At 40.9% G+C, this 72089-nt stretch overlaps 3 protein-coding genes across 12 annotated transcripts in view; 1 reads left to right on the top strand and 2 right to left on the bottom strand.

The window, feature by feature from the left end:
- Positions 1-9611, bottom strand: part of LOC135204353 (LHFPL tetraspan subfamily member 3 protein-like) — a 22411-nt gene extending 12800 nt beyond the window's left edge. The window contains exons 1-2 of one of the 3 annotated variants that reach the window (XM_064234552.1): positions 9543-9611; positions 8721-9088 (exon numbers count right to left, since the gene is read on the bottom strand). In XM_064234552.1, the coding sequence (XP_064090622.1) occupies positions 8721-8898 (178 nt within the window). In that variant the 5' untranslated portion in view covers positions 8899-9088; positions 9543-9611. Of the gene's footprint in view, positions 1-8720; positions 9089-9245; positions 9332-9466; positions 9488-9542 lie in introns of those variants that run through there. The other 2 variants (XM_064234553.1, XM_064234554.1) reach the window with 2 other exon arrangements.
- Positions 9612-21471: 11860 nt separating this feature from the next.
- Positions 21472-43491, top strand: LOC135204351 (ubiquitin-like domain-containing CTD phosphatase 1). The gene is made up of 6 exons (XM_064234550.1): positions 21472-21744; positions 32330-32388; positions 36694-36831; positions 37413-37586; positions 41877-42035; positions 43089-43491. Exons 1-6 carry the CDS (start codon positions 21594-21596, stop codon positions 43353-43355), a joined length of 948 nt encoding a protein of 315 aa, XP_064090620.1. The 5' UTR covers positions 21472-21593; the 3' UTR covers positions 43356-43491.
- A 24991-nt stretch (positions 43492-68482) lies between these two features.
- The window catches only part of LOC135204350 (lachesin-like), a 238990-nt gene continuing 235383 nt past the window's right edge, over positions 68483-72089 (bottom strand). For all 8 annotated transcript variants that reach the window (XM_064234547.1, XM_064234542.1, XM_064234541.1 and 5 more), the window contains one exon: positions 68483-70504. In XM_064234547.1, coding sequence (XP_064090617.1) covers positions 70062-70504 — 443 coding nt within the window. In that variant the 3' untranslated portion in view covers positions 68483-70061. The remainder of the gene's footprint in view (positions 70505-72089) is intronic.

The following is a 72089-nucleotide window of genomic DNA, read 5'->3' as shown; positions in this document are numbered from 1 at the left end:
CCTGTAGATAAATAAAACAAATTTTCACGCTCGAAGATTTAAAAAATCTCTCTCTCTCTCTCTCTCTCTCTCTCTCTCTCTCTCTCTCTCTCTCTCTCTCTCTCTCTCTTGCGCCGGATACGTTCACGCGTTGTAAAGCCGGGTGAACGGCCACCGACATCCGAGTCCATGCAAGACTTGTAATGCTGCAATTTATACAGAGGAATACTGATGTCAAGTGTACTAACAAAGGAAGAAAAGGAGATTTACTTCTCCCTATTTTTCTTTCGTTTTAGGTCTTTCTGACGATGAGAGCAAAATCTATAAAGAGTTAAATTTTTGTGTGAAATAACGGAGACAAATAACTGCGTAACCTAGAAACATTGCGTACGATGAAGAATATTTATTTCAATTTTCGCTGACGGCCCAAACGCCAAAAGCTACAAAGGAAAATATACTCTAAAACCCGTTCTTCTCCATTAACTGTCTTGTTATGGTAAAAATGACCAGTAGATTCTACACACACATTATATATATACGTATATACATATACATATATATCTATATATATATATATAATATAATATATATATATATATATATATATATCAAGTGGTTTCGAGAAACATTCGATTGTCCTTGAGAAGGAGTCTCGTTTTTTATATATATTTTCATTATACATTCACACATCATTGTGCATTTCTTCACCATCATTTCTATCATTATTATCCCCAATGAGCGTACACTCTTAAGAAGCAGGAAAAAAACGCAAGTTATTCAAATCACCTTAATGTCTGTGACTTTCATGACACCAAGGTCCCTCAATTTAAGAAGTATGCATTACTCACAGCGACCTCGATTACAGTGACCAAGAATGGCATTGTCGTTTGATATTGGCGGTGAGAAAAGAATGTTAAAGCTAATTGTGCTTTTTTTTATATAATTACACAACAACAGAGAATGGCAAAGCGAGCAGGCTACACTCCCTAACAGGAATGGTTACACTTGGAAGATACAGAGGCAAAAACTATTTCTTTTCAATAATGCGATTTCCATGCAACAAACTACTATTTTTTTTGCAAGGGGTAAATAGCCTCACATTTGCACGAACAAAAACAAGCGTCTTGCAGAGCTCAGAATCAGAACATCAGAGAAACGACAGAAAGAAATAATATTTCCAATAATCCAAGTCGGATATCGTTAAAAAATATGTATTGATTCTCACAGATTCTGTTCCTTCAGAACTTTCACAAATGCCAGCGAAGCCTAACCACAAAAGACAGACAGTGGTGGCTTTTAATGCGCTGTCGTTGGCCAGCCAAGCGTTCAGACAAATCTCCTCCTTGTTTTGTCTTGTTTTGTCTCTGTTGGCAGTTCGACGAAATAGAATGGAATCATTCAATTACAGAAAGGGTGTGTACAAACTTTCAGTCTCGTTTTTCCTGCGTGATTTTATTTAGGTCCAGTTTTTTTATTACTTATTTTTAATCTTTGAAAATTTTTATTTCTTACATTCTACGCTTCACTTATTAGTGACGTGTAATTCTAAAGTTTGAATCGTCTAAGTGATCGAGGTTTGCTTCACCTAACTGGAAATGAATTGCATCTTATAATGGCGAATGAGAAGAAATGGATTATTTATCAGTGTTGATTCGTGATGTTTACTGTGTTTTAATAACATTAAAAAAATTCATCTTGCCTCCTGAAGTAGCTCTAGGACTCATGCAGAAGCGTGTGCTACTAGAAACAGCGCACATAATGAGAAAAGTTATGGACTCCTAAGGAGGCAGATGCAACCCGGAACCCCACACTATAAATACCACCCGGTCGAACAGGATGACAGATAGAAAACAAAATTATTATTATCATCATTATCTTCCTTAAAATTTTAAACCCCGTCAGCCTTGTCCTACATAAAACTTCTACAACAAAGAATTCCCACAACAGAATTCACATCATGCAGACAATTACCTTTGGGGGAAGCTTCTGGTTACCCTATTTTACTCGGTTGCAGAGTCTGTCAATTCTCGAACGTCGAGTCCAACAGAATTCTAAACCAGAATCATTGTTCGTTTGCAGCTGAATAAGCCTGAATAAGACATTATTATTTAAAGCATGACCGCAGCGGTATAGTACAATGAAGGTACCGTTTTCAAATGGACGCAAATTTGGGACTACTGCAGGGAGGCCCGGATTAGCGATCAGTTTTGGAACGCAGCTCAAGCGCGCACACATACGCACACATACACTCACACACACAGAGAGAGAGAGAGAGAGAGAGAGAGAGAGAGAGAGAGTAGGGGGTGTGGGTCAGTATCTTATGGCTGGTTTCACCGTTGGGATGAAAACTATCTCGTCCAGATCCTCCCGTTTTGCTGGTGTACATTTTAACGGATAAATGGACATTAACATCTGGTGGCATTTCTCTCTTCTCTCTCTCTCTCTCTCTCTTCTAAACTATGTATATCGGTAGATAATTGATTCCACGGTTAAACAGATGCCCATCCTCATCGGCATTGGGATGCTGGCATAAAAACCACGCACTCAGATCAAGCCTTAACCTTTGTATCTTAAAAAGCTACGGGTCAGAAGCCTCTCATAGTTCGACTCCACCAGCGCCTACAGCTTCCGCGTTTCTTTCTCGGCCTGGGTCGTCCTCCTCCAGTTTAGACTAATGGTTACATATTTCCTTTCCTGCCACTGAAGGCTTTGCTTTCCTTTGATCCTTTGTCGTTCCTTCGTGAAGGTTTATAGGACCGAACAGGTATTTGGCCTTTGACCCAAATCTCGACTGCCACAGAGACCCTTCGCTTGACCTCATTTTTGTTGAGGTATCTCGGACAGATAGCAACAACAACACCACCAACGTGAAGATGTTTACATCGGTAGGTGGGGTCAGCAGAGTCAGGATGACTGTTTATTTTAGTCTCACGCTGTTTTCTTTGTTCCTTGATTTCATCTTTATTTTAATGACCTGATATATAGTTCGATGCTCAAAGGAATGATTTAAAGCGTTTGGTAATTCCCATGTTCGTTAACGATTTCCAAATAGGCCTATGTCATTACTTGTGATGGGAGCTGGCAATTTCCCTTCTCTAGAATTATGAAGTTTACAATGAGAAATAAAAGTAACTTCTTTTTCTCTGTTTATGACCGTCATTGGTGCAACTGTGCATTAATGCGTTTTATCAGATTCTAGTTGTATACCATGAATAATCAGGAGAAAATTCGACCAAATACAAAGCAAAGTACGGATCAGAGTACTGAAAAACTAAGCAATGATATTTTGCTGATCATGTATCTGAAATCTGAATTGATTCTATTCATTGTTTTTGTACCTTTTTTTTTTTTAAACTAAAAATGCTTAAGTGTCATTAAAACGTGAGAGAGAGAGAGAGAGAGAGAGAGAGAGAGAGAGAGAGAGAGAGAGAGAGAGATTTATTGAACGAACATGTGTTTAGTTTTGCTGCATCATGTACGCAACTAAGTTTTTCAGCAACTGTCTGAGGCAAAAAAAAAACTAGTACTAAGTTTCTTTCTAAACTTAGAGAGAGAGAGAGAGAGAGAGAGAGAGAGAGAGAGAGAGAGAGAGAGAGAGAGAGAGAGAGAGAGATCGTTCCGGATGTTTGCGTATGTCTCCGTGCAGATGAACTCGTAAACGAAAATCGGCGATTTCCAGCATCATGACACCCGTATTTTCTATTAGAAAGTATAAAGAGAAAGCAAATGTTCGCGTGCTTACTAGAGTCAAACTATAAAATACTAATTCATATCCAGGTTTATCAATGACAAGCCTTGTAATGCCGTGTGCTTTATGAACGTAAAATTTATACCTAGCTCTCTCTCTCTCCCTCTCTCTCAGAACTGTTATTAAGTATATCTTAGTTTTACCAGACCACTGAGCTGATTAACAGCTCTCCTAGGGCTGGCCCGAAGGATTAGATATTTCTACGTGGCTAGGAACCAATTGATCATCTAGCAACGGAACCTACAGCTTATTGTGGTCAAAATTGAATTGCACCCCAGGGGCGAAATTCCGTGTTAATATAACCAATTTTAACCAAAAAATCCTAGGCGTAAAATGGTGAAATTATCATTAGAAAACCTCATTCATTCTTACAAGCCTCTAGCGTGCATCCTTAAAAAAAAAAAAAAAAAAAAAAAAGGTAACTCAAGACTTCCATCCGTTTAAACAGGTGGGTCATAAAGTAACTGGTTAGGGAGTGGTTAACCTTTAGGGAAAGTAGACACTGTCTAAAGAACTTCCTGGATTTTAAGAACAATTTACCTGTCCATACGACGTGAAGCCAATAGTAAATGTTGCAGAAGAGACTCAAGAATCTGAACGAGGTATTCAGGGTTTAGCTCATTTTCTTTCAAATTCATTTTGCAATACTTAGGCAAATGAGAACACGAAAAAGAGGCTTGAGCATCCCGCAAGGCGTGTACTTTCACTCACGGTAAATTTTTGAATAAATTTAAACTCGTTAACGAGAGAGAGAGAGAGAGAGAGAGAGAGAGAGAGAGAGAGAGAGAGAGAGAGAGAGAGAGAGAGAGAGAGAGACTTTATCTACATTAAAATTCTGTCAAAAGAACAAATAATTTCTTACTTTCGAAGCAGATCTATTTCTCATTGTATTTGCCTTTACTTTTTTACCTCTGACCACCACAGCGTTCAAGTGATGAAACTGCAAATATTAAAGTTAAGCACAGACCATTATATGTGATTTATGTTTTAACAAAGAAAAGGGTTTAGTCACTATTTGCGAGTATTTATGTATGTATGTATGTATGAACCTGAAGTATTTTCCATTGCGTAACTGCGCGCTGACTGAACACAGACATGTATGCTTGAAACTATATTTATCGAGAGTAAATATTTGTTATTCGCAACTTAGTGGGCTCTGGACTTAACCAAGGGTGTGTTTAAAGAACTCGCGGCATTAAGTGTTCGTGGTAAACATGAAAACAAACATCGAAATCTTGACTTAGTTACACGAGATCACACAGAGGAATTTTCCCTGCTGGAGACTAACTTTTTGACAAAAAACATAGAAAGAGCGAGAAAGGTTGCGTCTTGCAAAGTACATTGAAAGGCAGATCGGTAAAAAAAATTATGATTTGTAATAGATACAGCTTAGAGTATAATGAACATTATTTACTGATATACACAGCATTACGAGAGTCGAGAGATGACTTTATATCCTTTAGATAAAACGATACGTCATTAAAGCCGAAGTGAAAAAGTTCAGCGGCAACTCGATAATGAGAGACGTGGGAACGGTCCAGCACCTATTCAGAAGCATAGGTCAAAGGTCAAGCCTTGTCGAAAGTTGCTGGACAATTATTTCGGTAAAAATAACTGATCTCTCACATTCATTCTGCAGTCTATTCAACAAACGCACACAGATATATATATATATATATATATATATATATATATATATATATATATATATATATATATATATATATATATATATATATATCTATATATATATATATATACTATATACATATATATATATATATATATATATATATATATATATATATATATATATATATATATATACATATATATATGTGTGTGTGTGTGAATATTGTGTGTTATCACAAGTATAACATGCACGCAATATAGCTTCGTATATTGCGGGCAGGATAAATATATGTAAAATGTATATAAAAGTGAGTGTACAAATTTACAAACATTCACATTAATCCTACCCCACCCCCAAAATACCCAACAGATAGATTGGTTGAGTGACAGATATATGAACTGACTCAGGATATATTGGTTAATTTATGTGAAGGGAAATCATTCTCAGTGAAGACACTTCCAATATTTTAGAATGATTATGGAAGAAGTTCTTTTTTTTTCGTGAAAACGTTGAGACAATTTAACACGATTTACTTGTTCCCTTTTCAACAGACTTAAACTTTTGGAATGCAGCAAGAATGTGACATATTTCGTAATTTTTTAAGTTGGCCCATAGACTCAACATTATTTTCGCCCTTAAGTGTTCACTATTTAATAACAAATTCAGAATTAGAGAGTATATACTTACAACGGGCAATATTATTAATGAGAAATTTAATAATAAAACTGGTAAGGTTCATGGACTAATAATAATAATAATAATAATAATAATAATAATAATAATAATAATAATAATAATAATAATAATAATAATAATAATAATAATAATAATAATAATAATAATAATAATAATAATAATAATAATAATAATAATAATAATAATAATAATAATAATAATGCAACTATTGAATTCCAGATCTCTCAAATGTGTTTCTAGGTTCCCTACCATGAACAGGAAATATCGTCTATAACGGTACACGTTTAAATATACAATCCGCCATCTCTAGTGCATATCAAGGTAACATCTAAAATAATAATTTTTTTTTTTTTTTTTACATAAAATCGTTGAATGCATGAACAGTAAGTTTTTTTTTCTTGTTCCCCCATTTTTGGTGACTGTGCATTTGGGACCGTTCAGTCTTATGATTTATGTATAAGTGTACAGTTTTCTGAAAACACAGGAAAGACGGCTCATTTACTTTCAGTGAGTCAGGTTTTGCTTACTTAATTGTTGATGCTGGTGCTATCTGAATGTATTAGTTTATACTCAATATCTAACCACGTCTTAATTTCAACCGTCCCTTTAACAATAAGAGGAATAACCATGAATGTAAGAGTTCGCATTTTCTCCAACTAGTTAGCAGCCTACCTGAAAACCTGTTCTAGGATCTGCAATGGAGAGATTCAGTGTATCGCCTTTCATGTGTACTATTTTTATCCTGTTCTTCCATTTTCTTTTTCTTTTGAGCACAGAAAGCAGTAACCGATATTACTAAAATAACAGCCTTCGCGGTCCAATATTTATACAACTGTTAGTTTTGCCATCAATTCCGACTGAGTTGAAATGAAAATCAGTATGAATTATATTACAAAACACTACCAGACCCCAACGCAACCAGGACTGATAAAGTAGGACTTCGCAGTTCATGAATCTTTCTTAATAAGGGGTCTTCCCAATGTCCTCCGTGATCAGCGTGCACGGACCTGTCTTTCTACCTGCCAGCCAGCGCGTCACTTCCTAGTCTGTCCGTCATTATAGCAGACGGTGTTTGTGTAGAATCTGAAGGTTTTGTTGTAACATAATGTATTTTGAATAACTTGAATTTACATTCTCTGAGGATGACTGCCTGTCAGTTTCACTAACTACAGCCCTGTTGTTCTTGAAAGAAGCTCAAGGCTTGGAATTCCTGTCCTATTTTCTTATAATTCACTTTTTCAGTCCACTTTTCAGTTCTGATGTGCTTAATTTCTTCTTAACAACTATAGGAGAAAAAGCATGGGTCACAAAAACAAAGGTAATTTATATCTATTATTCGCTTCTCGCTTCTTTGGAATATTAACGTTCGAAAATCTCTATTCATTTGGTTAGTTTCCAACTGTCACGGGTTGTGATCAGAAGGCATTCAGTTTTTGGGAGCTGATTGTTGATCAAATTGAAGTTATCTTTTCCCCATTCGTTAGACTTTAGAAAGTTTTTTTGAATAGTGTTTACTGACTTGTATTTACTTTTACTTCTTCGCATAGCAATCCAGATATTTAAGTAAATAGCAGAAAGACAGATACTTGGGCATGGTATGTGAACAGGTAAACATTAAAGAAGCGTACAGTGACAAGTGATGAGGAAACAAAACAAGTGTCGCGAAAGCTTATGAATATCGTGAAATAGGAGTGGAAGTTATCAACACATCTTTTTGTTTTTCAGGAAAATATCTACATGATCATTATTTCTATCTATCTATCTATCTATACACAGAAACTGCGAGCTTAAAGAAGTTCGAAACTTCTGTTCATGGAAATAAACAAACTTGTATCTAGCTGATGTCACTGTTTACAGGGAACTACGAGACCTTGGCGAACTCGAAAGAACACTTCACTAAAAATATGCAGGAGCAAAGCTAGCCAACTCAAATGGGAACACCCATAAAGTACACAGAAATATAATTAATGAATAATAACAGTCTACCTTACTCTGTATTGTAAAAAAAAAAAAAAAAAAAAAAAAAAAAAAAAAAAAAAAAAAAAAAAAAAAAAACTTGACATAGACATGTGCATTTAAGGTGTGTGGGACTTGTAAATGAATACATATTAAAACATACTGACCGACAACGGCTTAACAAGAGTAACTGTAGTAATTATACACTACATTCTTCGTCCACACAACATGCAAGATTTAAAAGGAAATACAATTTTACAGAACTTCCTGAGTCACATTCTTTCACCGTTACAAAGATCCCGGAATGAATAAGCGTCATTTCATATTAAAAACCCCACCGTCATTCAAAAACCCCACCTCCTCCCTCTCTCTCTCTCTCTCCCTCTCTCTCTCTTCTCTCTCTCTCTCTCTCTCTCTATCTCCCTCTCTCTCTCTCTCTCTCTCTCTCTCTCTCTCTCTCTCCGTATTCCTCCCACACGAACACCTGTCCTCTGCTACACTTGGTGTTGTCGTAAAAAAAGCATTGTGGGTAACACTTATTTTATGAGTCTCTTGCTCAATGGTCAGCATGCCTTTCATAAAAAATCATTACCACACCTCAACAAGAAAAGAAAAAAAAAATATACTCAACCACACCCAACTTGAGGAAAGCACCAAGATAAGGACAGAGAAGCGAGGAAGAAAAACTGTGGCCAGCCAGCGACTTACCAATGCCCTTGGAGTCCTGCGTGCCTCCGATCCACTGGGGTTGTACGAAGACGACGATACTGATGATAGCAAAGCATATCGTAAAGACCCCCCAAAGCACCCCGATGGCTTTTGAGTTTCGGATATAGTTCGTCGTGTAGACGTGGACCTGGTCTGAGTATTCCACGTTCTTCTCCATTTTGTTCCGATGTCACTTTTAAAAGAGAAATCCTGAGGCTCACTGGGCGAGCAGTCTTCTGCTCTATAAATGAATGTTCACTGTATCTCCGATTCTTAGACTTTCATAAAACTCCCTCATTAGGGAAAAAAATTTAGGATTCACACTAACTAATGTTCACTATTTTTCATCCTTCTGCTTCCGCCATTACCTGAAATAAAAACAAAATAGTACAACAATTAAAACCAACGAGGACAACTGACACTGCTCCAACTAGTTAACCTTGCGTTTTCTAGCGGATGTAACGGATGATGTAAAGCACAAAGCATTTTCCTCCACTCTCCCAAACATCAGACATTTATTTATACACGTAGAAACTTCACGTCTTCATATAGGTCTACACGTTCAGGCAGTAACCAAGGATTAAATCAGGCGGCATTTCCATGAGAAAGTTCACATCGGTATGCACACTCACAAGACGGATACCACGAATCACTAAAAGGTCACTTGAAGATATTTGACGGAAACTCCGCAATGAAAAGTGACTTGCAATGCTCATTTACACTGTTGGCTCTCCTCTAATACAAACATTATTTAAATGATCATCTAGAACTGATATCTGACGCTGGATAAACTTGGAACGAATTGCTCTCTGACTAACTAACCGGTACCTCTCCAGGTGTTACGGAGACTGTGAGAGCGAGGGTGTTACGCCGCTGTTGCTTCCCTCTCGGCCAACTTCTTCTTACGAGAGACGGAGTAGCCAGTTAGTCATTTTCCCTTTATTCATAAGCAATTCCTAATCCTAGCTCTTAAGGACAACATACTACGACTTCTTCCACAAGAACAACTCAAAACTAACGTTTCAGTGAGAGCAGATACTTTCTCCGCAGGTGAAGTGAAACGGGTCCTCTGAAAAAGCTCTGAAATCTTGAGAAATTCCACAGCAGCGAAAGCTTTACTGGGTCACTTGAGGTTTTGCCTGACCCTTCGTTCAGGATTACCAACATGGTGTGTAGCCACTTGAGGCTTACATTCCCTTTGATTCCAATGGTCGAAGTGTAATGGAGTCGAGTTTCTGATTCCTCTTGGGAGATAATTTTGAACATTTATGCCAATAGTTCAGTTAGTAAAATGGTTTATCTCAGCTTTGGAGGGTATGGGAAAATGTTTGAATAATACGGTTTGTCTCAGCCTTAAGGTGTAGGTGTGTGCGTGTGTATACTATACTAACCGGAACTAGCATATTATTCCATCCACCTTTTTTTAAAACAATATTACCAAACTATTCAGCAAGAGGACGAAAACGTTGCTTGGATATATCCTTACTGTTGCATTGAAATCACCAAATGTAAAAAAAAAATTAATAATAAACTTTGTTTCCTAGGGTGTACGTGCTTACTTTGTTAACAGATACTAAAATATCATTCCATTCGGCTGTTTTAAAATGTTACTAAGCCATTCAGCAAGAGAACGAAAGCGTAGCTTGAATAAGTTCTTATTATTGCATAGAAATCACCAAAGAAAAAAAAAAAAAGCAATTTAGTAAAATGTCTTATCTCTGCTTTGGAGGGCATATAATTTTTTTTTCAATAACAAACCTTGTCCCAGCCCTTGGGTTTACGTGTTTAATTTATTTACAGGTACTAGAATATTATTCCATTCGGCTATTTTAAAATGTTACCAAGCTATTCAGCAAGATGACAAAAGCGTCGCTTGGATATGTCCTTATTGTTGCATTAAATCACCACATGTAAAAAAAATAATTCAATAATAAACCTTGTTTCAGCCCTTGGGTATACAAGTTTACTTTGTTAACAAGAACTGGAATATTATTCCATCCAGCTGTTTTAAAACAATATTACCATACCATTCAGCAAGATGACATAGTGTAGCTTGGATATGTTCTTATTGTTGCATTGAAATCACCAAATGTTAAAAAAAAGGCAATTTAATAAAATGTCTTAGCTCAGCTTTGGAAGGCATAAGAAATTATTTTAATAATAAACCTTGTCTCAGCCATAGGGTGTACGTGTCTGCTTTGTTAACAGATACTAGAATATTATTCCATTCGGCTTTTTAAAATGTTACTAAGCTATTCTGCAATATGACAAAAGCGTCGCTTGGATATGTCCTTTTTGTTGCATTGAAATCACCAAATGTTTAAAGCGCCAATATAGTAAAATGGCTTTTCTCAGCTTTGGAGTGCATTTGAAGATTTTTTTCAATAAACCTTGTCTCAGCCCTATGGTGCACGTGTTTACTTTATGAACAGATACTAGAATATTATTTCATTAGGCTGTTTTGAAATGTTACCAAGCTATGCAGCAAGAGGACGAAAGCGTCGCTTGGATATGTCCTTATTTTACATTGAAATCACCAAATGTAAAAAACGGCAATAAATGTATCTACTGGATGTGTATATGTTCCTGCGCCCTTCTGCCTACTATAGTACCCTTTGATGTGTGGATTATATATATATATATATATATATATATATATATATGTATATATATATACATATGTATATATATACATATGTATATATATCATATGTATATATATACACATATGTACTGATATTATAGTTATACTATAATGTTGATCTATATATAGATATATATATATATGATAGAGAGAGAGAGAGAGAGAGAGAGAGAGAGAGAGAGAGAGAGAGAGAGCGTATATTTTGGGCGAATGCATGCATGGAAATCGAAACACGCTGCGCTCGTAAAACGACACTCAATTTTGTGCAATTTCATGCTCATAAGACCTGAACGATTTCATTTATAACACGAATGAGTTTCAGTTTTCCTCGTAATTACTGTAACATAGATCTAATAACGGTGAAAATAGGAAACCGTATTGTTATGTTTGTCAGTTATCTCTCTCTCTCTTTCTCTAATCCTTAACTAACGTATATATGTATATATACGTGTCTATGTGTGTGTGTGTGTGTACGCCTGTGGCCATGTATGTATATGTGTGTACTCGTATATACGAGGAGCCTTGCCATAGATATTGAATATTTGAATAGTAAAGAATATATATGAAGAACATACATTTCCATTCCCGTATCCATATCATACTATATTGGGCGTAATGTCTGTTGTCTGTCTGTCATTCGATCACGGCCAAACGGCTGGTCAGATGGACATGAAACTTGGCAGGGCTATGGTGGGGACCCCTAAGATGGTTTGTAATGGGGTTTCATCCAACCTAACCCCCTCCTTTGTAGGGGGTGGGGGTGAGAAGGGATTCCCTGAAACGGAGCCGTTTCTGGCCGTGAAACGGGGCTGGTTATTCCCGTGGACTTAGTTACTTTACGATTTTTCATACATAATTTCTGTACAACTTCCCCGGAGAAAGTCGCGAATATTTCAGCTCGGACACAATAGAAGATGAAAATTATCATCAATATCCGCAAGATTTTTTGAATAACTTAAATCCATCGGGACTGCCAGTGCACAAAATAACGTTGAAGAAGTACTGCCCGGTAATGTTGCTTTGGAATTTCGATCCTGCCAATGGACATAATAAAAAGGAAACTGACAAGTTCCTACTTTCTACTCTTTTTTGGAAGACACAGGATCATAAGAGCATTTATCAGTAGCCATAACGCACTGACATTAAAGTTGCGTCTTTGCAGTAACATAATGAAAAGAAAAATACTTTATTATTCGTATCACCGTGCAAAGTAATTGACAAAGAAACGAACCAATCAAGATCCCTGTTCCGTTAAATGAAAGTCACCGACAAGAGAGAGAGAGAGAGAGAGAGAGAGAGAGAGAGAGAGAGAGAGAGAGCCATTTAACGACATTAATACACTACAATTTTATAATTTTTTCTTGCTATCGAAAAATGAGAGAGACAAAGAGAGAGGAGATAATTTGGGATTTGAGAGCTAAGTAATCCGATAATCCCATCACCGTCCTCGTTACTTGACTTACATTGAGAGAGAGAGAGAGAGAGAGAGAGAGAGAGAGAGAGAGAGAGAGAGAGAGAGAGAGAGAATCATTAAAAGAGGGTAAACAATAATTAATACGAACTTCTTTACATTCATTGATCGTCCCTTCACTTACTTTAAGAGAGAGAGAGAGAGAGAGAGAGAGAGAGAGAGAGAGAGAGAGAGAGAGAGAGAGAGAGAATATCATTAAAAGAGGGGAAACAACAATAAATAAGAATTTCTCTGCGTTCAGTGATCGTCCCTTGAATTACATTAGAGAGAGAGAGAGAGAGAGAGAGAGAGAGAGAGAGAGAGAGAGAGAGAGATTATTCGTGGAATCGCCCTTATTTTAATATTGCTGAACAAATAGTACATATAAATTTTTCACTTCTGCACCCGTATTTTATCACCCATCGTAGATGGGTAAGTTTGCTAGTATGCATAAATGACATAATGAGAGAGTGAAATATATAATTCTATCACTGCTTTAATTGCTGAGAATGAAAGGTTACGTTTTACTGGAAACTTGGTCGTCTCACAGTGAAAACAGAAGTATAAATCATTCCTCCAGTTGTTTAATCATTAACATTATTGATGTTACTAATTCCAAAATCATTCGGTATGAACGTCATTTGACTGTAGATATCGCATAATTGCCTGCTGAGTCGAGTAACTTATTTCAGATGGAACGAATATTTTAATAGACGAAACTGATTTTGGAAGCTGCTTTTGTAAAGAATGTTATTTTCATCAGTATTGCATAAGTAGTGTAATAAATTCCTTTCCTTTTTTACTTTACAATGGAAATATTCAATTGCTCTCAAACTGCTTTTGGTCAGTCTGAAAGTTACAGTCATTAAACCTTTCACTTTTTCATCGGCAGGTGAATGCAAGCGCTGCAGTTCTTTATAGAATTAACTGGTAATTGGTAGCTTAGAATCAGCTTTATTTATCTTATTATAAACAAATAAAATGAAATTCCTTGCCCATGAAAAACCAACGACTTCACGACGACAGCGAGGAAATGACAGTGCACGACCTACTTTATTGGCCTGCAGCAGAACCCAAATGTTATAATACGGGAAAGGCGTAGGAATGGGAGTGTGGAGAACGTGAGGGAAGGGAGTGGCGGACCGTGGGGGTTGATTCCTGGCGGGAGGACGGAGGGGAGGGATCTGGACCTGATCTGGCTGGGGTAAGGGGGTAGAAGGGAGATTGAAGGAGGGAGTAAGAATGAGTTGAAGGTGGGATAGGCTGCACGAACTCACGTAGCCTTTCGAGACGGGAAATATCTAGTTGTTTGGTGTGTTATGAAACTATGTAATCCTTGTTCATAAATCTTCGTTTCTTTCCCTTCTCGGTCCTTTTTTGCTTGTCTCTCTTTTCCTTTCGCTTTATTTCTGTCATTTTTCTTTCTCTTCCCCCTCTCGTTCTTTGCAACGGGGAACAAGTGTCGAAATTATCTGGAATCTAGACCTTCATGTAATCATACTATCAAATCCAACCAAACGTAATACAAGAACAACAATAATGTGAAACCTTGATAAATATTCAAAAATATTTTGAAATTCCATTGATGCTGAACTTTTCATTTTTCGGTTGAGTAACCCGGCTACTTTCATTCTTAACAATCCCCTATAACCGATAATCGCATCCGGCCTTTTGTTTCATCAAAATTACTTACAACACCATTGCCATAAACCTGAAAGTAACGAGTGTTCATCTTTTTGTACGGAAAGTAATTTCCATTTTTTGAATAGATCCAACGAGGGTCTGAGTGTCTGAATTAGGCAGACAATAGGGAAACAAAAACTGTATGGAGGAAAGATGGAAGGCTGTAGTGATTAAGCTTTCTTTTGGATTAAAGGTCATCGTTTTCTTATTAACTGATTTATTCTTCCTTATTTTTGCTTCTAGGCTTTTATTATTACGCACTGGAATACCAAATGGGCTAAATATAATTACAGATGGTGGGATTATATATACATATACATATATATATATACATATATATATATATATATATATATATATATATATATATATGTATGTATGTATGTATATATATACATATATATATATATATATATATATATATATATGATATATATGATAGCATACATATATATACATATATATATATATATATATAGTATATTTATATTTATGCATATATATATACACACATATATATATATATATATATATATATATATATATATATATATACATATATATATATATATATATATTATATATATATATATATATACACACACACACACACACACACACAATATATATATATATATATATATATATATATATATATATATATATAACTAAAATTCTAATGAAATAAACTAGAAAATAGATAATAGAAGTATGTCAGTTGAAATCAGTCCCACACACAGTGACAAAGACTACAATGGCTTGTACTTACCTACTCCTCAATTTTCTCATAATGGCACTTCTGTCCGCGGAAGGATGCAACTGCCAACTGAACTGAAATGAGATAAATTTGATTAAAATGAGGAGAAAGCTATTTTCAGCGAGAGTTGGCAAAAGCATAAGTAGGTGATTAGCTTAACGTGGCCTTAAGGAAGACTATACATAGCCTGAATTGGCCTGGATAATGCCAGGATGTATGTTACAACAAGTAAGACTTTCTTCAGAGTCCACAATAATAACAGATAACCGTTTTTAAAGACTGGATAAGTGAATGGTAGAGGTTCATGCTGTATAGGACCCCCTTCGTTTGCTTAGAAAGTCTAACAAATTCCTGCTCTGCTGGCACATGAATCTTATAATGGATGGGGTAGAGTGGGTACCCTTCTAAGATTATGGATAAACGGATAATCCAACAAGAGGTCAGAATAAGACAACAGTCTGGCAAATTCCTCGTCAAAATGTCCGAAATATAAATCTAAGAAGGAATCCTACCATAACCCTGACCTTTGTTCTGTTTTAGTGTCTTACGCACTCGGAAGACCAAACAGGAAACCACAGGCTTCGTGGAATGGGAAAACAACAGCAGGTGTCGGGACTCTGTAGAATAGTCTAGGAGGAAGTTCGTGAAAGAGGAACACCAAAAGGTATAGCAGAAAACAAGGAGTCTTGAAATTGCGTTTTTTTTTTTTTTTTTTTTTTTTTTTTTGACAATCTGCGCAACCCTGATTGATTCTTTTCAAACCCGATCCCTACAAAATCTAATGGCTCTCGTAATCTTGAGTGGAACAGTTGTTTAGGCTAGAAGGTACTTCGAACGGGGCAATTTTCCCTTCAAACCTATATTGTCGCCATTAATCCTTTATGAAAGTGATCTTTAAGGCTCGCTGGCAAGGCTTCGGAATTTGAGAATTCGAGCCAATAACATACCGAAATTTTATACATAAAAGCAACGTAAATCTGTCTTTAAGAAGCTGCGTATGTTCATAGACACGATACACTTCTCTCCGAGGATCATTCCCAAACCACGAAAGTCTACTTTTCGCGCGAGGCAGCGCACAAGCAGAACCTAAGCACAGCTTTAAACAATGATGAAGATAATATGACGCGAACTTCTTACTTGCAGGTGAATTAACATACTCCAAAATATTTCGTTTAACCGCAGTACGAACGGGTTAGCTTACGTTCAAACATTTTCACAGTTCCCAGTGTAACGTTCTGGAAATTTGTGGAAATATGTTTCATTATACCAATGATCCTTTTAATGGTTAGTGAGGATTGAAATAATTCAGCATCAGATGCAACAATCTCACATGAGGAATTAGGAAAATTAAGTCTTATTCTCATACTCCATTTCTTTCATAATGCAATTTGATATATGTGATAAATAACACATACATATACATAAATGTGTTAATGTGTATACGTTATTACATGCGTAAATTGCACCTGAATCAAACGTAATATAAGGATAAGTGTGTCCAGTCTAAAACTTAATTTTTCTTAATTCCTCACCTGAAATCATTGCATCTCATACTTAGTCACATAAATCCTCAATAACGTGTCTGATGAAACAATCAATCTTTATTTCCACAACTTGTAGCCCATAATCCAGTTGATAATTTTCGTCATGGTGAATCTGTGCCGTGGTATCCTTAAGTGGCCCGAAGCACACTATGGGAAAAACTCCAGAGATTCCTAGATCCTCGAAAAAAAGACTTATAAAACCTGCATTAAGAGGAGTTGTTGTTGTTGTTGTATTAAGCCAACACTTCTTGTTGGCACGGGCCTTTCCCTTGTTCGGCCCGTAGGTGTTCTGAAAAGATTCATTAGGTACATGGTTAGTTTTTTGAAATTGGAAATATCTTTAGTTGTAGAGATAGGAGTGGACAGGGGAAGGATGATGGTGTCAGTAAGAGAGGGCCATCATGTCATATTATAGTAGAAGTTTGAAAGAATGTAAGGCTTTCGAATATCGGAGAAGCGGTGCGTCGATAGGAATCCAATCCCTCGCTACCCAGGGCTCGAACGGCCCATCTCAAGGAAGGGTTACTGGGTCTCCTACTTTCCCCAGCGGGGATCAAGGACCTTCCCCGTATCCTACGCTAGACCATTCAGATTGAACTAGTGGTTAACGGGACTTTCATGATGAAAAAGCAGCATGAGCTTGCTATCCACTTTAATAAGGTCAAATGACCTCAGTGTCGGCTTCTTTTTATATATCAATCTTTATTTTATATTGGTTACCGTATTTACCAATTTACTACGATTCCTTACAATCGTTATGCACCTTTTTCGTGGTGTATGTATTAAAATTTACGCACGGGGTAAAGTTACGTTTTATGAGTATAATTATGACTACCCAATCTCTCTCTCTCTCTCTCTCTCTCTCTCTCTCTCTCTCTCTCTCTCTCTCTGAAAAATCGACTTCTCGAACATCTATGCTGCAGCTTAACAGTTCTAGGGGAGGTAAAATTAGGTCTATATTTCGCATCCTGTTCTCCATCACCTTACATCTATCATTCACTTTTCTGTCATTTTCTTTCTTTTTTATGGGAATACCTCACATATTTCTTCATTATGAGTATATGTACTGTATATGAATGTATGTAGAGTATATAATATATATATATATCTATATATATATATAATATTATATATATACTAATTTATATATATATATATCTACATGTATGTATATAAACAATTGCATAGATAACAAAAATATTCTTACGCATTTACTAAGTGAAAGCGTACGTTCACATACATAACAAAGGAAGAGCAAATATTCAAACCCACACTTAACTTCTCCATCTCAAGAGCAGAGATACGTGACTTGCTGACTGACTTCACGCTTGGCTACGCATGCGCGACGTTTGCTAATATATGGAGGGGCATTGGGTCACACACTTGACCCTATAGTCTTTTGTAATGCATTTGTAAAAGCCCCTTTAATGTTCGTCGGTCGCTAAATTAGTATTTCTTTACAATAAATAATTTTACTTTTGAAATGGGCAGAGATGAATTCGTCAATATTTCAGTAACTAGATATCACTCTCTCTCTCTCTCTCTCTCTCTCTCTCTCTCTCTCTCTCTCTCTCTATCGCAAAGCCACTTGCAATATTATTAAGACAAAGTGTAGATACAGGGAAGATTTATGATGAGCACAAATTAGCATATATTACCCCTACTTTCAAAAGTGGATCAAGACTAGAGGCAAGTAATTATAGGCCTGTGAGTCTAACATCACATATTATGAAAGTGTATGAAAGGGTAATGAAGAAAAATATTATGAAACATTTAATAAAAGATAATTTGTTTAATATAGGACAACATGGTTTCGTACCCGGAAAAAGTACACAGATCCAACTGTTAGTCAACCGTGAGAACATATACAAAATATGAAAAGCGGAAATGAAACAATGTGGTTTATCTTGACTTTGCAAAAGCTTTTGACAAGGTAGACCATAATATATTAGCGAAGAAAATTAGAAAACACAATATCGTGGATAAAGTAGGAAGATGGTTAAAAGAATTTTTACACAACAGAAAACAGATAGTTATTGCAAACGATGAGAAATCGGATGAAGCTAAGGTAATATCCGGTGTGCCACAAGGTACGGTGTTAGCTGCAATACTGTTTGTTATTATGATTGCAGACATAGACAGTAATGTTAAGGACTCGGTAGTGAGTAGTTTCGCCGATGACACAAGAATAAGTAGAGAAATTACTTGTGATGAAGATAGGAATGCGCTACAAAGAGACCTTAACAAAGTATATGATTGGGCAGAGGTAAATAGGATGGTATTTAACTCTGATAAATTTGAATCAATAAATTATGGAGACAGAGAAGGAAAGCTATATGCATATAAGGGACCTAATCATGAGACAATCACAAATAAGGAAGCAGTTAAAGACCTTTGTGCGATGATGAATAGGAACATGTTATGCAATGATCAAATAGCAATTCTATTGGCAAAATGTAAAGCAAAAATGGGAATGTTGTTACGGCACTTCAAAACAAGAAAAGCTGAACACATGATTATGCTTTATAAAAACATATGTTCGTAGTCCACTTGAATATTGCAATATGATATGGTACCCACACTATCAAAAGGATATTGCACAAATAGAGAGTGTACAAAGGTCCTTTACAGCTAGAATAGAAGAAGTTAAGGACCTTGACTACTGGGAAAGACTACAATCATTAAAATTATATAGTCTAGAAAGGAGAAGAGAACGCTACATGATAATTCAGGCATGGAAACAGATAGAAGGAATTGCCGAAAACATCATGGAGCTAAAAATATCAGAAAGAGCAAGCAGAGGTAGATTAATAGCGCCCAAAACTATACCAGGAAAAATAAGGAAAGCACACAGAACATTAATCCACTACGCACGAGCATCGATAATGCAGCGTCTATTCAATGCGTTGCCAGCTCATCTGAGGAATATATCAGGAGTGAGCGTAGATGTGTTTAAGAATAAGCTCGACAAATATCTCAGCTGCATCCCAGACCATCCAAGACTGGAAGATGCAAAATATACCGGAAGATGTACTAGCAACTCTTTGGTAGACATTAGAGGTGCCTCACACTGAGGGACCTGGGCAACCCGAACAAGATGTAAGGTCTGTAAGGTAAGGTCTCTCTCTCTCTCTCTCTCTCTCTCTCTCTCTCTCCTGCCCACTGCTGGAGCTGGGGCAATTATGCTTCAGAACTCCAAATGATTATTGCTAAGAAATTCAAAATATCCTGATAAAACTGTTGTACAATTTAACGAAGACTTTTGTACACCTGAACGGTGTTCGCCCTCAGTGTTAACTGGCAGAGCAAGTCTCCTCAGGATAGTGTCCACTTGTGAAAAGGCCAGAAGAGTCAAGAAAGCTTTAGAATTGAGGATAGTAACAAATAACAGTAATGAATAATAATGCTGAATAATAAGAAACCATTAATTAGTAGTAGTAATGAGTAAAATAATATTTAAAACCAGAACTAATGACAAATATACGAACATTTAATAAAGTAAATAAGTTATTACACTAAGTAACTTGTACAGTGCTTGTGACACCAGTTTTTAGTATGGAGTTCATCAACCAGTTCCCACTATACTTGTATGTGATGGGTGCTTCTTTTGAAGTCCTAACGTTACTCTGTAAACTCTAAAATTTATAGGTTCCTATAGGATCTACTTAGAATTTCTGGACTTTGAAGTAACAGCTTATACATTTATCTAACAAGAATGCCTTTTTGTATTGTTATCTAACAGCGTTTTGAGAAATTAATCCTTATGGAAACTAAATTTAAAAGATACAGAAAAAAAAATAATAACAATGGTCAGTCTTATGAAGGAACAAAACAAAAACCACGTCTTGGTCATGACCCTTACCATCACAGGAGGAGAAAGACAATCACAATCTCTAATACTGCCAGAATAGCATTCCATGTCTGTTTATTGTATATAAATATCGAGGTGTAAATACCCTCATTCAACCGTGGCTTCAACAACTTTTTATAGTTGAGGCAAGGACCCTGCTTTATCTAAGTCAATCAACCAACTTTACCTTTCTTCCACACTCACCAAAGTTCAGGTTTGTAGTCGTGTCAACCAGTCAGTTTGTTCTGTGTAAATTTTGTTTTTATAAATCTATTAATTTAATGTATTTTCCATGTTACTGCTGTTGATGAGTTGTCATATTAGAGCTGCAAATGAGTTTAAATAACATTTAATTGTAATAAATATATATTGCAGTTTACTAAAACAAGATAGCCTAATAAGTCAACACCGAACTGCAAGAAGATATTTGACGCCCTGCCACTGTTTCACGTAAAAAAAGTATCGTGTATCGCGTAATTATCATTATCTTATTTTTTCTGTAAGCATTATTGCTGTGCACGGCATCAAAAATGCAGTATACATCTTTTTAAGGCTATGCATCTTGAAGTTCATGGGAGAAACAGCGGAGTTAATCGCTGCTACACGGAATTCCATCTGGCAATTTGAATTCGTTTTAAATTATGACGTACGATACATTCAAACATAAATGTCTATGTAATACATATTTTGTAGAAATGTAACACAGATGAGATAAAAAATCAATTTTAGATGTCCTTTATAAATTATCAAAACGGTTTATCTTGTAACTGAACAACTCCAATCGAGTAAACAAAGGATAAATTATGCCGAATAGAACCCGCTCCTTGCCGCAGACTGCGGTACGGTACAATCAACAACATCAGTTGTAAACAACACTGTGGCTGTCGGCAGTCTGTTGTTTGTCAACACCGAATTAAGTCGACTCAGCCCTCAAGTGTCGTCGAGATGAAGTCTATCACCGTCAAATGGAACGGGAAAGAATATGAGATCGAAGTGGACGAGGCCACCATGACAGTGAAGGACTTCAAAGATGCGATCGAGAAGAAGACTTGCGTCAGGCCTCACCGACAGAAACTCTTGAATCTGAAGCTCAAAGGTATCAATTTGATGTGAATTTGCTTTAGTCCGGTCTGTCCGAAGCCTTTTTGAGGCTTTAAACAATCTGTTTGAGGCTTCAAGGCCTTCGCTTGGGCCAGGCTAAACGGCCGGTATCGTAAGTTAGCTCTTTGGGTAATTGGAAGATGGTGGTCCATTGGACCCATCTCGGCAACAGCATCCAGAATCCTAGATGGGCTGGGCACACGAATCTGCAGGCGCTCCTCATTTGCATCTCTTTAGGCCTGTACTGTTATAAAACATTCATCCAGTACTACATTCTTAAATATAGCCTAAGAATCTCTGCCAGGAAAAGGTGAAAGAAAAGATCGTAGATCTTGCGCTTTCGTCTTTATTTCAAGACCCGTTTAGTGTGATCGGGTCTTGAAATAAATACATAGGCTAAGCTCAGGATCTGCAATCTTTCCTTTCACATTTTCCTGTCAGAGATTTTTATATAAAACTCATATCAAGGTTAATGTCTTAGGCTACTACTACTAGCCTACACATCTCTCATTCTTCAATGGAATGCCCGAGAACTAGCCTAGGGGGAACAACCGACTGGACTAGCGGATCCAGTTTCCACCGTGTTTGAAGCTACCCTCCCAAAAAGTACTTTAACACCTCCTGAGACTGGAGATGGGCACCAGTCACGAGTTGTTGGTGGTGAGAGCAAGAGCTCGAGACCTCTACTCTCCTTTCGAAGTAAGTATTTTCTCCAAAGTTAGAAATTAAGGTCATATTTTAAGATTAATCAGAGGTTAATGAAAGTCTAGCCATACGCAGTGCACACATACCTCCATGACCTTTTCGAAATTTTTACTTATAACACCAACAATAAAGAAGATTGACGCCATCTCAATGTTTGCAGAGTCACTCGTGTCAATAAACTTTCCATTCCATGTGCTAAATCTGCACACCACTTGTACCCATAGACGCTAGGACACTTTCTTCACAAAAATCGTAAACATGACTTCCAACCTCGACTTATCCAAGGAAACTACGATCTTTTGGTAGGAGAAGAAGAAGCGTGCACTAGATAATTATTTAAATAAATAGTTAAATGACAGTGTAAGGTCATGAATTGGATAAATTTTTTACATATTCATGATTATTAATTTGAAAATATTCGTTGTTGAAAAAGTAAATAGATTCCCGACTCAAATATCAACAGCTTTGCTGTGAATGGTACCTACAGCGTTCTTCACGCTCTTTTATTGTTTACCAGTGTTGCCAATTGGTATGTGTTTACCCTCCAAACTGGGTATAAGACTTACACAAAACCAGGGACATAAGTAAAATTAGCGTATCTATTTGTAGTATACGTATATATATATTATATATATATATATATATATATATATATATATATATATATATATATATATATAGTATATATATATATATATATATATATATATATATATATATATATATATATATATATATACATATTAGAGCAATTTTATCATTATTGCATTACTATGACAACTAGAATTCATGGAAACAGTTTGTAAATGCATGGGCGTATGTGTGAAGCTCCACTACATTGGCAACGATGAGTCATTTTGCCGTCTGCTTGTATCTGCTTTAGAAATATCTGTAATTTTTCGTGGTTAATTTGGTTGCATAAAAGGGATAATAGACATGAATTAAATAAACATTTTGGAGTAATAAAGTAAAGTAAATTAAATAATGAGTAAAGTAAACAATTAAGGGAATAAAGCTTTGCACCTCATAAACCGTGTACTTGTGTGCTGCCCACAACTGTGGGTGAGGAGTGAGCGCTTAGGAACCAGGAACTGCAACGTAGTTCAAGTGCAATTTGGAGTGAATTAAGACCAAAACATGTATAATTACAGTCAAATAAGCACTGTGGAGTTTCAGTTGTGATGGCAGTAAGGATAAAGCCACCGATTACAAGGTAAAAATGAATTTCAGTTCAAACCATGACCCGGGAATAAGAAGTTTCATACTTTCACTAATATAGGCAACAAAATGTTGTTTTATGCATGACACTTACCTGGCAGGTATATATATAGCTTATCCTCTTGACGCACTGGCAGAATTTCAAAACTCGCGGCAACCGCTAGTACACTGGTAGTTCAGGTGATGGCCACCCCGCTCCCGTGGCGCTGGTACTTGGAACTATTCCCGTTTTCCTCAGATTTTCTCTGCCAGCCGAACCGGCAACATCGTTGTTGGTTCTCTGTTAGAATTTCCTGCTCGTTATCTGACTTTTTGGATATTGGTATCGTATTCACGAAGTTAGAGTGGCAATCGCATTTGTTTGGACCTTGTTTAGTATGTCTGATTCAGGAAGTATGTTTAGAGTTTGTGTGAAAGAAGGGTGTAAGGTGAGACTGCCGAAATCATCGGTAGATCCACATACTATTTGTAAGAAGTGTCGGGAGTTTGTATGTACGTGGGACAATAGGTGCAATGAATGTCAGTGTCTGAATGAGAAAGAGTGGAAGGCTCTTATGAAGTATGTGGAGAGATTAGAAAAAGATCGGGTTAGAAGATCTGTATCTAGGAGTGAAAGATCGGGATCTTCGAGTAAACCTTTGGATGAATCTTTGCATGTGTCTTCTCCAGCTCATTCACATGTAGATGTAGCACCTTCCCCCCAGGTTTCTCCTGCTCCAGTTGCTGTATCTGAGGATACTACTGATCCACAAATAGTGAAAGTGTTCGCTGCCCTTGCGTCCATGGGAGACCAAATTAAACGTTTAACAGAACAAAGTTGGAAGTGTTTGGTGACAGTGTTGTGGAGGGGGCGCCTGATCGTCTCTCTCGTACTCCTAGACCTAGACTCTGTCAAGCTCCAGACCCAAGGGAGAAGGCATGTCGACAGTCGAAGGGAGGCGAGAGGGGTTGACTTGCGATCAGTCGTCCCTTCAGGCAGTCCTGTTGGTACGTCCCAGGCTGCTGCAGTACGCCATAGAAAAAGGCGATAACTGGGAAGTGCCGTTATTCTTCGGATAGTTCAGCCTCGGGAAGGAGTAGGCGGTTCGCGGAAGTATCGCGTCCTCTCAAGAGGTCATACTTTCCGTCCTCTTCACAGGAGGAAAGGGCTTTCGACCAAGAAGGGTGGAGTAGCCCTGAGATTTTTTCATCGGAGGATGAAGAGATGATCCCTATCAAAAGGAAGAGGGTTTCACGTCAGTTGGAAGTTCGCTCGCCGCTTCGTGTTAGCCCGGTGCGTCCTCGATCTCCTCATCATCAGGAGTCTCGTAAGGAGCCGGAAACGAAGGAGGTGCTGCGGGACATGCAGCAGAGATTGGCAGTGAGTTGTTCAATCATGGGGGAGAAGCCCGAACAACCTTCGGTTAGACGTAAGGACTCGTCTCTCCCGTTAAGTCCTCCAAGAGGACGCAGGACGTACAACGCGATCCAGGACGCAGTGCGTTCCCTTAAGAAGGACGAAGTGCAGGACGCAGGACGCAAGAGGAGAAGTGATGGACGCATGGTGGACGCATACGTTCAGGAGGACGCAGGACGCAGGCGGCAGCAAGTCAAAACATTGTCTCGACAAGGAAGAGAGGAGTTTTATAGGGAGTCAGTGCCGCATTCGCTTTCTAAACAGGAGCTGCATAAGGACTCTGAATTGGAGAGTCAGCAGGATCTTGGTTTTCAAGATATTTCTTCGCAGGAGGAAGAATTTGCGGAGAGTGCGGAAGAGGACAAGACGGAAGCACCTTCTTCGGACTACAAGAGGCTAACAGAGTGCCTTCTTTCTTTGTTTGAAGGAGATTTTCAACCTTCAGGCCCGCCATCGCCTTTGTCGCAATTTTCGAAGACGAAGACAGCCAAGAAATCGTCGTTTTTGAAAATGACTTTGTCCATTTCGGCCAAGAAAGCCCTTCAACGCGTAAATGATGGTTGAAGGAGAAGAAAGAGTCGGGGAAGACTTCTTTTGTATTTCCTCCGGCCAAGTTGGCTTCGAAGTCCTGGTGTTTGGTATGCTACGGGGGAAAGTCTGGCCTGGGAGTGCCTGCCTCCTCCCAGGGAGACTTTTCCAACATAGTGGATAGCTCCCGTAGACATGCTTTGCATTCAGCCAAAGTGTGGTGGACTTCGTCGGAGTTCGACCATTTACTCAAGGTATCTTTAGGACCTTTTGAGGTGTTTAATTTTTCTTGACTGGTCGTTGGGGGCCCTGGCTCGGACTTCGGAGATGGAAGAGTCGTCAGTATCCGAGTTGTCGAGAAGTATTATGTCCTGTATGGATAAAGCCTTGAGAGATGGAGCTAATGAATTGGCTTCAATTTTTGCAGCAGGCGTCTTGAAGAAAAGACATCTCTTATGCTCGTTCGCTGCTAAAGGAGTTGTCGAACGCGCAAAAGTCGGAGTTGATGTTCTCTCCTCTGTCAGGACAGCTCTTCCCTCAAGAGATCATTAAGGACATATCTCTCTCCCTCACTCAGAAGGCGACTCAAGATCTTCTTACGTCATCTGTAAGGAAGTATTTACCTTCTAAGGTCATGAATAAGACTACGAAGGATACGAAGACAGCACAGCAGCCCTTTCGGGGTAGGACTTTCGCTCGACCAGCATTTAGAGGGAAAAGAGTTCCAACCAAAAGAGGGGCCAAAACTTCAACCAAACAATGAGTCAGAAGTCCTCCAGACTTGTGTGGGGGCCAGACTTTTAGACTTCTGGGAAGTCTGGCAAAGCAAAGGAGCGGATCCTTGGTCCGTAAAGGTAGCGAAGGAAGGGTACAAGATTCCCTTTCTCAAGAAACCACCTCTCGCTACAGCTCCGAGAGCCCTAGGGGCTCATTACATCGATTTAGAGAAGAGAGAGGCTCTTTGGCATCAGGTCGTCACCATGATAGAAAAGGGGGCAATAGAACCGGTTCTGGATCACGAATCCCCAGGGTTTTACAACCGTCTGTTTCTAGTACCGAAATCATCAGGAGGTTGGAGGCCGGTACTGGACGTAAGCCAGCTAAACTTGTTCGTAGAAAAGACCAAGTTTACGATGGAGACGAACGATTCAGTACTGGCAGCGGTACGACCAGGGACTGGATGGTAACACTGGACCTTCAGGATGCGTACTTCCATATTCCAATTCATCCAAGGTCCAGGAAATATTTGAGATTCGTGATCCAGGGAAGGATTTATCAATTCAAAGCCCTGTGTTTCGGGCTGTGCACGGCGCCTCAAATTTTTACAAGAATGATGTCGAATGTGGCGAAGTGGCTTCATCTGGCAGGAGTCAGAGTCTCTCTCTACCTCGACGATTGGCTCATAAGAGCACAATCAAAACAGCAATGTCTGGAGGACACGGACGTAACATTGGAATTAACTCAGCAACTGGGTCTGATGGTGACCTGGAAAAAGTCGAAAATCACGATTGATCCCCTCTCAGGAACTAGTTTATTTGGGGATTCTGATATCCTCAGTGACTTTTCGGGCTTTTTCCGTCACCCGAAAGGCAGACCATGTGTATACGGAAAGTGCAAGAATTCCTATTGAAAGACCAATGCTCAGCGAGAGAGTGGATGAGCCTGCTGGGGGACACTCTCTTCGTTAGAGCGGTTCATTTCACTAGGGAGACTTCACATGAGGCCCTTACAGTTCTTTCTGAACGAAGTCTGGCCAAGAAGATCGCAACCAGATTCCTTCCGGTTTCCAATTCCTTCAAAGATAAAGGGAGGAACTAAAGTGGTGGCTAGTTCCGGAGAGGTTGTCAGAGGGTACGTCACTCCAGCAGAGGAACCCAGACCGGATATTATTTTCCGACGCGTCAGACGCAGGCTGGGGAGCGACGCTGGGCCCTCGGGAGGAGTCAGGCCTTTGGAGCGAAGAAGAAAAGGCATGGCACATAAACAGGAAGGAACTGATGGCGATCTTCTTGGCTATGAAAGCGTTCAGACCGTGGATCAGCGGCAAAGTGGTGCAGGTCAACGCGGACAATACCACAGCTCTGGCATATATACGGAAACAAGGAGGACCCACTCGTTGTCCCTTTGCAACCTGGCGAAGGAGATTCTTCTTTGGTCGCAGAGAGAAAACGTCACCCTGCTCACCAGGTTCATTCAGGGAGAGAAGAATGTCAGGGCGGATCTGTTGAGCAGGGACGGACAAGTGCTTTCCACGGAGTGGATGTTGCATCTTCAAGTATGCCAGAGACTGTGGAAGCTCTGGGGCACTCCAGTAGTGGATCTTTTCGCTACCGCAGCGACGAAGAGGTTACCGAACTATTGTTCTCCAATCCCGGACCCTCTTGCAGTCGCAGTCGATGCCTTCCTACTAGATTGGACGGGTCTAGATGCGTACGCTTTTCCCCCGTTCAAGATTTTAGGAAAGGTAATGAAAAAATTCAGGGAAAGTCGAGGAACAAGGCTGACCCTGATAGCCCCATACTGGCCGGCCCAAACGTGGTTCACAGAGGTACTGGAATGGACAGTAGATTCTCCGAGAAGTCTACCCACGAGAGTAGATCTTCTCAAACAACCCCACTTCGACAGGTTCCACAAGAACACCCTCGCTCTGGGTCTGACTGCGTTCAGACTATCGAAAGACTTGTCAGAGCGAGGGGGTTTTCTAGAGAAGCAGCGAAGGCAGTTGCAGAGCACGAAGGCATCGACTATCAAAGTGTACCAGTCGAAGTGGGAGAACTTCCGTAAATGGTGTAAGAATCGGAAGATTTCTTCATCCAGTACCTCTGTGACACAGATTGCAGATTTCCTGCTATACCTGAAGAAAGAACTAGGTTTGGCTAATCAGACGATTAGAGGCTATAAGTGTATGTTGTCTGCAGTGTTTAGACACAGAGGTTTAAACCTGTCCAATGACGCAGATCTTAGAGATCTCCTCAGATCGTTTGATACAAAGAAGGATCGACGGTGCAGAACCCCTTCTTGGAATTTGGATGTCGTTCTCAAATTCTTGGAGACGGAGGAAGTTCGAACCTATGGGCAGTGCGCCTTTGCGAGAGCTAACGAAGAAAACTATCTTCTTAGTAGCCTTAGCTACAGCTAAAAGGATTAGCGAGCTGCAAGCTATTGACAAGCAAATAGGATGGAAGCACAACAAAGCAGTTTGTTCTTTTCAACAGGAGTTCTTAGCAAGAATGAGAATCCTTCGCATCCATGGCCAAGATCATTTGAGATTGAAGGACTGGCTGATCTGGTAGGTCAAGAACAAGAAAGGGTTCTTTGCCCAGTAAGAGCCTTACGGTTTTACGTAGAAAGAACAAGAGGCATTAGGGGAACTTCATGTTCTCTGTGGTGCTCTGTTAAAGATCCTACTAGACCTATGTCTAAAAACGCAATGGCTTTCTTTGTAAGAGAAGTCATAAACGGATGCTCATTTGCTTTGTCAGGAGGAATGCTTCGGTATAATTAAAGTTAAAGCTCATGAGGTGAGAGCAGTAGCTACGTCCTTAGCATTCAGGAAAAATTTAGCCCTCAAGGACATTATAGATTCAACGTATTGGAGGACAAACTCTGTGTTTGCCTCTCATTACCTTAGAGAAGTGAAGACAACTTTTGATAATTGTCAAACGTTAGGCCGTATGTATCCTCAGGTACAGTACTGGGCAAAGGAGTTTCCACCCATAACCTAATAACATGCTAGGTTTTTATTTTAATTAGGTTATAGTGTTTTTATGGTTGTCTGAGAAGGTTAAGACCAGCTCAGTCTGTTGTTAGTGTTTATTATATGTGTGTGTGGTTCAGGTGACTAACTTTCCTAGCATGAATGCCCGTGGTAAATGAGGGCTAGGGTCTCTGTCAACAAATGGTCACGTCCAGTTGTCAGGCCCTTATTGTTAGCTTTCTCAACAAAACAGGTCACGTCCTAGTTGAGAGCTACTAAGGTTTAGCAGGCTAAGAGGCAGGACCTACGAAGTCAGCTACCTTAGCAGGTAAGGAACATAATACATAGTTCTAAAAATTTAGTTAATTTTTGAATTATGACGATGTTGCTGTCTATGACCCACCTCCAAATGTGTCAATCAGCTATATATATACCTGCCAGGTAAGTGTCATGCATAAAAATGGTATTGTTATGATACAATAAAGTTTTATGCATACTTACCTGGCAGGTATATATAATTAAATTCCCACCCTCCTCCCCTCAGGAGACAGGGTTCAGAGAAAATCTGAGGAAAACGGGAATAGTTCCAAGTACCAGCGCCACGGGAGCGGGGTGGCCATCACCTGAACTACCAGTGTACTAGCGGTTGCCGCGAGTTTTGAAATTCTGCCAGTGCGTCAAGAGGAATAAGCATATATATACCTGCCAGGTAAGTATGCATAAAACTTTATTGTATCATAACAATACCATTTTTATTGTGCCTATTACAACTGCAATCTTGAGTAAGATCAATAAACGTTACATATATAAGATAACATTGTTCAAATGAGTGCTGAGAAGGCTGGGAAAGATGGTGGCTCTGCTGCGCTTACAAACGACACCTCACACGGTTGCCACCATATTGGATTTCAAAACTGCCTTGAAAACATTTTACAAAGACCTCACATGCATATTGTAGTTCTTATGGCACTTTCATATATCATATTATGTTGACGAAACTTCAATCTTTTGAATGGTATGCTTGTCTTGTTTCACCAATTAAATATTGAGTGAATAAGGCTGATCCACGCTGGATCCACTGCGGTGTTTCTCCCTATATGGTATAGCCTAGTCCTGGGTCTCACCAACATGAAACCCAATATCACTGTTGGATGGTCGAATGTAGTCAATGGTTATCCTAGCCTATTTTGGCACTTTTTTTTTTTTTTTTCATGCTAGGTTTTGGAGTGGGAAGGGCAGTTTAAACTAACGAATAGCTACTGTATACTAGACCTAGATAAAACTGGAGACTGCTACTGTGCCTGGTCCCGCCAGTTTCTGACTGGAATATTTACAGTTTTGTTTATATTTACGTCTTTTCTTATGTTTATGACATTCACCATCTTTTATTGATTTTATGTTCTTTGTAGGTTTTCTGATGTAACTGTTGTTTTTGTCTAGCATTGTTAGCAATTTTGTTTTTGTTTTTGTGGTGTTTTATGATCCCACTTCTCACATAGGCGAAGAGTTTTGTCATCTTTTTATCAGATAAAAGCTTTGTTGGCTCCTATTCACCAGTTTTTACACATTTCCATATATGGTTTTTGTGATGGTAATTGCTTCATAGCAAAGGAAGATAAAGGAAAGGAGAACGCATTTTCGAGAAGTTCGGCAGTAAGGAGGTTTTCGCGCCCGTGTTGGAGGCGCCTGTAACCTGTTTCTCGCGGCTGTTCTGGAATCGTCGGGCGTGTTGTGGAGCGCAAAAACGCGCCGTCGTTACGTGAGAAACGCCGCGATTTCTGATGCAATACCTCGTCTAGATTCATCTAGGGAGTCCTAGTAAACTCGGGAGTCTGTGACGCTCGCCGTAGGCTGCGCCCCCTGAGTGCCGTATAAATACGACGAACGAACTTTGGAGAGCAGTGATCGTAGAAGTAAGAGCCACGGATCAGATTATCAGTGAGAGATCAGCAGCAGTGATCGTCAGAGAGAGACCAGAGACGAAGGAACCGACGAAGTATCAATCAAAAGAAGAGTTGTTCGGGAGTTGGTTGGATATTGGTCTAGTCGTCTTCAGGAGTGGACGAATTATCTCGTGTTATCTCGACGTCGAGCAGACTGCAGATAAGAAAAGGTCCTGCTAGAGGTTTTGGGTATTTCCTGCCTTTCAAGTAGACTAGTTTCTGCAATACGGAGTCAAGAGGACGTCTGCAATTGTTGCTCTACTTTTGGAGAAGCCATCGCTTTGAACTACTAAACTGATCCGCAAGTATTTGAATTGCCTCACTGTTCCCCCAGTTCATGCAGTGTAAGATTCTATCTTTTTATGTAAATAGGAGATACCATTCTGATTTACCTTTGTTAGTAAGCTTGTAAATAAACCTTTGTTGTGTTAGTGTTTCTTTCTATATTCGTATCCCCAGTTTCAACTGTTGGTGTTAAAAAATATATTTTTTTTTTATTTCATATCGAACCTGAAGCGGACCTCTCTCAGAGGCCGTAACATTGTGTCAACCCTTTCCAGGATATTTCGACACCGTAACATTGTCTCTGAGATCCCAGATCCGTAACTCTTTTCTTCCTTGGTGTTAGGTACTGAGTTAGATACTGGCTTGAGGTTTGAAGGTAATTTGGGTTAGGCTGATGCATTCTCTCTGCTTTGGCAGGTCTTAATCAGCCTGTATTTGAGTTTGTTGGACCTAAGGGTTGCTTGCCAGCAGAACCCATAGAGTGTGAGTTAGAGAAACATTTTCATCAGGCTTGTTTGTAAAGGGAATGGGTTTGGGAAAGTGACCTAGGCTACTCCTTGGCCTCTGGTATCCTCCATTGAGGTCACCATCAGGCTTAGGCTGGATGCTTTACTATTGTCTTGGCTGCTCTGGTCTCTGCTGGCTTGTGGTGTAATGGAGGAAATATGTAGTAGCTACATGTCACTGACTTTTTGTATAAAAGTCAAATTTTTTCTTGTTGGTTTTGAAAGAGTTAATATGATTGATTTACTTTTGTCATTGTATTATAGTACAAAAAATGTTTTTACAATTTGTTGTTTTATTTTAGGGAAGACACCTGATGATGACACAAAAATGGGAACAATTGGGTTACGCCCAGGAACTAAGGTATGTTTCCATTGTACTTGTTATTTATAGTCAAATTCAGCCTTCATTATTTACAGTCAAACTCAGCCTTTTCGGCCTCTAAGGCGTTGGCCGCACAGTTGCCACAGTTCTCTAAATACGCCACGACAGTGATGAAGAAATGTCTCAGATATTTTTTATGCTAACTAAATATGTGGTAATTACTCTGTTTCATAATAAAACTTCATATGTTTAAGAATGGCTAAGTTTTTGATGGGAAAAGTAATGTTACTAAAAATGTTTTCCTGAGATTTGACAACACCTCTGTGCTGGGTTAGTGCTCCGTTGCCACCTCAGCCCATGTCACGGACCACCATGTAAACATCTCCCACTTCTCGCTGCCCCCGCCTGCACAGCCAGACTAAGGAAATAATTTATAAAGTTAATCGGTACTTTTTATATGAAAAGGCCAACGGCGGACACAGCCAAAGCTGCCAAAGTAAGCAAAAGGACAGTTAGAAGGATTTGCTCCAAAACAAATAAAGAATGGTGGTCAGAGGCTGAACACAAGAAAGAGAGAGAGAGATATTGAAGTAGATGATTAGGTGTCGGTTGTGTCTGAAAGGCAAGGCCAGCATCGGCCGCAACTCTCTCTGCCTGCTTAATGCGTTGATCCAAGGTCCAGGCATGGGCAACAGGATGACTTTTAATCTGAGGTCTGACAATATATAGTTGATAGAAGTCATGGGTAGCTTTTACCAAAGAATTATACAGGTGTTCTGGAGAGTGTTTATCAAAGGTAGGTAGGAGAGAGGAGATGTATGAAATGTATGTTGGGCAGTACTTGGGTGGAATGGTGATGCGGGTACGATGATAGGGGTCACTTGGATGAGTCTGTATTGCGTACTGTAGACATAAGGCAACATGGTCAGAAAAGAGCGAGGGAACAGAAGGACAGGAGACATGTGATGCCACGAGCCCAGATGTAAGGATATGATCAAGAGTGGCCCCCCACCCCCCCTCCCCGGATGTGTGTGGCACCACCTGTATCCCAATGGGTTAAATGGTAACGATTGATGTAGTTGAGCAGAGGAACTCCACTGCGGTTGGGAATCGGAGAGACATCACCAAGATCTGGGTGTCTGGCATTGAAATCATCCATGTAGGTCATGCCAAGGTTTGTAGGTGTAGGAAGTGCTGAGAGGTTAATTAAGCCAGGGGGAGAGCAAACATTGCATAATCGAATATGACCATCACCTATCTTAACCTGAAAAAGTTGGAAGGTCATGTTAATATCTGCTGATGAGCGAAGGAGTTGATGAGGGAGAGAAGAGTGGATGTAAGTAATAAGACCATTCCTGACATGATGTACATATGAAACATAACCGGAGAGTGTTGGAGCTTCGTCACCTGGCTGAGCACCACCAGGGAAGGCTTCTTGAATAAATATTACTTGTGGGTGATGGCGATAAACATATGTCCTGAGTGCAGTGAGTCTGGAGTATTGTCTAATTCCAAGGGCATTCCATGAAAGGACATGTAGTTGCATGAGTCTAGCAAAGTTTACCCTTAATGCTGCTAGAGACAGGTCGAGCATGTACCGGAGAAGATGCACTGTTAGATGGTGCACCAAGTGTAGGAGGCTGAGCTGGCAGGAGGCCACTGACCCTTTCAAGACAAGAGGCAACAGTATCTAGCTTCTCAGTAAGTGAGGCAACAGAGGTTATGAGAACTTGTTGTGCCTTGACTAGTGTGTCGAGGTTACTTGCATTGGTAGCCTGCTGAGCGATCAAGCTATCGAAGCGTGCATCAATAGCATCAAAGCGTTTCGTTAGTGCTGTACAGTGTGATTCCAAGGCAGCAACAGCCTTATGAAGTTTTGAAATTTCAGCTGATTCAGGAGGGCATAACGAGGAGGTTGACACTGGTTGTGGTGGTGGTGTCAGTGGAAGTGACTGCGTGGCAGCGCGCGACCGTCTGGAACATCCATGCCAAACATTAACTCCTGCTTCACCACAACGAGGGCATTTCCAATGCACAGTCTCTGGAGTTGATGATGATTCTGACAATGAGGTGGAAGCATTAGTAACAGGTTTACGGTATGGACAGGTGCGCGTGGAATAGGCTGCAGCACACCAGGTACACTTAGGTGAGGCAGAGCAATATCGGGAGATATGGCAAGTACCCCAGCAATTGAAACAGTTTGGCTGATCATCCTTCATCCTGCGTAATTCACAAGGAGGGAGGCAAGGGAGGAAGGAAAACTCATAAACAGATGGTGGTGGTTCTAGTAGACTCCATGTGATGACAATGCGATTAATAGGGTTCCCATTTTGAAGAAATCTTTGTGCACTGTATACACCAGGCAGTTCCTTAGCAAGGTTAGGGTCTGCTTCAATAGGGTAACGAGTAATGAGATATGTTAAATACTTACGGGGTCTGTCTATTGAATCTTGAATATCCAGGCTTATGGACAGAAATTCACCACCCTTCACCCTGCCAATGATGTCCTCAAGACTCCTTGCAATATATACAAATTTAGATGTGATAGTAGATATCTTCACCTCTGCCAGCTTCTTATCAAGATTGAATGTTCTGTTTACTTCAGTCAGCCATCGTAGTTTAGTGTCAGTGCTCAAATTTTCTTTGAAGACCAACCTAACATATTCATCACGGGGAGCAAAAGCTGGAGTAGCAGAGGAAGCAAGTCGTGTAGGGGGGTGAGGCAGAGTGACGTCACTCTTTTGTCTAGTGAAAATCTCTTGACATTTGGATGTTTTAGCAGCAGGAGACTGTGGAGCACTGCTTGTATCTGACCCATAATCCACTGGGCGCTTCATGGGGGAATTAGCAACAATACTGGAGGGCTTATGAGGAAGAGATTGTGTGAGTGGTGGCCAATGAGTCATATCTACATCCTCATCATCAGTCAGGTGCAGATCATTTTCAACCTCAGAAACAGAGGCTGGTCCGGAGTAATCCATTATAAGTGAAGCCGCACCCTTTTCACGTCACAATAGTGACATCACACGTACACTGCGCATGCGCGAACTGAGGCGCCGCCGACCAAGTGGGTATGCCACGAGGAATGAGTTTTTATATCATAACTACAGACTAGTATAAAAATCCTATATACACACTGTTTTTAATAAAATGGTCACTGAGTCTTACTGTAACTTATATAACACAGTGAAAGGTGTAGTATCACTAGAACTTGCACAAAAACTCATTCATTATATAGAGAGCTCACACAAAGCGTGTTTACAAACCAAGAGCACTCTTCTTCCCCGAGAGAGAGAGAGAGAGAGAGGAGAGAGAGAGAGAGAGAGAAAGGTGGAGCGGAAGTACCTACCTTGAGAGAAGTGGCAACGGTGTGTAAAATCCAGAGTAAACAAGGCCAACGCCTTAGTGGCCAAAAAGGCTGAGTTTGACTATAGCTCTTCCAGCTTTGTTATTTTAATGTACTAAAACTTATTTTTTAAACAGTTCTTAATGTTGATTTGATAAAAAATAGAACTTTACTTATGTATTCATATTTTTACACTAATATGAACCTTATTAAAGAAAGTATGTCATGTCTGAGGGACACCCAAAAGTTAGGTTAGTGGAAAGGTGTAAAAGTTCTGAAATCATTGGGAATCACAAGTGATTTACTAAAATCCATGTTAATCAGGTTACCAGCATGTAAAACATGTTAATGGAAGGTGAGAAGGAGAAGTGTATTGATATAATAATCAAAAGAGAATTAGTACATTTTAGAGGAAGAAATTTTTAAAATATTATATACATAACTGTTAATTTGGTGTTGTACCAGAATGAGCATCAAGAGTAGCCTTTACATTGAGGTAATACAGGAAATGAACTCAGTGCAAAGAAAAACAATCAGGGGAGCAAAATGGAAGAAGAGGGTCAGAGCTTCATTAGTTATCATAGTAATAATGTTTGTGGAGTATATGCAAATGGTAGAGCTAGAGAAATGAATTACTATGTTCAAAAGATGGGCAAGTGGAATGGAGAAGAGAGGATTGAATGTCAACGTAAGCAAAACCAAGATAAATGTCATTTGAAGTAAAGCAGATGAAAAGGCTCAATTGGAAGATGGCTGTGTAAGTCATTGGTATCCTCCCCATACTTAGTCGATTTTGAAATGCATATGTCCTCTACGTTTGGTGGGTAAATCATGAAAGATTCAGGTTTGTGTGCTAAGAAACAAAATATATTGAAATAAATCTGTATGTGTATGATTGTCATTGTTACCTTAAAGTCAAGCTATTAAGAGAAATGTTTTTGTAGCAGTTTGTGTAAGCATAGAACTGTATTTTAACTAGTACAACCTTCAACTATCAGATAATGATGATGGGTTCACTTGAATCAAGTGTCGAAGAAGCTCAGCGAATACCAGAGAATCTTCCACCTGTTATAAATGACCTCGATATTGAAGAGGAAGAAGTTGCAATAGAGAATCGTTCAGAGTATCTGCAAAAGGTAAGTTTTGAGGCTGTGTTGTAATTTTTGAAATATTTAAGCCTTTCTTATGCTCTTGCTTTGGAAAATATGATACCAAGAGGCAAAACTTCTCATTTTAAGCGTTTTGTTCAGGGAAAAACGGAAAAATCTTTTGCCCTAGAAAGTGATCAAATTTCCTTGAATGGGGCACAGTACTTTACAGTAAAGAGAAATTTAATTCAGGTAGACCAGCTTTTATCATGTTATTGTATTAGGGAGGGGTTGGAATGTTGCTGAAAGACAGCCTGCCCATGTTTGTTTACTTTTGTTTTGGCAAGGTTTTTTAAGCCATGCCAGAAGTTTTTATTGATGTATTATAAATTTTACTCTTCAAAAAGACAATTGAAGAAATTTTTAAAGCTGTATGCATTGTATGATTTAGGCATTCTCCGAGTTATAACATCCAATTCAGTAAACTAAAATATAAAGGATAATGCTGAAATGTCATATTTCTAGTAAAGTGTTTGAATATACTTTAGCAGGTAGCTTCTGTATTTTGCCTCTTATTAGTGTTAATGAATTGTCTGAATGGTTGGAATTTATTTTGTGTTTTATTGCAGGTGGAGAAGAGGGTACGGGAGTATGAAGTCAAAATTTTGAATGATATGAGACCTGGTAAGAAATTACTAGTTCTTGATATTGATTACACCTTATTTGATCATCGTTCAACAGCTGAAACTGGAGCAGAACTTATGAGGCCTTTTTTACATGAATTCCTTACTTCTGCATACAAGGTAAAATTAGGTTTTTGTGTTTCTGCTTTGATATGTAAACAGTTAACTACACGTATTTATATCTTTTTATCAATGCTTCCTGGTGATGATAAAATTGTTATTAAGGAGAAGTTTCTTGTTAAATTCCCTGTTGTTTTAATGGTGAACCTATTAATCATAGGCAACGTTAGCTTGAAGTCACGGATTCCCCAGATATGAAATGTCTTGATGTATTATTACAGAGGGAAGAATAATAACCATAAAACCACTTAATGACTGATTATGTTCATGCACACTAGGGAGGAACTGCTAGTGTTATTCTTTTGCTTGTCTTTATTTAGGCAAGACACCATATTGTTTTCTCCCCACTCTTGTGTTTCACTTGGAAGAGAAATTAAGCATAGGATTAAAGTCATCTATTTCATTTTGACCCTTCTTCCAACCTAATGTTTTAAGGTGCAAATCCTACCCATTGTTTACCTTAATTTTCATAGACAGTTCAGTATGTTTTATGTCTTTCACGCACAATATTAATACTTTTCTCGTTCCCCGTTTTTGAAAGGAATTCTCATTCCTTCTTGAGAATGAAGGACTGAATTGCTTTATGGGGTCATGACCAAATGTATGAGATTTTACAAGATCTTGGATTTTAACTCAGCTTAAGAAGCCAACAAAAGTAGTTTGAATAATTACCCCAGATATCTAAGCTACCTTCAGCTGGACCAAGTATAATTGATAAAGATAGATTTGTTTGAGTTTTTAGTATAATGTGACTCCATAGTCACATTACATATACTTTCCTAGGGATTGCCTGAATTACTTGTTCTTAAATGAGAACAAAGTAAGTAATATTAATAAAATCAGGCAGCTAGGTGGAAAAGACCAAAGGGAACAGATGAAAAATAAAGAGTAGTACAGTTGGGGACAGAGGGGTCTTTGCAGAGAAACCTAAGTAACATCTGAAGTATGCTACACAAGTCATATTGTAAATGGTGCCTCTCTGCTCTTGGTACTAAGAATTAGTACACTTTTTGTTCATGAAAACTTACCTGTCAGATATATATATAGCTGTATTCTCCGACGTCCGACAGAATTTCAAAACTCCCGGCACACGCAGTGGGCGGCCAGGTGGTTAGTACCCATTCCGCCGCTGGGAGGCGGATATCAGGAATCATTCCCATTTTCTATTCAGATTTTTCTCTGTCGCGGTAGTGAAAACACTGTTTCCACTACCTCCGCCTAGGATTTTGAAACTTCATTAGCCGCTTAAGTATCCTACTTATTTTTTTGAATGATGACTTGGATTTGTGGCTAGGCATACGCTATCATAAATTAATTAAAACAAAATTTTTTTTCATTGCATATGATGTCTGAATCTAGGTAGCCTAGTTTCAGATTTTGTTGTCTGCAACGGGTAAGGGGAGGCTACCGAAACCTTCGGTAGACACTCGTTTAGTATACATGACGTTTACATGTTTTTCTTTGTTGAGAGAAGCTGTTTCCCTGAATAGACTGCAATTCAGACCTCTACAGTTTTTCCTACAGGAGAACTGAAATAACATCAAAGATCTAGAGATAATTCTAAACGTCTCTCAATGGGTTAAGGATCACTCAGGTGATAATGAGAGGGAGCCAGGCATCCGGACAGAGGTCCTGGCACATAATCTAAAAAGAATTGGAAGCAATTTGGTTGGCTCTCCAGTTCCTCGAAGAGTGAGGTTTTGGTCGAGTGGTCCAAATCATCTCAGATAATTCCGCAGCTCTCTCATATCCCAAGAAAAGAGATATGGTTATCGGCATAGGCACGGAACTAACGATCCTTAAGAGGTTCGTTACACGATTGCACTCCGTGCGGATCTTCTCGATCGACGGCAGCAACTACTGACGTTTGACTTTTTTGAGTAAATCCCTCCCGCTTAGAAGTATGTCGAGAGTTGTGGAGACTTTGGGGACGTCCTTTCGTAGATTTTGCAATATTGAAGACGAAGAAGCTTCCTCTACGTTGCGCCCTTATTCTCGATCCGAGATCGCGGTAGCAATAGACGCCATCCTATAGTATGGAATGGGGATAGTTGGTTAGCCCTTTTCCCCTATTCAAAAGCTTAGGAAATGTAATAAGATAATCGCTGGCGTCAGAGGGAGTGAGAAAGACGCTGATCGCACCCAGTTTGGCCTTCGAGAGGCTGGATTCACAGAGGTCACGTCCTTCAGAGAGCACTTTCCAAGGACCCTTCCCGAGAGAATCGGTCTACTCTAACAGCCTCACTTCGAGAGGTACCTAAAATCTCTCCGATCTGAGTCTGAATGCGTTCAGACTGTCAAGAAGCGAGAGGATCTTCAAGATTAATTGCAAGTCTCATTGCCAAAGCAAAAGCAGTGCTACATATTTTGCAGTGTACCAATCGGAGTGGGCCGTTTCTGGACATAGGGCAGGAAGAATGACTGTCCTTCCCTACCTCTGACCTCTGTGAATGACTTTACCGCCTTCCCATTCCGTCTGAAGTATGGGATAAGCTAACAGTCCCAACGATTGTAGAATACGGAAATATGTTGTTGACGGCCTCTAGGCTCAGAGATTCGGATCTGTCAACAACAAAAGCCTTCACGATCTTTGAGGTCTGCGGAAATCTTGATGGAACTTAGACGTAGTCTGAAGTTCTTGATGTCAAAAGCATTTCGAACCTCTCCTTTCTGTAAACTTAATACACGTGACAGAAAGGCTAATTTTCTAAACCACTCTAGCTACGGAAATGAGGGTTAGTGAGGTTTTAGCATCATCAGAGGTTTTGGCTTTAGAGGACATAATTCGGTGTCCTCTAAGCCTTCCTTCTTGCTAAGAACGAAAACCCGTCTAACCCTTGGCCCAGAGGCCTGGAGATCAAGGGGATGGCACAAATTATTGGGCAAGAGCCACAGAGAGTCCTGTGCCCGTGTCGGGGCTCTCAAGTTTATCTGATAAAACTAAAGAAAGTCAAGGTCATTCGGACAATCTGCGGTGTCCGTAAAAAGACCAGACTTGCCCATGTCGAAGAACGCCCTGGCGTTATTTTTAAGGAGTCTTTCTAAGAGGCTCATTCGTCATGTTTGAACAAAGATTGAAACCTTTTAAAGTAAATGCTCACGAGGTGAGGGCGCGGCCTCGGAAGCATTTCAACAGAGCATGACACTCAGTAATATCCTGAGTGCCACGTTTGAGCGAAGCAACTCTGTGTTTCGCTTCACACTCCCGACGGGATGTGAAGACGACATATGAGATCTGCGAGTCGCTAGGACCATACATATCCGTAGAAATATTATTGGAGGCAGGAAGCAGCACGAATCCTATCCTATAGAAAAAACGGATAGTGTGCTTTTAACTTTGAAGGTTGGTCGCTTGAGGCGCTTTCCCTTTCGTTAGCCTAGAAGTTATGGGACTAACTTCGATAGGTTAGGTCAGGTGGTGGTTTTAGCTTCGTTGCCCTCACAGTATGGTCAATATGGTCTAGTCACATTGTGGTCACGCCCCCGTTGACAGATCATCTAGAGCGCACCAACTACACAGGTCACTACCTTGTTGGCAACTCTAGTAAAGCAAAAGCAGACTTCGGTGACAGTAATCAAGAAGTCAGCTATGCTAACAGGTAAGGAATCAAGATGTCAATCATCTCACTTGAGGTGTTTCCTAAATCCTTCTATTCTGTCCCTTCCCACCTCCAATGGTGGGATTCAGCATATATATATCTGACAGTAAGTTTCATGAACAAAAATGTTATTGTTATGATACAATAAAGTTTGTTCATACTTACCTGGCAGATATATATAATTAAAGTACCCACCCACCTCCCCTCAGGGGACAGTGGTATGAAAAAATCTGAATAGAAAATGGGAATGATTCCTGATATCCGCCTCCCAGCGGCGGGAATGGGTACCTAACCACCTGGCCGCCCACTGCGAGTGTGCCGGGAGTTTGAAATTCTGTCGGACGTCGGAGAATACAGCTATATATATATCTGCCAGGTAAGTATGAACAAACTTTATTGTATCATAACAATAACATTTTAGGTAATTAAGCTGTAGTCTATGTATACAAGTTTCTAGATGATAAGTAGAACTTTACATGATAAATGAGGGTTCTGTGTAATTTATATATTATGTATATATATTTTGCATAGTTCAAAGTAAAGTTAGGACACCATTGCCATGTAGTTTTTGCTTTATAGTTGTTCAAGAAATTCTGAATCAGATGAATGTTTAGTAGCTAGTTTTTTACTACCTTTTGTTGAATTTAATGTATAGCATCTCAAATGAAATTAATGAAAATGTTTTTTTCAGAGTTATGATATTGCCATTTGGTCAGCTACAAGTATGAAGTGGATTGAGGAGAAGATGAAACTCTTAGGTGTTTCTTCACATCCCGACTATAAAATTGTTTTTTACTTGGACTCATTGGCAATGATTACCGTTGAAACTCAAAAGTATGGAGTTATAGAGGTCAGTATATAAAAGAATTTTTGTGTAGTTTTGCAGGTACTTTCTGTCAGGAACTGATGATCAGATTCCTTTTGAATATTCAACTAGAATATTATCCTTAGATAAGCTGAAGTAGATTTTCTCCTGGGAAAGGTTGGTGGTCTTGAACAGCTAGAATGATTCCCAATGTGGTAACATTCATTAATAGAAGAAGTTTTTGAAAATTACCTCGGCTGAAAACTCTGAGGATGGTTCAGAATGGTCTTCTTTGGCTGTTAATCCACCTCTCTTGCACAACCACGTGATTACTGGTCATGGACTACTGGGATATCTTCCTACTTCAGTTATTGAAAGTTCAAGTTCAGGTTTCTTTATTTGCCAGGGTAATGGAACCATCATTCCCTGTGCTTATGCAGCCATTTTCAGTGCTCTATCAGCAGTTAGAAGAACTAGCACTCCTATTTATGTTATCCATTTTTTGTTTTTTGCAAGCAGTTTTCAACTTTTGAATTTTTTCTGTTTACATAATTACTTTTAAATGATTTGAACAAAATTTTTGTCTGTAAAATCTTAGCCTAGTGCATTTAGAATTTAGATTCTCCATTGCCAATAGAATTGACTTGTTCCTACTTTCTAAAATTTCCCAGTCATTACGTTGTTGCCTGCAAATTAATATTATCACTTTAGAATTACGTTGTTGTCTGTAAGTTAATATCAACAGAATTACTTCTTATGAAAGCATTTATGTACAAACTTTAATATGTGCTGTCACCAGAGATGAAAAAAGTTGAGATAATTTGTCATTTGATATGTATTAATCTTAGCTAGCGTTGGTAACCTGAGATCACTGAAACATTGAAAGTAAGGAAGTTGAACAGCTGGGCTTCTATGAAAAGGTTTTTAATGATGGAGTTGTCTGTCAAGAGGTTTTTACTTATGGAACAAATTATGGATTTTGTTAGATATAATTGTTGTAGAATAATTTTGTCTGAATTAATATTAGCTGTATCTCTTCTTATATTTAATGGAAAAGTTTTTTTTATCAGTATCATAATCAGTTTTTTTTTCTTTTAGGTTAAACCTCTTGGTGTTGTGTGGGGTAAGTTCAAGCACTACAGTCAGAAAAACACAATAATGTTTGATGATTTACGTCGAAACTTCCTGATGAATCCTCAGAATGGCCTCAAGATACGACCATTCCGTCAGGCCCATCAGAATCGTGCCACTGACCGTGAGTTGGTGCGTTTAGCATCATACTTGGAAGACATTTCTGCTCTTACTGACATATCTGCTCTCAATCATTCCAAGTGGGAACATTATCGTAAAGAGGGCTATAACTGACCAATCGGTCCCCATCTGATGTTTATAAATACTTTGCCTTTTTGATTCTCACTGCTAATGCAGAACTCCATTTTTCTTTTAAAATATTTCCTGGATATTCATCTTGCATGACAACATAGCAGCAGGATCAAACAACAGTATAGCATTACAATATATAGCTGTATCCATGTTATTTGGCATTCGGTTTCTCTCATCCTGATCAGTGTGAAGCATTAATTCAACTCGAAGTACTACATCTGTATAGTATTGTGATCTTTTCTTCATATTTAGAATTTATTGAATTATGACATTTAGTTCACCTAAAGTGCTCTAAAATTTAAAAAGTTCTCCTCTAATCATCATACTAAATGGTAGCAGTTTTTCCTAAGATGTGTACAGTGCATATGTGTAATCAGTAGATTTTGTACAGGGTGTGTAGGTATTAGTGATTCTGCCACTTTCCAAGAAGTTTGAAAATTTAATTCCAGGAGTACAGAGTATTTTCCTGTGAATATAAATAAGATAGGAAATCCCTTATAGATGTTTTGTTATGAGTTGATATATATTTTTTTATACTGTTGACTTCTTTAATGTTAAGGAACATATGTATGTAATATGTATATGACATGATATTTTTATCAGTGCCGATGTTGTATTTATATAATTTATGGCATCATATACCAAAGGTTTGTTTATGTAGTGTATGAATTAATGTCAATTCCAACTTCCAAATACATTATGCCAATTCTTCCCAATATTCTGTATTTTTTTGCATATACATACTGTTGAAAAGGCCAACCAATGTTTATTTATTCTTATGCCACATCAAATACTGTGTACTTGGTGCTTAACATGAAAGAACTATTACTCTTTTATGAAGATGTATTCTTATTCACCACATATTATCAGTTTACAAATTGTTGGGCATCATGCCCAGTGATGCTTGGAACTGCATTGTTTTGTTAGAGTTTGTAGCAAGTGGTTCATATTTTCTCTTAGCATGCCATCTTGTTTGAACTGCCTCACTTATTTATTTTTGTGCTAGCTGGCTTTGCTTCTTTAGAAATGCCTATGTGATCTGACTGGGATACAGTAAAACAAATTTTACATTATTGATGCAAGTGTACCTTTTAGATGAGGATGATGAAGGATGGTTTATCCATGGAATGTTAACTCAGTAAGTTACATAATGTGATTAAGAAAACATTTGAAAAAAGGCCATTGTATGCAGTGATATAAGGGTCACTTGTCAGATGGTATTCAGTACTAACTGAAAATACTAAGTTGTCATGCAAAAGACGTAAGTGATATTAAGGATATAACTTTAAGAAAAGATAAATAGCTTTATAGGAAACATAGATGAAGAAGTACTATTGTTATTCTGCAAAAGCTAGGGATGGACGTAGGTGAGCAGTATGTGTAGGAAACCCAGAGAGAAGTTTATTAACATAATAATGAAGGAGCTGAAACAGGTTGAAAGCTGTTTCTTATAGAGGGGAAACTTGAGATATTGAAATGAAGGTTGTTATACTATCAACTATAAAGCACAAAAAATTAAGAATTTATTCATTGATAAGTATTTTGGTCTCGGTTACATGTATATTTACAGTGCGACTCCCAAGTTTCTCTGTTAACTGTAACACTATCATCTATCTTTACTTCTTGACTTCTTACAATCCTAAGTATGTCCCGTGTTACCATCTACCTATTACATTTGATGCTACTACATTCATTCACAGATAAGGAAGAGTGAATAGACTTAGCATTCTTTCTTTTTCAACTCTTTGGTAATTTCAAAATTTGTGTAGATGCTTTCACTATGTAAATTTTAATAAATCTAGTAAATAGAAATCATGGCAAGACTGATGTTCATGTTAAAAGTACAAATATGGGCTGTGGTTAAATACACAAAAGTTCAGGGCGTGAATGAAAGGTATGGAAAATTCTAGGATCGGGTTACAGAGTCAGCAGGAGGCACCTGTGGGTTTAGGGAGGTGAGATTGGAACAAATGAACAAAAACAGCAAGTGGGTTGCTGGTGCTGGATATGGCTCACTATAAGGAATTAGGGCTCACATAATTCCTTGTATGGTATACTGTAGTAATTATCATTTGTCCATTGTGGTGATCCTTTGACCCCAAACTGTACTTCCTCTTTGGTACTTACTGTCTTTTTCCTCTATCCAGCTACAATTCTACTATCTTAAAAGTTTTGCAATTTTTTCCTACTGTTTAAGAACAAACTCCTAATTTGGGTGATTGGTCTGGTAGTTATAGCAGAACCTACCTGGTCATTAGGCAAACTCCTCCCAGTAAGTTGTCTACAGTCATTGTAGCAGAAAGATTGCATATGATGGTCACTTATTTGCCTCAGACTGGATAACATCTGTTAAACCATTGATTTACAAAAGAGAATGGGCCTTAGTGCCAACAACAAATAAACTTAAAAACATAAAAACTGAAGTGTATGCATGGAGGACATCCTCACAGGAGGAAAGATCAAAAGAGGTGATCACTTAATGTCAACACCACATGCTGACCCAATAAAGTGTAATAGATGTCAAACACCCATGACAGTACAGCATTTACTTATTGAGTGCCCAAATTGGACCCAGCCAAGATCAATTTATCTACAGAATTCAAAAATGAAAAGTATTCTTGTTGAAAGCAAAGATTTTTCAATTAATAACTTCATAAATTTTTTAAATAAGACACGTTTCTCAAATAAAGTATAATTTTTTAAAAATTTATTTAATTTTATTTTTTTTTTAATTTTTTAAATTTTTTTCCCTTCTCCTTCTCCTCAGGATTAATCCCTGAGAACCAGCCCGAGAAGTGTCTACTTGAGACTCGGAGGTCTGGAAAAACTAAGCCCTATTAACAATAACACTTATTTGCCATGGACACCTGCATCTCACGACTGTTATCACAAGGTGCTAACATCCATTAGAGTACTGTAGTTTGTTTAAATCTGGGAACTGGAAAAAAGGGTTTGTTCATGAAACTTACCTGTCAGATATATATATAGCTGTATTCTCGACGTCCGACAGAATTTCAAAAACTCCCGGCACACGCAGTGGGGCGGCCCAGGTGGGTTAGTACCCATTCCCGCCGCTGGGAGGCGGATAATCAGGAAATCATTCCCATTTTCTATTCAGATTTTTCTCTGTCGCCGGTCGGTAAACAACTGTTTTACAGACCTCCGCCTAGGATTTTGAAACTTCTTGTGCTAACTTGAGTATTCTGATTGACTTTTGGTTTTGATTTGGCTTGTTGGCTTGGCATACGTGATAGTGGATTTGATTTGAATTTGGCTTTGACTTTCTTTGATTACGATGTCTGGATCTAGCGCTGCTAGCTTCAGGGTGTGTAAGGTGCATGAATGTAAGGTGAGGTTGCCGAAAGCTTCGGTAGACCCTCATTCAGTGTGCTCGAAATGTCGTGGTCATGTATGTATGTTGAATGATAGATGCATCGAGTGTGAGCAATTGACTGAAATTGAATGGAAGGCATATGATTCTTACGTGAAAAAGCTTGAGCGTGATAGAATCAGGAGGTCTTCCTCTAGGAGTGCTTCTGTGAGTAGAAGTCAAGGTAGAATTGTAGCTCCATTAAATCCTCCTGTAGATGTAATTCAACCAGATCCTGTTGTATTGCCTCCGAACAATCAGGAAGTGTCTGCAGAAGGAAGCGTATTAGTTACGATCATGGAGTCGATTCGCGCCTTGGAAATCTAAAGTGATTGCTCTACAGTCAAATGTGAATTGTGATAAAAGTGTTAGTGCATCTAGTGTAGTGGAAGGGGTGTCAGATCGGTCCATAATGCTCTAGGCCTAGGCCCCTGCCGGACTCCCAGGCCTTAGGGAGAGGGCAGCCGAAAGCCGAAGGAGGGTTACGGGATCTAATGACCGGTCTGACGTCCCTTCGGCAGAAACTGAGGACGAATCTCAGGCTGCCAGTGTTCGTGCACGGGCACGAATACTTAAAGAGTGCTTCTCTTCTTCCGAGACTTCCTCTCCTCGCCGAGGTTGGGACGCTCGGAAGACCTCTCGAGGGAGAGCAGCAGGGCGCAAGTTGTCGCACAAGGCGGCCGTCGCTCTTGTCGCCCTCTTAAGAGAGGTTTCAGAGAAGAGGACGCTTCACGTCCTTCTGATCGTTATGTAGATTCGTCACCTGAAGATTTTGAAGCTTTTCCGCCACAGAAAAGGAACAAGGCTTCATCAGGGGAGGACTCTTTCGAGCGGTCCAAGTCGCTCTAAGCTTGTTCCTGAGTTGAAGGAAAGGTGGGCATCCCTCGCCCATCTTCCTCGCACAGGATGAGTCCTTCTCCTGATCGAGAACTTTCCCCTTCAAGGAAAATGCTTTGGGAAATGCAGAGACAGTTAGCCTCCTTTTTTGAGAGAAAGGAGGCAGAAACTAGTCATAGAAGGAAGGATAGGTGGCTGCCTGTTAAGAGAACTAGGCAGTCCCCGGCTCCTACTCCGCGTTTTTCGGCCTTTGAGTCTACTCCTAGTAGCCGACGCATTAGAGAAACGTGATTACGTTCCCCTCATGAAAGGGCGTCTAGGAGAGACGAATTGACAGAGACGTGAGTTGTCGCACAAGCGGCCAGCGTCTTTGTCAAAAGGCCGAGAACGCTCAAGAATCAAGATCGGAACGTCAAGCTTTGCATGTTGATGATCACGCTCGACGTCTTAAACAACGAAGCGCTTACCAGACTCGAGGAGAAGCTTTTCAAGACGCGCGGATCGCTCTCCAAGACGCTCCAACTGACGCTGTTCAGGACGCACGGCGTCCTACATCATGACGTTCAGCAAGACGCTCCAACTGACGCTGTTCAGGACGACGGCGTCCTACATATCAGACGTTCAGCAAGACGCTCAAGCTGACGCGTTCAGGACGCACGGCGTCCTTCACATCATGACGCTCAGCAAGACGCTCTCAGGACGCACGGCGTTCTTCACATCAGGACGCTCTGCAGGACGCTTCTCAGAACGCACGGCGCCTTGCATATCGGACGCTTTCCAGGACAATCAACAGTTGAGTCCGAAACGTAAGGATGTTTCTCAGGTTAAAGTGTCGAAGTCATCGCGATCTTTGAAAGGCGCTGATGACCAAGAGAAGGATTCGTCTAGTGATCGCTGCCCTACTGATGATGACGAACCAAATGCTCAGCGTCGTCAGACTATAAGACGTTGACGGATTTACTTAAGAAATTATTCCAGATAATTTTCAAGCGCCAATTCCTTTCTCTCCACCTTCACAATTTGCTTCATCGAAGGCAGGAAGGCCCCTGGCTTCGTTAAGATGGCCACTTCGCTCTCCGCGAAGAGAGCGTTTAAGAGAGTCCAGGATTGGATGGATTCAAGGAAGGTTAAAGGGAAGACTTCTTTTGCACTTCCTCATCTAGACTGAAAGGGAGAGCCGGGATCTGGTACGAGACAGGAGAAGAAGCAGGATTGAAGGCACCGTCCTCTTCTCAAGGAGATTTCGCCAATTTGGTGGACGCTCCAAGGAGGTCTTATTTGTCATCGGCTAAGGTTTCCTGGACAATGACGGAGACGGATCATCACCATCAAGGGGTTATATAAGACGCTAGAGGTGTTTAACTTTTTAGATTGGTGCCTCGGGGCGGCTGGATGTACAATCGAGGAGTCAAGACTCAATTTCGCCTAGAAGAGCTTTCGAGTACTAGCTTGTATGGATAGAGCAGTAAGGGATGGCTATGATGAGTTAGCATCTCATTTTGCTACAGGTCTGCTTAAAAAGAGAGCTCTCTATTGTAGCTTTACGGTGAAAGCAGTTTCTCCCGCTCAGAAAGCGGAGTTATTATTCGCCCCCTTCTCTACGCATTTATTTCCGCAGTCCATGATTAAGGATCTGTCGGTAAATTTGCAAGAAAAAGCAACAAGGGACCTCTTGACTCAATCTTCAAGACGACTACTCCTCAGGCTTCTACTTCAACAGCTCCAGCACCCAAGAAGAAATTTAAGCCCGTTTCGTGGAGCACCTTCCTCTAGAGGTTCCTCGAGAGGAAGGGGGTCCTTCAGAGAGGTAAGATCTCTTCTACCAAGAAGGGAAAAAATTGACATTTCTGCCCTTCAGGCACCTGTAGGTGCGAGACTCACCTTATTTGCTCAGGCATGGAGGACGATAGGGGCGGACACCTGGACCCTAGATGTGATCGAGAGAGGATACAAGATCCCTTTCCTCTCTACGCCTCCTTGAGCACGAAGCCGATAGACCTGTCGCCCGCATACCAGTCAGAGAAGCAACAGATCTTACTCGACCTTCTAGATCAAATGTTGGAAAAGAAGGCCGTAGAGGAAGTTCTGATGCTGGATTCCCCAGGCTTCTACAACAGGTTATTCCTGGTTCCGAAGCAGTCTGGGGGATGGAGACCTGTCCTAGACGTCAGCAGACTGAACATTTTGTAAAGAAAGAAAAATTCAGGATGGAAACTTCTCAGTCTGTGCTAGGAGCCTTGAGACCAGGGATTGGATGGTGTTCATTGGACCTTCAAGACGCTTATTTCCACGTCCCGATCCATCCCCAATCAAGGAAGTTCCTGAGTTCGTCTTAAAAGGACAGGTCTTCCAGTTCAGGGCTCTGTGCTTCGGTCTGAGTACGGCGCCGATGGTTTTTTACTTTCCTCATGCGGAATGTGGCGAAATGGATTCACCTATCGAAAATAAGAGTCTCGCTCTACCTGGACGACTGGCTAATCAAGTCGCCTTCGAAGTCAAGGTGCCTGGAGGACCTTCAGACGACATTACAGCTGACGAAGGCCCTGGGCCTTATAGTAAATTACGAAAAGTCCCATCTGATCCCCACGCAGTCCATCGTGTATCTGGGGATTCAGATGGATTCAGCGGCTTTTCAAGCTTTTCCATCAAAGGAACGTCAGCAGAGATGCTTAGAGAAAGTGTTAGCCTTCTTAGGGAAAGAAACATGCTCGGCGAAGGAATGGATGAGTCTGCTGGGACCATTTCTTCGCTGGAGAAGTTTGTTTCCCTGGGGAGGTTGCACCTCAGGCCACTCCAGTTTTTTATGGCAGAAAACTGGAAAGACAAGAATCTAGACTCGACTTTGATTATATCAAAAACGGTCAAGGATCATCTGAAGTGGTGGCAAGATCCGACCAAACTTCGGAACGGGATGTCCCTCAAGCTTTTGAGCCCCGAACCTAGTGTTGTTCTCAGACGCCTCCAGGGTGGGCTGGGGAGCGACACTAGGAAAGGAAGGGAAGTGTCAGGCCTCTGGAGAGGGGAACAGAGGTCCTGGCACATAAACTTAAAAGAGTTGGAGGCTATTCGGTTGGCTCTTCAGTTCTTCGAAGAACGATTGGTGAGCCGAGTTGTCCAGATCAACTCGGACAACACTACGGCTCTCGCTTACATAAAAAAGCAGGGGGGGACACACTCTCGGTCACTGTTCGTGATAGCGAGAGACTCCTTCTATGGCGAAGGCTCGAAACATAGTGATCCTGACAAGGTTTCATTTCAGGAATTCAAAATGTTCGAGCGGATCTTTTAAGCCGTCGACATCAGATGCTTCCCACAGAATGGACCCTACATCTAGAAGTTTGTCAAGAGCTATGGAAGTTGTGGGGACGGCCGCTAGTCGACCTCTTCGCAACCTCGAAAACGAAGAGGCTTCCGATTTATTGCTCTCCAGTTCTCGACCCGGAAGCAATAGCGGTAGATGCATCCTATGGGTTACTGGAACGGGGATGGATGTGTACGCCTTTCCCCCGTTTCAAACTCTTAGGAGAGGTAATAAGGAAGTTTGCGGCGTCGCCAGGAGCGAGAATGACTCTGATCGCCCCTTTTGGCCTCAAGCGATTGGTTCACGGAGGTCATGTCTCTTCTAGTAGACTTCCCGAGAACCCTGCCAGAGAGAGTCGATCTTCTCAAACAGCCCCACTTCGAGAGGTACCACGGAAACTCTCGCTCTGAGTCTGACTGCGTTCAGACTATCAAGAAGTTGGCCAGAGCGAGAGGTTTTTCAAGATCAGTGGCAGAGCTATTGCCAATGCAGAGAAGAGCTTCCTCTCGAGCAGTTTATCAGTCGAAGTGGACTGTCTCAGGAGATGGTGTAGGAGGAAAGGTATTTCCTCCTCCACGACCTCTGTGAACCAAATCGCTGAGTTTCTCCCTGCATTTGAGAAATGTGGACAAATTAGCAGTGCCCACCAATAAAAAAGGATATAAGAGCATGCTGTCAGCTGTCTTCCGCCACAGAGGATTAGATCTGACAAATGATAAAGATCTTCACGATCTTTTGAGATCGTTTGAGACAACCAAAGTACTACAACCAAAGGTTCCATCATGGAACCTTGATGTAGTTCTAAGATTCTTGATGTCGGCTCCCTTTGAACCTATGCATGCTGCCTCATTGAGAGACACTACTAGAAAGGCGATTTTTCTAACTGCTCTTGCCACGGCAAAGAGAGTTAGTGAAATTCAAGCAATTAGTAAGAGGTGGGTTTCAGAGGACACAGTGCAGTGTGCTCCTTGGATCCTAATCTTAGCGAAGAGATGAGAACCCATCTCCAACCCCTGGCCAAAAAACCTTTGAAATCAAGGGGTTAACAGAGTTCATCGGACAAGAGCCAGAGAGAGTCCTGTGCCCTGTCAGGGCTCTCAAATTTTCATGCAAAAGACAAAGATTGTCGGGGTCCTCTGAGAACTTATGGTGTTTCTGTTAAGAGACCCGACCTTTCTATGTCGAGAATGCACTGGCATTCTTTTTGCGAAACACATCACGGAGGCCCATGCGTCCTGCTCGGATGGTGATATGAAGCTTTTGAAAATAAAAGCCCAATGAAGTGAGAGCGGTTGCGACTTCAATGGCATTTCGAAAGAAATGGCACTTAATGATATCATTAGCGCTACCTTTTGGCGAAGCAACTCTGTGTTTGCTTCACATTACCTGCGGGATGTGAAGACGGCATATGAGAACTGCGAGTCGCTTGGACCATACATATCCGCAGAAATGGTGTTGGGGGCAGGGAGCAGCACAAATACTACCCTATAGAAAAGGGGTAGGTGTGCTTTTTAATTTTGGTGTTGGTTTATGGTTGAAGGGTTGTTGCTTGAGGCGCCTTCCCTTTCTTTAGCCTAGAAGTTTAGGGACTAACTTCGAGAGGTTAGGTCAGGTGGTGGTTTTTTAGCTTCGTGCCCTCACAGTATGGTCAATATTGGTCTAGTCACATTGTGGTCACGCCCCCGTTGACAGATCATCTAGAGCGCACCAACTACACAGGTCACTACCTTGTTGGCAACTCTAGTAAAGCAAAAAGCAGACTTCGGTGACAGTAATCAAGAAGTCAGCTATGCTAACAGGTAAGGAATCAAGATGTCAATCATCTGCACTTGAGGTGTTTCCTAAATCCTTCTATTCTGTCCCTTCCCACCTCCAATGGTGGGATTCAGCTATATATATATCTGACAGGTAAGTTTCATGAACAAAATGTTATTGTTATGATACAATAAAGTGTTCATACTTACCTGGGCAGATATATATAATTAAAGTACCCACCCACCTCCCCTCAGGGGACAGTGGTATGAAAAATCTGAATAGAAAATGGGAATGATTCCTGATATCCGCCTCCCAGCGGCGGGAATGGGTACTAACCACCTGCCGCCCACTGCGTGTGCCGGGAGTTTTGAAATTCTGTCGGACGTCGGAGAATACAGCTATATATATATCTGCCAGGTAAGTATGAACAAACTTTATTGTATCATAACAATAACATATTTCATGAAGTGAAAATGATTTCTAGCCGAGTTGAAACAATAATATAATAATGATAATAGTGTATCGTTTTAAACTTGAGCCAAATGTATTAAACTCATCACTCATTGGTGTATAACCATTCCCTGCAAAAAGTCCTTTATGCAGGATTATGAAACCTAGAAATTCTACTGTAATAGTTGATTGGAAAACTACACATGTGCTTAGATGGTGCTCTATTGTTTAGTTTATACTTTTAAGGGAACGAGTGAATGCTAGTACCATCTCTTTTAAGACGTGGCATCAGGCCGTAGGAAAAATGAAAAAGTCAAGGTCTCTTGTGATAACAGCTAAGGGGATGGCACCTCTTACAGACTGGTTCAGTCACGCAGATAGCTTCCCACTTGATGTCTTCATTGTTCATTGGTGGTTTATTGTTTGATATTGAAATCTCAATTGTTCCGATACGTAATACAAACCCTGTCGTCCTTTAACAATAGGAGCGTAAAAACCTAGCGGCAGCTGGGACGGTCGTAAGCTTCGAACAAGGGGAGAACGGTAGTTAACTGCTTGTCCGATCGTGCGCGCGCGCGCGCCCGAGAGGTGAAGAACCACTTTTGCTTTCGGCCGCGGGTGTGAAGGACGTGTTCGTCATCGCTCTCTGCCCGCTTCATCGTCGTATGCTTTGTTTATATTGTGTTTTTTACTAATGGTTTGGTTTGACTTGAAAATGAAACTGTAAGTACACTGTTTCATTTTCATTATTCTTAATATGAATCAACATGGAACTATCGCCGTAGAGACGGCGATTTCCGCTCTTTTCATGAATTGAAACCCTTGAATTATGTCTCGGTGCCGAGGCGGGCGCACTCGCGCCGAGTCATGTATTTTGGGCGAAAGTGTGTAATTGAAAGATGTAAGTACACTTTTTCATTATATTTTTGCCCTGTGCGTTCGTTGCCGAGAGCTTGATTGCGCTCGGCAAGAGCCTCTTATTTTGTATGAATAGAATGCAATGAAAGTGGATTCGCAATGCAGTTTTCTTTTCATTTTCATTTATTAATTGCATCAAATTTAATTTTGGATCAATTTCCACTCTTACCCGGGAATAATCCTTACGATTTATTGCTGTGAAAGTGAAAATAGCAAGTGCAGTATTGTTCATTTTCATATATATTTATGATAGCATCATATTATTTGTATCAAGTTTCCGCTCTTACCGGGAATTGATTTTTCCCTCTTTAAGTTCTATGAAGTGAATCGCAAGTGCAGTATTCTGTTTCATTTTCATATTACTTTTCACTGCTGTGCGGGGTAGGGGAAGCGAAGGTCTGCCAGGAAGTCGTCGGAAAGCTCTCACGCGACTCCCTTGGTATCCGATTCTTCGTCTTCTTTCCTTTGGCCCTCCCCCCCCGCTCAGCTTCCTCGTATTTGTTTTTGGGGTCTTCCTTCCGTTCGGGGTGGGGCATGTCTCCCCCCCGTGCGCGAGGGAACCCCTCTTACTAATCTGTCTGTGCTACCGCAGGTGCTACATCCGTGGGAGACGACCTTGGACAGGTATGGACCACTGCGGCTGCAGGGCGTGCCTAGCATCCACGATCTGCTGCAGAGTCTAGCGAGGTCTGGGGCGGTGACCTTGGAGTGGTTCCTCCACTACAACCATTCACGGCCGCTTATGCTGCTTCCCCCCCCCGCTGGTCTACACTCCCCATGCTGTGTCGGTGACGCCGTCTGCGCTTCTAGGGCCGGTCGCCGCCGTACCGAGGAGGGGTATGTTTCCGCCGCGCCTGTGTTTTCTTCGTGTTGCCTGCCCCAGACTTCCGCTGTTCCAGCAGCTCGCCCCTGGACCGACCGCCAGTACCACGCTGGCTGCCGATGATTCTACGAGGCGATGGCTGGGCCTGCCGTACCTGTCGCTGATGTGGTTCCCGCTACTGGCTTGGCTGTCCCTTCTGTGTTTACCGCTGCCGCTGTTCCTGCCGCTCCTGAGCTGGTTGCTGTTCCTGTCGCTCCTGGTTCCTGCGCCTGTCCATGCTGGTCCTGCCCATGGTGTGTCTTCCCCAGTCCCAGGTCCTTCCGGACAGGTGCAGTCGGGCCGTGTTGCATTCGGCAATAGGCCCGACTCTGGCCTGGAGGAGGACCTGACGACTGTCCTGCGTGAGCTGACGAAGAAGAGGAAGGTGTCATCTCCGTCTTCGTCTCTTGCTGCCTCTTCCCCTTCGACTTCTAAGGCCCATAAGCCGAAGAAGAAGAGGCTGCCTCCCCCCCCTAAGAAGTCTCCTTCGGGAACTTCTAAGGGCCCGTCCCACCGAGGTGGGACGGGGGGTCCTTCTGCTGGTCCTCCTGCTCCCTTCGGGAGCGGGGCCCGTCTCCCTTCCGTAAGGAAAGAGATAGACGGGGACCAGAGGAGTATCGGTTAGCTCTGGTACTCCTCGCCTGGTGCTAGCGGCGATGCGCTACGCCAGGTTCCGGCTCGGTCTCTCGTTCGCGGGAGATCCCGAGTGTACGCTCTCCCTCTGGGGAGACCGTGCAGCCAAAGTTTCGGCGCCAGAGTTCGCTCGGCGCCAAGACCACGGCACGGAGCAGAAGGCTGGCGAGAACCGCTCAGGTGACTCTCGCCAGGCCAGCGGCCGCTCTCGCAGCGACCAGCTGGTAACCGGGTTTTGTTTCCCTAAGAAGACTCCTTCGGGAACTTCGAAGGGCTCGTCACATTCCGGTTGTGAGGGGGGGTTCTTTCTGCTGGTCCTCCTGTTCCTTCGGGAACGGGGCCCGTCCTCCCCTTCTGAGAAGAAGAAGAAGACGGGGACCAAGGGTGTGCTGGCTACCGCTGGTACACCCTCGCCTGGTCTTGGCAGCTCTGCTGCTAAGCCAGGTACCGGCTCGGTTTCTCGTCCGCGAGAAGTTCCGAGTGTACGATCGCCTTCGGGTGACCGTGCAGCCAAAGTTAAGGCGCCTGAGTTCGCTCAGCGTCATGACCGAGGCACGGAGCAGAAGACTGTCGAGAGCCGCTCAGGTGACTCTCGCCAGGCCAGCGGCCGCTCTCGCAGCGACCAGCCGGTACCTCGGGTGGGACGTGACGGTCTCTGACCGGCCACGGGTGTGGAGGCTGGGAAGAGGTCCCCCAGGTCCCCTCGACCGACGGTACCAGCCTCGGCTGGTACCAGCGGTTTTGACGTGCCGCGAGGACGCTCACCGGTCTCACGGCGGAAGCGAGCTCTGCAGGTCACCTGACCGCCGCTCCCACAGGGACCGGGCGGATACGGGTGACCAGCAGCAGCTCGTCTGACGCACGGGACCGGGGTCGACGTGCTCAGTCGAGCCGCTCGCCACAGGTGAGCGGCACGGCCAGGCCTGCAGATCGATCCCCACCGCGGGTTGGTGATCGGCTGCAGCCCCCCACGTACGCTGGTCCTGCCAGCGAGCGGGGGGGGAGCGTCAGGTCTGTCTCTCCACTACCTTCAACTTCCTCGGGCTACACCGGGAAGAGCGAGGTAGCTAGGAGTGATGTGAGAGGTGCGCCCGCTCACGATCCCGTCACGACGCCGCACGTGCCACGTATGGTCTTAGGACCAACCAGGACGTACGCGCAAGTGATTGGAGGCGACCGTCAGGGGGAGAGTGGGTAGCGTCAGTTTCTGTCTCTCCGATACCTTCAACTTCCTCGGCATACGCCAGGAAGAGCGAGGTATATAGGAGTGATCGTGAGAGATGCGCCGCTCACGATCCCGTCACGACGCCGCACGTGCCAGGTTGGTCTTAGGACCAACCAGGACGTACGCGCAAGTGATTGGAGGCAACCGTCAGGGATCTGTTGCTGGTCCTTCTTCTGAAGGAGGAGGGTCCTGGGAGCTGCTCTTGTTGGAGGGACTGGACGGTCCTACTCCTCAAGACGCTGTAACTTCCGAGATTCAAAGTAACTTTAACCCAGGTTATTGCACTGATTCGTCAGCACAACGACCGGGGGGAAGGATCGCCGCTCCCACCAGCAGAGCCCATGTCTCTGCTCGAGTCGTTTTGGGGCCCGAGAGGGAACCCAAAACCGACGGTGGGTATGCCGCGATCGGAGCTTGCCGATTCTGTCTTGAACCAGAGTCTCTCGTCTCCGGACAAGAGTCTAATCGTTCCCGGACAAAGAAGGCTCTCTCAGTTCTGGCGGGTCGATCAAGCTACTTCCACCTCCTCTACTGCGACAGCGGCGTTTCTACGTGTCTTCGGACACCATATTTAAATACTTCCTTCGGTCCTCCTGAGAGGTTTCGACCTCGACGAGGACTGGAATGAGTCGGAGGACGGTATCGGCTCTCTCCTGTCAGGTGTCGATCAGCCCCACCCAGACGACGTTCACAGTGGCGGCAGACCCTTACCTACAGTGAGAGTTCGTAACCCTCCTCGGGAAAACGTTTTCTCCTGACGATACGTTTCCCAGACTCTGAGAGGCCATCGCCGCAAGGCGATGGCTGCTCCTACTCTTCTCCAACTGCTAGTTCCACTGGGGAAGGCGAGCGAGTATCCAATTCCTCCCCCATTCCCTCTCTCCTTACGGCTACGAGGGAAAGGGGAAGGATCCTACAGAGATTTCTCTGTAGGATCCCACGTTGGGGACTGCGCTACCAGGGGGGGACCTTCGGGTCCTACCTGACGTAAGCCCCGGTCGTTGAGGAGGGATCCTGCCCCATTCTCGATTTCTACGGGAATCGGAGACCACCAGCCGATATCGTTTGACGAATTCGGTGGGGGTTTCGCAGACTGCTTAGAATTCTACGGAATTTCTAGCGCATTCAGAGTGTTAGAGTTTCTTACGATCTCCAAACACTTAGGCGAGACCACGGTCCAAAGTGAGCGAGACGAGAATCCCCGATATGTTACACGATAATCGGGAACCTCGCCTATGCTCGAATTCCTGGAATTTCTAGCATTAGGAAGAAGACTGCTGCTGAAAGAAGACTATCTCACAGTAGGCGACCAACCTGGAATAGAGAAGAACAGACGGGGAATATCCAGTTTGGCTTGAACTATCGTCTTAGTATTCTGTTCACCATTGAAGCTTTCCTTCGAGGAAGACTTCTCCTTCACTCTCTTTAATAGAGAACGAAGGTGGTCAATCTCCAATCCTTATTTTGTTTTCTTGAAGGAAAGAATTTAGGATGGAGATCGTTGGTTTCAGAATCCTACAAATATACTAGTATATTAACCTCGCGACATGATTCTGCTAAGCAGTTGAATGGTCCGAGGGGTAGGCGCTATATCCTGGTTTTTTTACGGATTGCGACTTAGACGAAAAGTATTCTAATTGAACTGCAACCCAGGTTGCCTGCAACCTCCCAGGAGTTTCCAGTTTCAATTTTATATAACATTATGGTGTTGTCACAACAACACCATTTAAGCTTTTATATTTACCGAAATTCGTTTCGCTTAAATATAATTGCTCGAGCATATCTTTTTTATGCTCGGTGGTTCTAGCCGAACGCATTCCTTCGTGGGAAAGGATTACTTGGCAACTCAGGATGACGAGTCAGCGACAGCTACTGCGTATTGAATTGCCCGAGGCATTTCAGTATCAGCTGCCGCTTTGAGATAGACGGTTGTTTATGTCTTTCTCACCTGTTTTGATTGAATAACAACCGTATCTCTGCCCAACAATCACGGACTTAAGTCTCTGGATTAACGGGGATTCTCGCATACATGAATGACCATCTACTGCTGAGAAACGCTAGTATTCATCGTCTTCGGTATTGCGAGAATTTTAAACAGAGATATCTATTCGACTCTCATCTTTCTGTTTACCGCACGGTAACCAGAATTCTGTAATAGTCCTCTTGCTGCATCGTATCCCGATAATGCGAATGATTTTGCGGAATCTGAGTTTGTCCTCAAAATATCTTGTATTCGGAGGTGTACAATTGTTCATTGTTCACCCCGGATTAGCAGATGTATTGAAAGACATCGCCTACTCCCACACCTGCCAGCTCTACTTCCAAACGTTCAGCCCATGAGAAGCAGTTCTTCAAGCGGCTCTCCCCTGTGTTTCATTACTGAATAACGCCCCGCTTTCATGCACAACGAACAGCAATGAAATGGCGGTTAGCGTTTTCAGTCATTTGTAAGCACAGGTTTAGAATCTTGAGATTCCTTCTCTCGATTCAGCTGGAAGACGTAGGTTGCATTCATTGCCTACCTTCGTCTTCAACGTCACATAGTGTTGTTTCTCCTTAAGCTGAGATTCAACGTCTATGAGATTTCTTGCCATCAGGGACCTCGGTCTTTGAAGGCAATTGACTTTCGCCTTTTGAGCTTATGCATTAAGAGGATCATCGCCGCGCCGTCCGGCATCGGTGACTAACAAATATTTTATTTGTTTGGTCTCTCAGCATAACTCTTTAAAGGGCGAAGGTCACGTGACTACCCGGATGCGGACAACTTGCCTCTACTGATTCCGAACCAGTCAGTCGGCAGCTGTCAGTGCGCCCGAGTCAGTTACGAACTATGCTGTGGACTTAGTTCGGTTGTTCCAGAGCAATCATTACTTCGTCTTAATAGCTTGTCAGTATGAGTACTGTACATAACCAAAGTCGAGAAGAGGGATAGGTCATACGACTATTCCCTTCTTTTCGTCTTAGGTAACTGCATGACTTCTCTTGAGAAGTCAAGCACAAAGGGATGGGGATTTGTGACGCTCGATTTCGTACCGATCTTCGTAGCGAAGACTCAGAACCTTCGGTAACTGACGATTGGTTCGAGTCCTTCACAATACCCTCCCTAATGGACTTCACCGCCTCCGATACGAAGGCTATGCTGCTTTGTCCTGTGAAGGTGCGACGGAGCTGTCTGAAGAAACTCGACACCCAGGATGAGTGTGGACGCCTCTTCATCATTCTCTCGCGTTCCGCAAGAACTTCTCCGTGGCGCAGGTAATGAAGGTAGGCGCCTGGTCCAACCGGACCGCATGCACCTCCTTCTACCTTCAGGATATTGCCCACAGTTCCTTGGATCTTGTTTTTCCTTAGGAACCGTGGTGGTTGATCCATAACACGTTGTGTAGTTAACCCAGACCCTCGCAGGCTGAACAGCATCGAGTCCTGGTGTGACCGTAAGAATGGATGAGGAATGAGAGTGTGACTGGCTCCTCTTCCCATCTTTTTCTTCCCTCTACCTTTGGGTAGAGGGACGGTCGTCACCCTGCTGGGTAAGGACGAGATGCAGGTGAGCTACTCAATAGAGCACCATCCTATCCCTTTCACTAGGGATAGGAGTAAATATCCACACTTCCTCCAACAAGGGGGAGGAAGTGGATGCCAAATTGAGACAAACCCATCATTTTATGATTGTCTCTTGCAAACAGGAACAAGTTCTTGCTTGCTGGTACGAAGAGATACGCTTGCCTCTCTCTTAGTACTTGGCCCAGAGGTCTGACCATTGATCCTGCGGTGCACACCCCGATCAATCGGACAGAGGTTTGGATCCCTCCCTTGCTCTTACGACCAGGGAGGCACTCCAGGGTTGACGAACACCAGTCTGTTCACCAAAAAGACTCAGATTCCTCCCACCAAGAAGTGAGTCTTCCTATTGTTAAAGGACCGAGGGTTTGTATTACGTATCGGAACAAATGACAATTTGTCGAAAATTGCATTTTTCCTAACTATACAAAACCTGAGGTCCCTTTACATATAGTCCCACCTCATGCCACCCCTCACTCTGCAAACTTTTTGCATGGGGGCCTAAAGCAAAAGTGATTCTTCACCTCTCGGGCGCGCGGGCGCTGCGCACGATTCGGACAAGCAGTTAACTACCGTTCTCCCCTTGTTCGAAGCTTACGACCGTCCCAGCTGCCGCTAGTTACCTTCCTATTGTTAAAGGACCTCAGGTTTGTATAGTTAGGAAAAATGCAATTTTCGACAAATTGTCATTTTGTCAAGAATAGTATTTGGTTTATGGTGGTATTCATATTTTTAGAGATGTCACCGACCTCTGCCAATCACAGGAGATCATGATTTTAGTTATACGTATATGGTAAAATTAAGACTCATAAACCAGGTAACCCAATATGCCCCACAATCTGCTAACTCCTAAATGTTGCAAGTGGAGCATCATCACTGTATGTTTAGAGAACCCTTTCCAATTCCTCATCTAAGCACTCTGTACATAATGTACAGTGCTCTTGTCACTAATGGTTATTCCAAAGGAGTTACTGACAGTTAAATGTTTAAAAATTGACAAATGGTACACCCTTCCGCCAAACTAGGTCAAATGGTACACTATGCCATCTAGTCATCAGAATAGGATAACCCATATAAAAATATACGTTTCCTAAATGACCCCACTATTTTGAAAAATAAACTATCGTTGAATGGCACACCAGTCACTCAAACTAGCCATGAACATTGGATATTTACCAAAGCAAACACTTCCCGATATTGATAATAAATCGATCAGGACAATGGCCTCATTACGAGATAGCCTCAGTTAAAGATAGCCCCATGGAACTACGTCCCCAGATTTGATTGAGCTTATGCCAAACAACCCCTGACATCTACAATCAAACACCTGAGTACAATTTCCATTCTCTCTCTCTCTCTCTCTCTCTCTCTCTCTCTCTCTCTCTCTCTCTCTCTCTCTCTCTCTCTCTCAAGTAAGGCAATTGCGGAGAATAGAGGTAATTCTGGGCTAAATTACTAATATATCGCATACTATGCGGGAAATTAATGTACTGAAAAGGTGGTGAATAAACGACCACAAAAGCTACCGTTCTGGATACAAAAGGAAATGCAATATCGGAAAAGAAAAAATCATGTTATGGTGGAAGGACAGACCTTGAAAGGCGTATAGAGCTTTTCTGTTATTACGTGGAATCAGTAGACTGTAAAAAACTACTATGTTGAGAGATAAGTAAATAAATAAAGTCAATTTGTAAATAATAAATTCGAGACCTGTGTATTAACTTGCACCATTGTCTTCCTAAGAGACAATGGGAACTGACGAAGAAAACGAAGATTTCGGCGAGGCCTAACTACTGAATTTCTAGACTTGGTTAGAGAGTTTGGGGAAGATGTGGTGTCTCGCGGTCGGAAAAATAGATTGAAATCTTGAAAGTTTGATAAAGAGAGAGAGAGAGAGAGACGGGAGAGAGATTGAGAGAGAGAGAGAGAGAGAGAGAGAGAGACGAGAGAGAGAGAGAGAGAGAGAGAGAGAGAGACTACCTACTTGGAAGGCCCAGAACATCATGGAAAAATGGCGATAAAAACAAAGGCTGTTGAAAGACACTTTTAACCGATTGAACACATATTTATGCCAAGTTAGAGTTGGGGATCTAAGGTATTCTTGATCCAGGGAAGAATCCCTCGTACAAAAATAATCTCGAAAGATCAGCGTTGATAAAAAGACACTTAGAGTGGCTAGTTGGGTTTTATCATCCCATCCTTCTGGCAGACCAAAGGCAGCCAACAAGCGTGGCTAGATTTTAAAAAGAATATATAGTAATAGACTTGATCGACCAACCGAGACGTCTCTACAATAAAAAATTCCTAAAAGTCTAGAAACTTTGCAATTTCACGAAGGAAAGGGGAAAAATATGAAACCTAAAAACTTTTTCAGTTAGACACCAATGTCTATTCAAGTGGGCTTAACAGTTGCCATATTCTTTGCTATATTGAGGGCATGCGTCGCTCCATGAATATTGCAACAGAAGAGAAAGAGAAAGAGGCGCTGGTGATACATTGTTTTGAAAACCACCCAGCAGTGCTAGTGGAGGGGGGGGGGGTGGTGGTTGCCAGGGATAGAGTGGGTCTAGAAGGGCCAAGCTCTCCTAGCTGGGTTTAGCTATCTTGTTATCAGTACCCCCTAATTTGCACATTAAAAGAAAAAAAAGTTTTTTTTACGCCTTTTTTAAGGGATTGAGAGATAAAATCGTTAAAAGTGAAACGAAAATATCATTGTTGTTCTACAGCTACCGTCAAATGATGACACCAAAGTGATCTTCAGGCAGTTAAGAGTATTTTGAAACACCACATGTCAATGCCGTTGTTTTCTTACTTGTAGTACTGCTGTTTGAGGTTGTTTGTTAATAATAATAATAATAATAATAATAATAAATAATAATAATAATAATTAATAATAATAATAATAATAATAATAATAATAATAATAATAATAATAATAATAATAATAATAATAATAATAATAATAATAATGCATACTTGCAAAACCTACTAAATGCAGATGGTCAGCTTCTATCTTCTGCATAGCACCAACGGTGGTATACTACAGAAGAAAGCAGAATACTACTACGTATATGTTCATGGGAGGTAATTTTAATGAAACCTCTAACATAAAAATGCACAGGATTATTATTCACTATAACTCGTAGTACTTGAGCTACGAACCCTAAACTCTGTTGGCCACAGCCACTTTTGTATGAAATATTTCTTAAAGAAAAAGATTAACCGATTGATAATCATCTTCAAACTGTGCCAAAGGTTTGAAAAATGTCAATCTAAAGGTTGGATAATGAAACTGCTTTAAAAATAACGCGAAGCATAATACATTCGTCTTTGCTGTGTTGGGTGGGATCTACAACTTCCTGCAGGACTGAGTAGCAGCAACCGTTGTTCAGATACCTTTTATATTCTACCTGTAGCACTTTGGCTACAAATAATGACATGTATGTACGTAGCCACAAAGGAATCAATGAAGCTTGACTCCTATGAGTCATGAAAAGTGGGTGGGCCATTTCTGTTTGGGAAGCTGCAAGGAGATTCTTAGCTTTTAGTAGGTCTATGTGGAATCTCAATCTAGTATGCTGACCGGGGCTATTCGGAATTTCCGGTGGTATGAGAATAGTACGAAGTTGTATGAGGAGACAGATTATATACGCTTTCCAAACGACGATTTACCTGGGGGCATGGTAATTCTAGGAACGTTCTAGCGAATACGACAGCCACTAGGGATTGGGGCGTCAAATGTATTTCGCCCTTGATTTCGCCGTGTTTAGTACTACCCCTTGGGTGTTACTTACAGTCGATCCCCCCAAAATAATGGTAAATTCTTAATAAGCAACCCAAATACTATAGGAAACTGCAAATTCCAAAGAAATACCCGCAGTGGAGTTATAAGCTAGATTTACCCTCTTTCCAAACAACGACGATATACGTAATTTCTGTAATTTAAATTTCTGATCTACAGACCATGATCTCGAGTAATATTTACTGCATCTCTACATATAACTTGAGTGTCGTTTCAGCCTCTATACAGGTGTCGAGCCCAGTGTCAATGCTGTGTGCTTTACATCCTCGGTAGGCAATATTTAAGAAAAGAGCTATTACTAATATGAAAAGCGTATCTATATCTGGCGACAGCACGATTTCCCGAATCCAAACACACGTGGGGATGTACCACGTATCGTCTATGGAATCTGCAATACCACTTCGAGGTAGCCTAGCTACGGTGCAGCACTCTTCCAGTCCTGTAAACATTTCTCCAAGCTTTCATTTTTCATAAGCTTCCTATTATCGTCTTGAGCATTGGCCAACTCTGAAAACTATCTCCATCCTTCATTTATAAACAAACCCTATGTTTGTTTGTATGGTGCTTCTACGTTGCATGGAACCAGTGGTTATTCAGCAACGGGACCAACGGCTTTACGTGACTTCCGAACCGCGTCGAGAGTGAACTTCTATCACCAGAAATACACATCTCTCACTCCTCAATGGAATGGCCGAGAATCGAACCCGCTACCACCGAGGTGAGAAGCAAACACCAAACAAACCACACCACTGAGGCGCTTAAAAAAACCCTATGGCTTTGAGTATTTTGGTTCTCAATAGAACAGTTCTCCCTCACTGCTCACACGCTGGTCAAATACATAATAAACTTACCCAAACTTCTATAATCTGCGTCTCCTCTCCTGTCCTCTTCTTGAGCTTGATGTAAATTGTCTGGTGGCTGGAAACGTACTAGACATCTAGCAGTAAACATTTGTAATTTTGTACCTACCGCTAACTAACGACTGAAACACACTGCAGAACAGTTCCTCTGAATAGGACAACTCGTAAGCGTTTGTTACTACGAATGTGATACAGACGGCGAAACTTTATGAGTTCTGGGCAATTTGACACATAATCTCTATATATCTGAGCGTTCTTTCAGTTGTCAAAATCTGAACTTAATGTGCAACTGTTACTTCAGTCATCAACCGCTGAAATGTCTGGGGCAGGCGATTTTGGGTCACAATGAGGCTGGAGAGTCCGTGGATTAACTGACAACCCCATACACAAGGGAAGAATAACACAATAAAAGACCAAATAGTATATAACAGTTTTACTTTTGTTAACATGTGAACAATGACAACAGTTGACAAGAAGCGTATGTTACAGAGTTCACCAAATGAAAGTGTATTTGGAGCAAAAGGGCTGAATAGTGTTGTGACTTCACAAGTTCCTCTCTCGCAATTTTTCCCACGGGTAATCTTCAAGCCTGACCTACATATTGTAATTGACCTCCTTTCGTATCGTACCGGACTAATGCGTTTCTATATTAATGTACTTTAGATTTGTTTTAGTTAAAATGTTGTTTTTAATATATTAAATTAATTTACGTATAATAAAACTTCGATCAAATTCTAAGATCAATAAAACGTGTGAATTGAGTTGAATATAGAATTATGGCCAAAAGCCAAGCACTGGGACCTACGAGGTCATTCCGCGCTGGAGCGGAAATTGAGAGTAAAATGTTTGAAAGGTGTAACAGGAGGGAAAACCCCCCAGTTGTAGAGGGTGGAAAGTAAAATGGAAGAAAGAGAATATGAAAGGAGGTACAGTAAAAGGAAAGAAAAGGGCTGCAGCAAAATTAGCATTACCAAAACTCACAAGACCCTAGAGGATCACTGGGCTACAATGATACCCAGGGAGCCACCGTGGTGAGTGAATGGGCATATGAAGGAATATATGTGACAAAAAATGATGATTATTATACGGCAGCAACTTCTGAACAATATAATGCTTATATCATCATATAATGACCATCTTTCGTGCCTACATCACCAAAAGGGTTAGGCCAATGCGTTGATTGACATATATACCGTATTCTTCTTCTCCATTTTTTTGTGATGATGTCCACTTGAAACAAAAAGGCATTAGCGAAATGATTTATTAACCGAATTTTGAAAACTTTCTTCTTTGGAAAGGTCAGGCGAGATTACCCGTGATCAGTCATCTCATTCTCCTTTCATCGGTTAAGTGTGAGTTTGTGATTGATTGGAAGTGTTATATTACAGTCAATAAAAGTTATATATACACATAATAGATACACCTTCAGCATATATCAGAATCTCTTTATTCTTTTTGTTTCAATTTGTGAGTGTTGATGTGTAAACTACGTTACCTCTTCTTGTGGTAATGTGAATGTGAGTGTTGGTATTTCGTCTGCAGGTGTCAATGAGCTGTGATCTGCAAATCTTCAGGTGTGAGTCTATAAGTGCTGATGTGTAAATCGACATATTTGGCGAATGTTGAATGTTTACGCATTTTTATATAAGGGAGATCTATGAGTATGAAATCTTTACAATACATTCTCTTATGCAACTGCTAAATATCTACTGTATAAATATTCAAACTCTTTAATAATTATCATAACATAATTATATGATATGTCACACCAAGAGAGCCGTGGTGGCTCGCAGCATCTGACACAACATAAACATCTATCAACACGAACGGCTATATACATTCCGTTTACTTCCCGCCTGAATGTGTCCGTCGTAGAAGAAGAAGAAGAGGAATGTTTACTTCCCGTCTGAATGTGTCCGTTGTAGAAGAAGAAGAAGAGGAATGTTTACTTCCCGTCTGAATGTGTCCGTTGTAGAAGAAGAAGAAGAAGAAGAAGAAGAAAAAGGAGAAGACGGGGTCACAATAGCATTTTATCGGCATCTTTTGGCACCGAAACTTCGCATCAAGGAACCAAAGTTGGTGCAAAACTGAAGTCATACTTGTTGGCTCTTCCGTGACAGGACGTTAAAACGATTCCAAAACAAGTGCTAGTGTGTCTCCGCTCAGTTAATACATCTATTCATATATAACTCCCTTACGTCTAACAGAGCTGAATGGGTCTATGGTTTACGAAAGAATCTGCGTGTGAGACCCCATTAGATGGAAGTAAACGGAGCGTATAAGTGAATTCAATATGGCCGATTGGTTCTTCTAAAAGAATGCAGCGTAATTCACTACCAAGCCAAAAAAAATTTTAGTTACCTTTTCAAACATAAAATCAAGAATGGAAAAAACGCTTTATGAACATATCTACACTTCTCTTTTCTTCGTCTCTCGATACACAGTCTAAATATGGTATGGAATATGTAAGGGGGGTGGGGGGAATATGTACATTCAAGAATGACCCTATATCATTATAGTATATATGAATAATCTGTCAACACCAAATTCTTTATTGAGGTATTCACTGACGTCTTAATATTACACTGTGAAAGCTATGTCATTCTATTGCTGTACTGCAAACGAGCTACACAGTCAGTACAACCAAAAGGGACCCAAAAACATTTATGAAAGTATTCAAAGAAGAGATCGTTGTGTGTAGACTTGAGTAAAGTAGGTTCGTCTGTTTCGTCTCACTTATTTCCTCTTATTTTCTTTCTGTCTGGGAGACAGGAAAAGCATTTCGAAATTGTCATAGACTCAGTGGCTTGTTACTCCACTCCACTGCTACTGCCCATTCTAAATGTTATTTATCGTTTCCCTGTCTTGTCAAAAAGAAACTTTTCCACCTGTATTTCTGAGGGATAAGGCATGTAGGAAACTTTGGGCTACCATTCTAATCCTTTCCTGCGAGCTGTTGGATGCTAGAACGAAAGAAATTGAATAGTAATTACATGTGAATTGAAAACACAATATTTTTGTTTTAAATAAATAAGTCCTTCGTAACACTTTCTGACTTTTGTGAAAACGCATACCCACTGCAGTTCGAGGTCTCTGCGAAGCTTTCTTTGATGATGAAGAAACAGTCGTGGAAAATTAACGAAGTCACATTTTTTTTTTGTAATTTATCGTCAGGATATCTAATTTCCTGAAGCCTCTTTTACAGATTAATTTAATCATCATGACTATACGCCAATTGTTTTATATCATGGAATAGAGAAACTTGTATATATATATATATATATATATATTATATATATATATATATATATATATATATATATATAAGCGAATACCACGGGAAAAATGATAGTCAGAAATCCAAGCGCTTTCGTCTTTATTCAGACATCGTCAGTAGCTCCTTGACGATGTCTGAATAAAGACGAAAGCGCTTGGATTTCTGACTATCATTTTCCCGTGGTATTCGCTTATTTATGAAGTCACGTGCATCTACTGTGATTTTTTAAGCTATATATATATATATATATATTATATATATATATATATATATATATATATATATTTATATATAAATTACAAGTGTTTGTCAGTTTCCCCTTCATCTGGTCGTTTTCAAAACCAACAAGAGGTAATTTGCAATTTTCTGGAATTTGAGAACAGCTGGACAATTTACATAAAATATCACGTTGTGTGGCAACACGGACATTTTGAAAATGAAAAGGAAGTCAAAATACAATGTTTGCAAACCGTCCAAATCGGGCCCTTCCTCCATGCTGTGATTTGAGATACACCTTTGACTTGCTTTAGAAAAACAACTTCAGGTATATGTAAAAAAAAAAAATCAAATAGTTTTCACCTCCGCGAAGTTAAAAACGCTTTTTCATTTTCCATCCACATAGTCGAATACATAATCAATATATTGAAGCGGTATATAGGGACACAAATTAACAGACGAAAGAACACTCATAAAAAAAAGTGATTTTGCTCAACTCTGATATCGAGTACGACAATTTCCATGTCGATCGCCTTTTCAGCAAACTCAGTTTCTATTAGGAATTCCTTCTTGCCTCAGGTACCACTTTCCTTATCCAACGAAATCTGCCTTCTTCCACGTCTGGCAGATCAGTGTCTTCAAATACTTTATCTTTTAAAGTCTACTAACCAACTACGGTGCTTTTTAATTTCTTCACTGGGCTCACTGAGAACATTTAGTAGTAACTCAACACACGAGACTGAATAAAAAAAATGATCTGCATCATACAGCAAAGGAGACAAATGCAATTCAGGATGATACTTCAGTTTGTCTTTTTGTGTCCATCGCAACAGTATCTCAGACGGGTAGCAAGGCCTTGGCAAGGACTGGATCTAAGTCCTCGCATCCCAACCTCTAACCTCGGGGGCACAAAGAAAGAGACGAGAGACACTTTCTCGCCTTGTTCCCCCTCTCCAAAACATAAACAAAAACTGACAAATAGAATAAAATCAAATATAGTCTTGACGTCGCAATCGTGTTGATGGCACTCAGTTACAAAGTATAATAATCTACTGTCTAACGTATCTTATATACGAAAAGTTCTTTATCATATTAATACTAGCAGTGTTGAGACTTACATTTTTACAAGCAATGATATGGTTGAGTTATTAGAGTTATGTACCTAGAGAGGAGAGTAAAGAGTCTACAGAACTCGCGACTCTTGGAACGTAAATACAGTAAGGCCAACTTATACAGGAAAAGGTCAGCATCTTTCTGTTGCTTGTCTAAACTGTGGACTTTTGGGTTGAGCATTGTCATGTTTCCTTACGTTTTCATATGGCAAAGAACAGGAACAAACACGTTGATATTGTTATTGCATTGCATTCTGTATGGGTATGGTCGCCACTCCACTCAATAGCTGGAGAAACTCTGGGTTGTCGAGGGCAGGAACAGCTAACTATATACAAGTACTGCTGGATGGGTGGACTTGTGACGGAATTCTGGCTTCTGAAGGGTTTCGTTTTCTCTCTCTCTCTCTCTCTCTCTTTTCCAAGTGACTCGTGAATAGAAATAGTGCTAAATGGAGAATAAAAGGGGAGCTAAGCATATGTAGGCAGAAATGGTGGTGATTGCTTTGTCACTAGGGCCGCAGCATTATTAGAGCCCCCATCAGCCCTAATGCCACGAGGGCACAGTTTCTGGTGAACCGACTGAGCAGCGAGTCAGACGCCCCCAGGGCAAAACCGCCGCTGTACTGCGTGTTGGAGGAGGACGCCCCTAAGGAGTTGTCGATGTCGTTGCTGTCGTGAAACCGGGGTTTGATCTCCGGGAGGGAGGCGCTCTCCGACGTGGGGATGGAGCGGCCCTTCTCCGTGTATTTCCTCCGGTAGAGCCAAGGGTCCAGGCCCGACCCCTCGTACGTCCCTCCCATCTTGAACACCTCGTTGTCCACAGCGTCCAGAGGAGTCAGGCCTCCCGGAACGAAGCCAGGTGAGGTTAGGTGGTTGTCGTCTTGGTCGACGCGATTCGTCTCGATGAAGGTGGGCAAGAGGCGAGGTGGTGTAGTCGTTGGGGGAGGAATGTCTGAAAAAGAGGAGGTTGTTAAAATTCTCAGTAATAAGAAAGGCGTCATTTTTGAGCAACATGAACTATTAATGTGCCAGCGGATCGTGTCGTTTGATTTCCCTGGAAGATCGACCTCAATGGCAAGTGCAGTCGAGGCATAAATGTTTCTAAGGCTGGTAACGTGGAGCTAAAAATAAATGATGTAACCGGTTTGAGCATCTGCAAACTTGAACTTGAGAAAATAAATGCTCATTTGACTCTATATAAAATAAACCTGGAAGCTAAAAACGCTACCAGTCAGTATCTAGCGTAGGGTGGCAAGTAGTAATTAAGGAACCATTCCCTCTTCTCTTCTTCTTCTAATTGAATACTTTTGCAAATAATGACCCCAAAAGACCCTCTGACCTAAATTCATATGAACTGAACCACTCCTTCTGCATTCATATATTCATTTTTCCATTCCTGACGCTGTCATTCCTTGGGTCCCCACGAGGTTCATTTTCCCTTCTTTTAAATTTCTGGCTAATTTTCCAATTTTCCACTGATTGATCGTACGCGTTTGGGAAGTAAACGAAAGAATTAGTGAGCAGAAGACCATCATGATTTCAATCTTGCTGATTACTCAAGATTTTCTTTCTGTTTTGATCATCTTTTTTATATAATATATAATATATATACGTATATATATATATATATATATATATATATATATATATATATATATATATATATATATATAAATATATGATAGTGTGTGAATGTGTTTGTGTGAGAGAGAGAGAATGCTGAAATGTGCAAAGCTCCTAGCTAGTTAGAACATAGCCCTGACAACGAAAATTAGATTTTCCAGTTATGATTCTTCTCTCTCAGCGTTTGACTATATCGGTCTGTGTTTGTTTTTTCGTTGAGAAAGATTAAAACTGCTTCATTAGCTAATGAGATATCGAAAGGCAAGTAACAATAATAAATAAATAAATAAATATATAAATAAATAAACATCATTATTCCTTATATTCACCTTTCCTTTTCGTTTACGTCTCCCAATTCAATCAATACATTTGATTAATCATTGTCTCTTGACTATTTCGTGACTTTAATGACGGGAGATTCCAAGGTACATCAAAAAGTCAAGTTCATTCTGAAGAGGTAAGGAGGCCTCAATATTTCGCTTATTCGCGAACTCAATTCTCTTTAAAGTTGACAGGAGATACGGAATCTATTCTTTATCTTTTGTCTCCGCCTCCCTGTGGTAGGTAGACTCTCATTCATTCTATATGGCACACAAGATTGATAAAAATATAAAAACATCAGGTTTATGGTTGTATACAAGAACTCATAACTTTTCTTATCATCTTAGGGGAGTCATTCTCTCTCTCTCTCTCTCTCTCTCTCTCTCTCTCTCTCTCTCTCTCTCTCTCTCTCTCATCCAATTCCAAAGGGTAACTCATCCTAAGTTAACCACGGAAACATTTAAACCGCTAATACGGGATCACCTTCAGGCAAACAAATGCAGGGCCATCAGTACTTTTACAAAACGAAAACACAAACACGCACACACACACACACACACACACGAGCGCGCGCACATACACACACACACACA

This window comes from Macrobrachium nipponense, chromosome 44 (assembly GCF_015104395.2).
Source record: "Macrobrachium nipponense isolate FS-2020 chromosome 44, ASM1510439v2, whole genome shotgun sequence".
In the NCBI taxonomy this organism is placed as follows: domain Eukaryota; kingdom Metazoa; phylum Arthropoda; class Malacostraca; order Decapoda; family Palaemonidae; genus Macrobrachium; species Macrobrachium nipponense.
This window is presented reverse-complemented; position numbering and strand designations above follow the sequence as displayed.

Coding starts and splice junctions, on each gene's coding strand:
- LOC135204351 (XM_064234550.1), top strand. CDS start 21,594: ATGAAGTCTATCACCGTCAAATGGAACGGGAAAGAATATGAGATCGAA. Junction 32,389..36,693: donor GGTTACGCCCAGGAACTAAG/GTATGTTTCCAT, acceptor TTCAACTATCAG/ATAATGATGATGGGTTCACT. Junction 36,832..37,412: donor GTTCAGAGTATCTGCAAAAG/GTAAGTTTTGAG, acceptor GTTTTATTGCAG/GTGGAGAAGAGGGTACGGGA.